Source organism: Ctenopharyngodon idella, chromosome 10, assembly GCF_019924925.1.
Source record: "Ctenopharyngodon idella isolate HZGC_01 chromosome 10, HZGC01, whole genome shotgun sequence".
In the NCBI taxonomy this organism is placed as follows: domain Eukaryota; kingdom Metazoa; phylum Chordata; class Actinopteri; order Cypriniformes; family Xenocyprididae; genus Ctenopharyngodon; species Ctenopharyngodon idella.
The window spans coordinates 39,722,326-39,776,560 of record NC_067229.1 but is presented as its reverse complement, the minus strand read 5'-3'; the positions used below and the strand labels follow the sequence as shown (position 1 = coordinate 39,776,560).

Here is a 54,235-nt window from a genome sequence, read left to right as displayed (position 1 = left end):
CATCTCCGTGGCAACGTGCCTCCTGAAGCTGTGTAACTGTGTGTATTTTCGTAGATAAGTGAGTGTGGGTGGATCTGTGAGCATGTTTATGTTTGCATGTGAATTCATATACGCGTTAAAGAAAACAAGCATGTCATATCTTGCACACTGGATTTCTCTCTCTATATGGTCATATTTAAGTTGCAAACATTTCAGTTCTTCAAAATCTGGATTTGTAAATTGCGTCAGGATCACGGTACACCAACAGTTTTGAAATACAAAATATATCTGTTGTTTTAATTACCGCTTCACCTCTGCTTCTGTTAATTAGTGCTAAAAGCATTTGAAAAGATCTTGTGTAAGAAATTAGCTTATTTGGGCCAATTAAAAATGGTTAAATATAGTAATAAAGAAAAAAATGTATTACAAATCCATATAAAATGGTATTTCATGGAAAATATTTTAAAACTATATCTTTTATTTATTCTTTATCATCTATAAAAGAAGATGTGTAATTTAATAAGCCCATGTCATGGTATACTCATCAGTGTTTATTAGAAAGAGCAATGGGCTGTAGAAAGGAAGGACACAAAGTTAATGTCTTTTATTCCAGTAAATGCAATTATAAGGATGCAGCTGAAGCATTAGTAGTCCATGTACAATTCCATCTATTCTGCATCCTTGAGTCTCTGAAGATGAGATCAAGTCTTCATCTCATCTAGAATTTCAAGAGTCTCCTCTAATAATGCAAGAATTGTTGTTATTAAACGCATCCCTTCAGAAATGGCCAGCTTAGATTAGTTGGTTTGGTACTGATTAGCTGGTGGTAGATACAACATGTTCATATAGAAGTGTGGACTTGGTCTCTCACTTTCTCACTGTCTGTGTAATATCTGCCTTGTCAAACCAGAAAAATGCCCTCAGTGTATATGCGTAACATTATTCTTGTTGGTGCGCCTGTCTCCCATGCTGATGATGCGGATTCTAATCCCGCTAGGAGTGGATGTGAGTAGGAGCAGTCACATTGGTACAGTGACCCGGATAGGAGTGAGGTTTAGGGGGGTGAGTGTAACGGAGGCCAGCTGGTAAAGAGCTGTGCAAGTAAACCTCACTCCCCTATAGCCTCAAGAGGCGCCCTATTGACTAATTCTAGAGGCTGCAGTTTTTAGCATCCTTGTTAGTGCGCCTGTCTCCCATGCTGATGATGCTGATTCTAATCCCGCTAGGAGTGGATGTGAGTAGGAGCAGTCACATTGGTGCCGTGACCCGGATGGGAATGAGGTTTAGGGGGGTGAGTGTAACGGAGGCCAGCTGGTAAAGAGCTGTGCAAGTAAACCTCACTCCCCTATAGCCTCAAGAGACATGCTATGGACTGATGCTAGAGGCTGCAGTTTATAGCGTTCTCGTTGGTGCGCCTGTCTCCCATGCTGATGACACTGATTCTAATCCCGCTAGGAGCAGGTGTGAGTAGGAGCAGTGACCCGGATGAGAGTGAGGTTTAGGGGGGTGACTGTAACAGAAACCAGCTGGTAAAGAGCTGTGCAAGTAAACCTCACTCCCCTATAGCCTCGAGAGGTGCGCTATTAGCTGATGCTAGAGGCTGCAGTTTTTAGTGTCCTTGTTAGTGCGCCTGTCTCCCATGCTGATAATGCTGATTCTAATCCCACTAGGAGCAGGTGTGAGTAGGAGCAGTTACATTGGTGCCGTGACCCGGATGGGAATGAGGTTTAGGGTGTTGAGTGTAATGGAGGCCAGCTAGTAAAGAGCTGTGCAAGTAAACCTCACTCCCCTATAGTCTCAAGAGGCGCCCTATTGACTAACGCTAGAGGCTACAGTTTTTAGCATCCTTGTTAGTGCGTCTGTCTCCCATGCTGATGACGCTGATTCTAATCCCGCTAGGAGTGGGTGTGAGTAGGAGCAGTCACATTGGGGCTGTGACCCGAATGGGAGTGAGGTTTAGGGGGGTGAGTGTAATGGAGGCCAGCTTGTAAAGAGCTGTGCAAGTAAACCTCACTCCGCTGGCCTCAAGATTAGTGCGCCCGCCTCCCATGCCGGTGATGCTAGTTCGAATCCTGCTAGGAGTGGGTGCGAGTAGGACCAGTTACAGTGTCTGCAGTGGATGTAGAGCAGTGCGACCTGAATCGACACAACAAATTCCCAACAGTAAACTGATGCCTTGTTCTTTTTCTGACAAACTCCAAGTGCTGACGCTACTTCTGATACGAAGGACAAATGGATTTGCAACAGATGCTTTGTCGCATCCAGCGTCTAGCTGTTGAGGCGTGGAGCGTCATAGACCATGTCTGGTGTAGACACAGTGTTAGGTTCAACAGACAATCCCATAATTTAAACCATACAGGAGTACCTATGGATCCTTGTGCGAATGCCTCTTAAGTTGTTAATTTTTCATTACATTTCTGTTCAAATTTCCCTTTAAACTTTGAATTATTCAGAGGATTGGTATAAAGACAGCTGACTTAGAAAATGGGAAATGGCAGCTCACCCATTTCCATCATGATGGGGACTTTCTGTTGACGACTTTTGTTTTCATGATGAGCTGAAATCAAATTTGTTAAATGTATACAATATATCACTTGGTGAATAGCATAACACAGCTTTCAGGATGGTATAATTAAATCTAAATAATTAAATCAAATCTATAAAATTTAAAAACAGTGTACCATGTAGGGGAGTAGGGGAGACTGGTGCTAGTTGCCACAGAGGCTTTTCCTCATTACCTATAAGATTTTGGTTCAGATTGTGTCAAGTTGTCACATGTATTTTAAATGTTATACATCTAATTTTCCAATATTTCTTGGCCATAATAATAATAATAATAATAATTTTATTTTAATATAATGCTTAATATAATGCCCCAATGAATACAAAGTAGAAGAAGGTGAGGGAAGAAACAGGTAAACACTGATTTGTTCATATTTATTAGACTTTCAAACAGTATGTTATACTATAAGGAAGCACTTAATGACATGATATTTGCTACTCTAAATGATCATCATCGCAACATTGTATGTTTTGAGAAAAAGCATGAAACAAAATACATTTATAGCACCATTTCAGTTGTCGCAAACAGTCTGGGAGCGCAAGTACTTTTTGTTCATGTTTTTCTCATTGGGAAGCTCATAATTTAGTCTTAATCTATAACATACAATATATACATACAGTACTTTAAATCCACATCTCTCTCTGTCTGCAAAAATATTTCCTAAAATATTTCTCATTACTTCAGTGTTCTGTCTATAGCTGCCTGCCTTCCTCTTAGTCATGTGCTTTGTGTCAGTACTTGACATCCGGAGCGAACCGGACTACTCCCCGACTCCGTGGTTCTGGTCGTTCCACCAGTGGTTCTCCTCCAGAGGTACCCGCGGAATAATAATCGCTGACTCGTCCGAGGCCAGACTCAGATTCACTAGGAAGCAGCACAGTGTTATTGCCAAAGGAGGAGCGGAAGGGCGACAGAGGGAGAGAAAGAAAGAGAGAGACACAGAGACACAACATGAGGTGTTTTATCTGGTAGATAGCATTGTGCATTAGAAGAAATGAGTCTTTGAGCATTCTGAGACCACTTTTTATTCATTATTTCTATTTATAGAGATTCTATTTGTAGCGAGACCGATGTAAGTGATAACAGATCAAGCAGATGTTTGAATGAGTAGAGAAATACATCTAATAGCCAATAACATATGCTAAAGATATTATTTACAGCCTTGAGTGCATTCCGTTTGGAATCTTGAATATAGCCGTGGCTAAAGGATCTTGTTTGGCACGACGCGCAACTGACTCGTTTAGCTGGGATTATATTCACAATACGGCACAACTTTGAGTGCCTTATTGCTTTCATTATGCGGTTGTTACATATTTGAATAATTAAGGATGAAAATGTTTATTAAAACTTATTTGTATTAAGCAAATTCATTAAGTGGAATCTGAAGATATAGTCCCCGATATAACAGAACGCTGCTATGAAACAAACACTTTACACTGTCAGTTTTTGGGATTGACAACCACATTTACTTACAGGTGTGGTCTCGAAATGTCTATTTCACACAGACTTACAGTAGCGTCTCGAATACTGTCTGTATGCAGGGTTGCCAGGTTTTCACAACAAAACCCGCCCAACTGCTACTCAAAACTAGCCCAATCATGTTTCAGGGGTATCCCCTGGTAAAAATTGCCAAGGGGGTAAAATCTGTGTTTTTTGGCGGGGTTCCCCTGGTAAAATTCGCATTCCAAGGGTTAAATATCATGTTATTCGGGGTTGCTTCAACCCACGGACATGAAAAATAACCCTCGGCAACAGTGTTAAAGTAGCCCAATTCCGCAGGAAAACCACGGTTTTCACAACAAAACCCGGCCATGGTAAAAAACGCATTCCGGGGGTAAAATCCACGTTTTTGGTGGGGTTTCCTGGTAAAATTTGCATCCCGGGGGCTAAATATGTTATTTGGGGTCGCTTCAACTTGTGGATATTAAAAACTACCCACGGCAACAGTGTAAAAGTAGCCCAAAACTGCGGACTTGGCAACACTGTCTGTATGTAACAGGTAACTGTAAGTGCACTCGTCTTCTGTGAACGGTAAGCCCCGCCTTCTTTGATCTGATTGGTCATCACAATCATTTTGAACTTACAGGCTATGTTCAAATCCTGCAGTCCAAATCCAATTTTTGTGCATATCCGATTGAAATCCGATCAGATTTACCAAGTGTGAACAGCAAAAAAAAAAAAATCACATAAAATGCGATTTTTACAAATCAGTTTCAAGCTACATTCATATGTTGTTTGAAATATCTGAAAATCCGTTTTAGACTGACTGCTCTGATCGGATTTCGTGTGGTTTATGTGACTTTCTCACACCACGTCAGACAATTACAGGCATGTACTGACCAATCAGCAGCCAGGACTAAAACAATCTGTTTGGGCAAAAATCTGAGATCACGTTGAAAATCTTTAATTCTTTATCCTAAATGAAACTATGATTAAATAAACATATGTATTTATAATATTTCTTAGTTAAATATTGTACTGTATGTCTAGGTCACTAATTAAAAGCAAATTTGTCACAATTTTTTGCTTTTAAACCAACCCATTTTCACTAGTGGTCTCAGATGTTTGGACCCCACAGTCATACTGTGATCTCAGGTTGTTCAAAGGAAAAGTCCAAAAATAAAAGCCAGCATGAAAACAACAAGACAGACACCACTAAACAAGAATACAATGTGCTTTGTGTTTCTAATACTGAAGAAGATTTAAATATCATCAAGTTAAATAAAAAAAGAAAAGAAATTAATCTATGAGTGACATTTAAAGTTCACTGTAAATGGATTGTTCCAGCATTAAGGAGAAGAGATTGATGGTACATCAAATTACAAGTACCACAAAAAAATATTACACCTCAAACTCTTTTATAGGGAGCAATACATTAAGAAAAAATGCCTATTCCTTGACCTTTTTTTCTACAAGAACACAGTAACAAGCTTGTATGTGATATTAGTCCACATTAAACATGCATGTATAAAAAAAACACTAACAAAGTTTTAAACATCCCCCAAAAACAACAGGAAAACAACATACAGTACATGAGCAAGTCAAACTGTCCTATTCAACCTCCTTTGGTCCAACACTTTCCATATGGAAGAGAATACGCATGGGAGCAAATCAAAAGGTGAAGAACATTGAGCAGTTATGGTGTACTCAATTCTCAATGGAAACACTAGAGCACGAAGCACTAACAACACTACAGTTTCCCTCAGTGAGTAATAATTGTGCTGCTGAAGTACGGATGGAGGCGGAAGAAGCTTTTTCTATTCTCAGGCGAGTATTACCTTGGGTCAGGCAGTGCACAGCGCCACAGGTGTTGCTTTAGTGTCTGCACCCAACCAATATCTCGGATGGGCTGACAGAGCTGAATGTAGTGGTACTGTTTTAGCATAACCCTTCAAACGAACGACAAGATCACTCGTTAGCTGAACATTAAAGTAATTAAAGGGATGGGTTACCCCAAAATGAAGATTCTGTCATTTTTAAGGCTCGTTCACAACAAGGACGTTAACTATAATCATAAAGGTCTCAAAAAATGTTCTAAAAATCGTTCTAAATGTAAAAGAGTCCACACGATAACTATAACAATAACGGTACAGAGAAGCAATATCGTTGGTATCACTTTTCAAGCTGATGTACGATAAAAAACATTGACAGCCAATCAGAATCCATCCTGCTTTAGAGCTCGACCATTTAAAGCGGAAGACGACAAAGTGCGTGCATAGAATTAATAGAACGATATATTGTCTGCTGGTGCGGACGCTAATATAGTTATTGTTATAGTTATATTTATAGTTACTGTTCTTTGTGTGAACGGGCCTTTACTCACCCTCATGTTGTTCCAAACTTGACTTTCTTTCTTCCATGGAACACAAAATGAAATGCTGCAGCTGAATGGTCTTTTCCATACGACTATCACTATGGAGACAGAGCGCATTTAGGCCACGCCCACACCAGGGAGGAAAATAATTCAATTCTCTCCATTGACTTTGTATTGCGTGAAGCTGCCTCCCTGTCATTTCTTGCTTCTAACAAAAGACAGAACAATGCCTAAAAGCTGCTGTGTGACAAGGTGTACAGCAAACAAGCTAAAAAAAAAACCCAGAGCTAAATTTTTATAAGCTACCGAACCGTAAAAGCCAGCCTTTAAGGAGACAAAAGTGGGTACAGGCAATAAGACGTGAAGCATGGGTAAATTGTGGGATCCTGACACTCAGTATACCTCAGTATGTCTACGTGTGCAGTAAGAATTTTGTCACTGGTAAGTCAAATATCCAAATGTCAGTTTTATATATTATATTTCCTGTTGCAGATTACATCCCCCTCCAATAGGTGTAGTTCTCAGAGTAATATGACACATTGCGCTCGGTCTAAATTGCCTGTATTTACTTTTATGTCCTTAAACGCTAAATTTTTTTTGGGTCAACAACTTATAAAAACTTAGTTCTGTTATGTTTTAGCTTGTTTGCTGTACACCTTGTCACACAGAACCTTTTAGACATTGTTCTGTTTTTTGTTATAAGTCAGAAATGACAAGGAGGCAGCTTCATGCAATACAAATTCAATGGAAAGGATTGGATTGTTTTCCCCTTCGGTGGGCGTGGTTTTCAGATTATGACGCGTGTCGCTCTGTCTCTATGTGTTAAACTTTTGTATTCAACAGAAGAAAGAAAGTCATACAAGTTTGGAACGACACAAGGATGAGTAAATGATAACATAATTTTTGTTTTAGGGTGATCTATTCCTTTAACTCCCAAAGCACAATATCATTATAGATTTCAATCAATCAATCAATCAATCAATCACATCATTGAAGCCAATCATTATAGACTGACACATACCGATCTTTCAAGGACTATTTCAGTCTATTCAGAATGGGAAATCAATTGTTTCTCATTTTTACGTACATCTATGATACTTGGTCCTGGAATAGGAGACTGCATCTTTTACTACTTCGCACATATGAGACACTGAAAGCTGCAATATATCAGATTCACTCAAGATGCAAACATATATTTCTCAGCTCTCAGCTGTTAGCAATATGCACAACCATAAAGATGCCAGTACCTATTCCAGAGCCTGACACATAAAATATGAGAGTCGCAAAACCAAACATAAACCATAAACATCGGAATAGTTCTCTTCCATGTGGATTCGACATCTATGACAGCGACAGAGAGACAGACAGAAGGACAGAGGATACAGATGCACCTACCATCGTGTCCCCAAACCCTCCCACATCTCAACAAAATGAACCACGACACCTCTGTTTCTGCGTTTGCATTTATTAATTTCAATAAATATGAGCAAGCAAGAGAGAAATCACAATTCACATTATCACAGTTAAATCTGAGGCCCTTTCATATAACATTGCTTTTTTTTCTCTCCTTTTTCAGTATGCATGGACTATAGATAGCACCTGTGCTAAGCACACACACACGCGCACACACTCACTGGACATGTACAACCCCGCTAGCTGTCCCTCCTCTGTCTCCCCAGGATACCCTTCCCTTAATTCCCACATTATATTAGCACAGTAATTGAGTCACCAAAGGCTGCAAAATAAAAGAAAAGGCCCTCACCCTGGGGCGTAGTCAGCTTCAGAGCACAGCACTGAAGAGAATGGGCTACATGTGGCTGTATTCTAAAGCCAGACTGAAGAAATGAATACTTTCATTCATTAAATTCTGAAACTTTGTGTCAACTGACTGGATTTGAAGCTTGTATATAATATATTTCAGGTATTCATAATCCCTTAGAATATATAATAGTTTATATATTTTCATAAATAATGGTACAGTTATAATACATTTCAACTGCCTTTAAACAACATTTTACATGGTATGTGGCAACCGTGAGTTCACAGTTCATTATCAATGGGAGAGACGTGACCGAACCACTGCGTCACTTGTCAAGCTTGTTTATTATAGTCGGCATGAAATGGAAGTTGCGATAGTCTTTTCTTCTTTGACGTATATATCCGAGTAAAACAGCATCTCGAACAAGAACAAATGTAGGGCGGGACTTGAGTTTGTCCATCGGGAATTGATTGGATGGTTGTTGTTTGCTATTGCTGTGATCTCATGTGATTGACAGGTTGTCCTGTCTTCGCGCCAGTAAACACGTCATCAGAGAAGAGAAGAGATGAGATGACGCTGCAGGAGGGAGGGGAAGTTTTGATTAAAGATTTTAACGTCACATGAATTTAAAAAAATTATGTGCATGTTATAACAAATACGGCAAGACTTTCCATAAAAAAAATAAAAAAAATTGTCCATTTTGATTTCATTGTGACTTTAAGAAGAATCCCACCGCACACCACAAAAGATAAAAAGATCCTAGCTGAATTTGGAATAGCATACTACTCTTACTATTCCTGTCATATAAAGATAATTACTCTTATAAAAACAGTATGAATAGTATACTATTCTGAATTCAGCTTCTATCTTTTGTGGTTGCCCCTGTAATTGACCAATCTAGATGACTATATTTGCAAACAGTCAAACAGCATTTTTAAAGGCCCACTGAAGTGCCTTGGAAACCGCAGCATTATTCAATGTGTTGACATAATTTCCACTGAAAGAGGAAGACAGGGCGGGACATTTTTTTGAAATAGCCAATAGCATTTCGTTTATAATCACAGCTCAGCCAGAGCCGTTGAGTTCGGTAAAACCTCAGTTTCCTTCTAATCTCTAACCATTTATCCCCCAATCTCCTCCATATCGCTTTAAAATATAGCATTCTGTGCAGAATTCAAATGTGTCCAATACGTTGTGGTCTGTGCGGACTCATGCATATGACCCACTTCTGTGATATCGTGTTTCTGGACCGGAGCAGACTGTGCGCGCGCTGCAGCGGTTCGTGCGACACTAGAGTGAAACCAGACTTCATTCGCCTAAATGGAAAGCATATTTACACTGTCTTAATTGTTCCCTAACCCCTATATAGTGCACTATGTGCCATTCACCATTTACAAAATAGCAAATGTGTGAACAAGTGACCGATTTTAGCTGCAGCTTCTATTTATAATGTAGGGGGCGGGACGCTTTAGATTCTAGAGAGCATTTGATTGGTTTTATTTATAAGGCTTCAAGTAAATTTCTTCAATCTGGCAATAGATCACAGACTTACTGTGCACTGATAGGGCAAACAGGACAATGTGATCACATACTTGACATACTGAAAATGGAGAAGACCTCAACGGATGAAACCAGAGACAGAGAGAGGATTTGCAGTGGGGAGGTCCATGATAAAAAACAAAAAAACTATGCAAAGCATGATCTTACACAATGCACTTCCATAATGCCAGCAAATAAAGACATTAGGATACCAAAATGAATGTCATTCAGTCCCATTATCTACAACATCTTTAGTTCTTCCATCACAAACTGACATGAATCTGCGTCACTGTCATGTCACATGCAAGGAAAATGAAAGCCATGATTATGTGCTGTAACATCAGGCCTGATCAGATTATATATATAAAAAGGTTTTACTGCCAACACAAAATCATCTCTGAATGGATCAGCATTAAAATTTAAAGGGATAGTTCACCCAAAAATGAAAATTCTGTCATCATTTACTCACCCTTGTGTCATTCCAATCTTATGTAAATATTTTTGTCCAGAGTAAATGATGACAGAATTTCTTCCCTTTAAGTTTACATGAAATTTCCTCTTATACATGTGCATCTTGGGAAAAGGCCTTTTTGGGGCCAACATTTGAACAAAACAAATAAACAAACATAAAGAAATATGACAATGATCATGCGAGAGTAAACGAACAGCATTCCGAACAGACTGCATTCGACTTACCAATACATCAAGGGACACGTGATAATAAACAGAACAATTAGTTGAGAATACAGTTCATGTCAGTCATTGAACAACAGGGGGGATGCAGGAGCAAACAAAGCAGGAGACACTCTGGGAAAAGTCATTAATAATTAATATGTTGAATCTGCATTCACAAAAAAAAAAGGGGCTTTGATTTTAAAGCTGGCTAATCTATTGACCTTTTGAGTTCCCTCTACTTTTGGGATCCCCCATCTGTCTACCTCAGGGGCTCCCTTAGGGGGGATGGGGAGTGTGATGAAGTGTGCATGTGTGAGAAAGAGAAACAGTTGGGCGGAGTGGAGAATAGTGTTAAGGGTTGTGGTCCTTACATATTTCATGGTGTATAATGGAATATAAGCCCACTAAAACCTCAAAACCAAACAATACAAAAACATGTGTTAGTTTATCTTAGATTTTCTACAGTTTTGTTTTGCACATAAAAATCACAGTGAACATCCTATTCTATCCAAAGACAAATTTACAGTACATCCCATAATGCAATATTATGTTACAGTAATCCAGTTTGTTGTCCAGGCAACAAAGTGGTCCAAAACAAAGCCTAATTTTAATATGACCTTGACAGATGCCTTTTTGGAGATACTGATGTTCCCTTTAAGCTATTTGGAGATATTCTGTTCCTGTAATGATTCAACAACAATTTCATGATGGAATGGTTCTAAAAATGAGCAAGAAAACAAATAAAATAGTTAAAATAATCACAGGACCAAAGTGATTTGACATCACTTGGGAGCTTGGGGGGTGTTTGACTACATAAAACAGGCAACGCAAGCAGGAAATAGATCAATATAGTTTTAAAATCAAAGATGCACATTTATCAAAGATTTTTTTGACTGGGAAATTGGTCTTTGTGGCTTTTATATGTTGCCTAATTTACATTTGATTTCAAAAGGCTTATCGGATACAAATTAGCTTGATTGTATAACCCTTGATAAATGAAAACCACCAGTCTGTGCATCTGATGGGAAGTAAAACATACTGTGCTTCTAGCCAATGGCTCCATGCAAGATAAGAGCATCCACTAGCCAACCAGTAGAGTGGTTGCCATAGAAACCTTGTCGTGGAGATGAGGAGAGTGGGTGGAGCTATAGTAAATGCAAACGCTTTGATATTACTGGCGAGATTGCGAGGCAAAATAGAAGAAAAACATCAAATTTCAACCCTGAAAATGTTCTAAAAACAGCCCACTGACCTCTCAAAGAGAAAGAAAAAGAGTAAGAGAGAGAGAGAGAGGTGGCGGGTATTGGAAATATACAGTAAGGAATAAAACGAGAGGTGCATCAGATAGATAGAGAGAGAGAGAGAGACAGAGAGAAGGGGAAGCAATGGATAGAACAGTAAAGGAATGAGAACCTCTTATTAAATAATTTTGCAGCCTTCATTCAGCTTTCACCCTTTCAGGAAGAGAATAAATGAGAGAAGAATTGCAATGGTTTTTACTCTTTCGCCTCAGCCAGTTTGTTGTTGATCTCTTTACTTTTCTCCTTGTCGCCCTGCGCCGCTCTGCTCTCCGGCTGGTTCTCGGAGCTCTTCTTCTTTGAACCGCGCACAGACGTTGCCTGCTTCTCCTTGGACTTCTTCAGCGGTTTGCCAGGTGTGGCAGATGTGGTGGTGCTCTTTTTCGGTTTAGAGCGAGGAAGACTGGTTTTCTCTACCTGTACAAGACATGAAAAAGCACATAAATGGTATTTTACTACCGATATGTAACATATTTCGTTATTCAATGGGAAATAATGTAGGACAGGACTGGGACTGAATGGAAATGTTAGACTACGTTATTACTGGCTAACATTAAAGGGTTAGTTCACCCAAAAATGAAAATTATGTCATTTATTACTCACCCTCATGTCATTCTACACCTGTGAGACCTTCATTTATCTTCGAGATATTTTTCATAAAATCCGATGGCTCAGCGCGGCCTCTATTGCCAGCAAGATAATTAACACTTTCAGATGTCCAGAAAGGTACTAAAAACGTATTTAAAACAGTTCATGTGAGAACAGTGGTTCAACCTTAATATTATAAAGCAACAAGAATACTTTTTGTGCACCAAAAAACAAAATAACAACTTTTCAACACTATCTAGTCATGGCCGATTTTAAAACAATGCTTCGAAGCTTTAAGAATCTTTTGTTTCGAATCAGTGGTTCGGAGCGCCAAAGTCACGTGATTTCAGTAAACAAGGCTTCGTTACGTCATAAGGGTTTTGAAATTTCAGTAGTTCACGTGACTTTGGCAGTTTGATACGCGATCCGAATCACTGATTCGAAACAAAAGATTTGTAAAGCTTCGAAGCAGTGTTTTAAAATCGGCCATGACTAGATAGTGTTGAAAAGTTGTTATTTTGTTTTTTGGTGCACAAAAAGTATTCTTGTTGCTTTATAATATTAAGGTTGAACCACTGTAGTCACATGAATTGTTTTAAATATGTATTTAGTACCTTTCTGGCTTTTTGAAAGTGTTAATTGTCTTGCTGGCAATGGAGGCCTCACTGAGCCATCAGATTTCATCAACAATATTTTAATTTGTGTTCCGAAGACGAATGAAAGTCTTACGGGTGTAGAACGACATGAGGGTGAGTAATCAATGACATTATTTTCATTTTTGGGTGAACTAACCCTTTAATCGTCCCGCCCATTTAGCCCTGGGTGTCTTAGCCGAAAAGATATTTTATAGGACGAGAAAGTTAATACGTTTGAACCTACGTAAATTTTTCTTTTGTGTTGTAACATACATCCAAGTGAAACAAATTAGTGAAAAGAAAAAAAATTGGATGTTGGTTGTTGATTGCATGGAGGCAAATCTGAACGCGAGCTGCGAGCTTGAGGTCAACAGTAAGAAAGGGGCGGGGTTTAAGTGGACTGATTGATTGGAGAAGTTCATCATAAGTCACCAGAGAGAAGTCAGTCGTTTCACCAGAAGATCGAGTTGTGACATTCTAAGAATTATGAGGTCAAAAATGTTTGGATTATGAAACATATGCATGGATGAATTCTTCACAAAAAGATCAATGATATGCATTTAGAAAACAGAATTTTCATTTCATGATGACTTTAAAGAAGTAAATCTTAAAGGGTTAGTTCACCCAAAAATGAAAATTCTGTCATTAATTACTCACCCTCATGTCGTTCCAAACCCGTAAGACTTTTGTAAGACATTTTCGTTCATACGAATGAAGATCTTTTTGATGAAATCTGAGAGCTTTTTGTCCCTCCATAGACAGCTACACAACTGAAACTTTGACACTTCAAAAAGTTCATAAAGGGATCGTAAAACTAATCCATATGAATTGAGCAGTTTAGTCCAAATTCTCTGAAGAGACTCCATCGCTTTATATGATGAACAGATTTAATTTTAGGGTTTTATTCACATATAAACATTGATCACAAACATAAACAGAAGCTCAACCGAAGCTGCTTGACATGCGAGAACAAACCTCTTGGGGAAGCTGCGTAACACACGAGAATGAACCTCATTGGTTCTCGCACGCATCAAACAAACATGCTTGAGCTTCTGTTTATCACAACTGATGAGTTGATGAGTGTTTATATGTGAATAAAGCCTAAATTAAATCTGTTCATCATATAAAGTGATCATGTCTCTTCAGAAAATTTGGACTAAACCACTCAATTCATATGGATTATTTTTACGATCTCTTTATGAACTTTTTGAAGCGTCAAAGTGTCAGTTGTGTAGCTGTCTATGGAGGGACAGAAAGCTCTCAGATTTCATCAAAAAGATCTTCATTTGTGTTCTGAAGATGAATGAAAGTCTTATGGGTTTGGAACGACATGAGGGTGAGTAATTAATGACCAAATTTTCATTTTTGGGTGAAGTATCCCTTTAAAATTTTGATTTCACATTGTTAAGACCGCACACAGATATTTGTGATTCAAAAATAGCTGAAAAAATCACTTTTGATCATACAAGTTTTGGTCACACAAAGGCCACACAGTATACTAATCTCAAAACATGCACTGTTAGCAAAGATCCTAATTAGCCAGAACTGACTCTCATGCTAATATAAAGCAAGTCAGAACAGTTCAACATAATGAAAGAAAGCGCTGATGCTGATTCGATGCCAAAAAAAGACACTCAACGCCTGAGGCCAAAGTTACGTCAAACTACTTTGATAAAGTACTGCTGAGAAAAAAAAAAAAAAAAAAAAACTGTTGTTCAGTTATTTTCCAGCCACTGAGCACATAAATTGCTGACATAAAGTTACTGAACCCAATAATTGATTTCCAACCTTCTGCACCAAGCACAACAAGAAAGTAACCCATAGTGCTCAACCCCTAATCTGAATATTGTGTAGTTTTTCTTAACTTCTACACACAGGCTCTTACCTTACTGGTCTCTCTATAAGGTTCATGATACAGTGTGCGTATCCTCCTCCTCTCCAGGGCCTTGTTGTCATCTGGCTGCAGATTGGCCTGGTAGCCCCTGTAGGTGGCGCTGTAGCTGGTCTCCAGAGCAGTTCTCTCATCGGGAATCTTATACTGAGACTGGGCCCTGGTGACCTTCACAGATTTTACATCTGTGTAGGCTTTGAACTCATTCCTAAGATTAAGAAACAGATAACATCACAAATTATTGGAAAATTGAGAGTAGTGGGTGATTCATCCCACACATATTGAATTTCAAGACCACACTGTGAATCCAGAAAGGTATAACACTGAAATATTATACTGAAAGTGCACAGTTAAATCTGAGGTGTGTAGTTTATTGGCAAAAGATTTTTTTTTTCTTTCAGGCTTGAGTTTCACAGCCGTGAACTATGATTTGCTACTTGCTAATCCACAGAAGGTGGGGGGGCAGACATTCTCATTCTAGAGAGCATTTGATTGGATTAACAATATAAGTCCAAGATGAGTCATCAATATTTTTGATCCGTTTTTTGCATATTTTAAATTCTTATATCTGCTACAAGTTACATTGTCAATGTTTAGAAGTACACTAGCATATAGTAGATTACCTCAAATCTAATATACAAAACTTTAAAGGGTTAGTTCACCCAAAAATGAAAATTCTGATATTAATTACTCACCCTCATGTCGTTCCACACCTGTAAGACCTTCGTTCATCTTCGGAACACAAATTAAGATATTTTTGATAAAATCCGATGGCTCAGTGAGGCCTGCATTGCCAGCAAGATAATTAACACTTTCAGATGTCCAGAAAGCTACTAAAGACATATTTAAAACAGTTCATGTGACTACAGTGGTTCAACCTTAATGTTATAAAGCAACGAGAATATTTTTCGTGTGCCAAAAAAACAAAATAACGACTTTTCAACAATATCTAGTGATGGGCGATTTCAAAACACTGCTTCATGAAGTTTCGAAGCTTTACGAATCTTTTGTTTCAAATCAGTGGTTCGAAGTGTGTATCAAACTGCCAGAGTCACGTGATTTCAGTAAACAAGGCTTCGTCACGTCATTAGTGTTTCAAAATTTCAATGGTTTACCATTAGGGGGCGTGACTTTGGCAGTTTGATACACGCTCCGAACCACTGATTCGAAACAAAAGATTCATAAAGCTTCGAAGCTTCATGAAGCAGTGTTTTGAAATCGCTCATCACTAGATATTGTTGAATAAAGTCATTATTTTGTTTTTTTGGCACACAAAAAGTATTCTCGTTGCTTCATAACATTAAGGTTGAACCACTGTAGTCACTGTAGTTTTAAATATGCCTTTAGTAGCTTTCTGGACATCTGAAAGTGTTAATTATCTTTCTGGCAATCCTCACTGAGCCATCGGATTTTATCAAAAATATCATAATTTGTGTTCAGAAGATGAACAAAGGTCTTACGGGTGTGGAACGACATGAGGGTGAGTAATAAATGACAGAATTTTCATTTTCGGGTGAATTAAACCTTTCATTTTAATTTTAATTTTAATAGGGTCAACCATTGCTATTCCTCAGCCACATATATTGCCATTTTTATGTTATGATCACAGATCACACAGATCAAGACAGCAATCCTTCAGATTACAACAAGGCGCTATATTGTATACAAGACACAACAATGACTGCATATAGAATAATTATTTGGTACAGCTATATATAGACACTGCAGTATAGATCTAGATTGATATACACCCTCCATAATGCAGAGATTTCCCTCCATCTGCATCACAGCAGAAGAGTTTTTCCTCAGGCAGTGGCCACTTCTTTTGGATGAGTAATGAGTCTTTATTCACGGAGATGACACAGACAAATGGTATATACTTCACGGGTATGTGCATTGCAGATTACCCAACATGCAACTTATCTGCAGTACATCAAACACACATGCACACATACAGACAGAAATCACTGAGAGCAGCACAAAACAGAAGTCTGAGACTAACTCTGTTCACCTAAAAAATAATTTAAAAACAGACTGATTCACTAATGAATCACTTCAGATCGATTTGTGAACTGGTTTTAACGATTCAGTCAAAAATTTCACTGTCAAATCAGAATCACTATGTCTTGTGAGCATGATACATAAAAATTTCTAGCTGAGGAAAGATGGAACACTGGATATTATCCACTTTATACATTTACATGACTTTGAAAGATTTCTATTAATTTTCATGACTTTTCCAGGCCTGGAAAACATAATTTCAAAATACTCTTATTTTTGACCATGGGAACCCTGCCTCTCTCTTTCTGTTTGGTTCTGTAACATTACAACCTCAGAGAGGCAGACTGATTGATTTGGTTTGATAGAACAGGAAAGTGGTGGGAATGTCAGGCAGGGTGAACCATTATCATACCATTAGATCAATTAGTTGCTTAGCTTGCATGAATAAGAATCAAATCAATACCTCTTTGTATGAAACAGAATCAACCATTCTGACATATTAAGATTAGGTTTAAAAAAAGAACTAAGAATATTTGATATCACAGACTGTTCTACTGGAGATGAGATTAGAAAAGATTACTGGATCAAACTCCTTTACAGTCAGAATGAGGAAAGATTCTAAACAGGAAAGGCCTCTTATTATGTGATCACCAAGCTGATGAACAAAGTCATGGGACAGCATGTGGGGGAACATTATTAACCCCCTCAGAGAAAATAAGAGATGTGAAAATCACATGATCAATGGCATGCATTATAGATGAATATTTCAGGTTAAATACAAGTGACTCTCTATCAACAGCACTAATAGCAGGAAAAAAGAACAGCAGAAAATAATTTTGACTCTCAGTTTGTAGAAAGGTAAAAAAAAATAAAATAAAAAAAAAAGTATGGGTGTTTCTTCAACTTTGAGCATTTAAATGATCAGGGGGTTTACTATTAAAACAAACCCAACCAAAACCTTTTTTCTTTTTGTTATATGAAGGTCAAATAAAATCAGTCTTGGAAACTATTTACTTTTCAAATGCTTTTTGTGTATAGATTTTGGTGTTAGATTTACTCAGATTAGATTTATGTTCCATACCCAAACTTTCAATATGAAAAATATAATTATTTAAATATAGCTGCGAGCATTATCGGGGTTCAATCACTTTAAGGCCTTTAAGCACATGTGCAAAAAGGTATTATGTTTTAATTAGCAAGCCTGTATCCATCTTGATCATAAATGGAACAGAGCATTTACAGCAAATACAGATAATTTACCATAGAAAATAGATCGTTTTTAAAGCTTTTTAACAGTTATCTATGTTCAGCAAAAAACCTAGGACTAGTTCGCCAAAGTTTTTTGAAATAATCTCCTATATTTAATGAATGATTTGATGGACAGCAACGGTCCTAGAGGAAAAGTTGCTCAGAATGAGGAGTTCTACCATGTGGTACGAATGTCGTGGGCATGCGCAAAAAAACATGCGATACACAATGTTTTACGCATGTGAAAAATGCAAAGGCATTGTCTGATAGCCGCTCAAACTTCAGTGGCCGACAGTGGACATGTTTTTAAAGGCCACATAGACAGTCATGGCCCCTCGGACGAAGACACTGCATGCCAATTTTCAAGTCGATCGGACTAACGGTGAAGTAATTATAGCCGTGTTCATGTTTTTTACTGTTATAGGGCCACCAAGTGGCCATTCGTCGCGTCCTTTTTCACACGACCACAGAACAAGCTCTTATATAGGTGTGCTGAGTTTGGTGAAAAATTAAAAATTACAATAGGGTTTCAGCGCTATGTGCTTGAACCCCTAATAAAAAAATAAATGTAATTTCTACAACAGAATGCTACTAATAGTGTTATTTTAGTATTATTGATTTTAGTATAATTTTGAATTGGTTTTTATTTTTTATATTTTCAGTCATTTTTAGTTTAAGTTTTAGTACTTAAGTTTATTTTAATTCAGTTAGTTAAGGCAACATTTCTCATTTACACTTACGTTTTTTATCTAATATTTACAAAACAATAAACAACAACAACTCTGGCTATTATTAAACATACATAATTTGAGATGTGTTAGAAATGTCATTGTTGTTTTGATCTTTTAGATGCATGCATTGAGAGTTTGACTGTAATATTGTGGCTAGTGTTTTGATTTAATGTGAGGCCTCCCTTCTCTCCCTGTTGAGAGCACAGGGGAGCGAAAAGAAAGAAGTGAAAGTTGTTACATAAGACAAATGAAGTCCAGTCAGAATGCTAGAAAAGGCAGTACAAAGGCAGCTTATAGAAGTTCAAGGCCACAGGCAGCAAACACTCACAGGACAAACATGAAAGAAGAAGGGGGAGGAGTCAGAGTTTATACGGCATAAGATAAAGCAACACACACATATAAAATGAGACTGAATGAGAAAGACATGAAGACAGAGAGAGAAGGTTTTACACACATACAATTGGACTGCCAACAATGAGCTTAGTGTGCTTATTGTAAATCAGTGCTTGGTACCAGCTGTCAAATCATTCATTTGATAAAGGACATCAACACTGTTCTACAATGTTGTTTTACACCTACTTATTTTCTTACTAATCTAACAGAATTAATTTATGGAAAATCACAATATTTATTTAAATGAGCTCACACATTTAATTAACTGTTGACATCAAAAGTCATCTGTATATTTGAGCATACAGTGAGGTTGATGCCTCTTCTTCTCCCCAGGCATTGAGCTTTTGTGAACAGCCGTCACTATGGTGATATGCTGGCACTAGAGAATTGTGTGGTGGGGCGCCAGAGCAGTGCATCATGGGTAGGCTTGGCACATTGGAGTAATGTGGTGTTTAACAGAAGCATGTAAAGCTGTTTTGCTTTTTACTTGGATCCAAAAACAACATCCTGATTATTTTAATGTAGTCTAGACCTGTCAGATGTCAACACAGCGCCTGATGCTACCAAAAATAGACAGAGTATTTGAATGAATCAAAACTGATTCCTTCTATTTAATCCACCAGCACTGAAAACAATTAGTGCAATTGCTAAGTTTGATTTTAGTAACAGACTTGCTCTCAAATAGGTCCAAATCAAGGTTTCCTCCACCATTTGCATCATCTTTCTGCTGCTCCTACAGCATGACATATTCCTTCTGACATTCACTTTGGACTCCAAGTGAATCCCAATGAGATTAGCCGTGTAATACTGCCCTGTAAGGCAAAACTCTCTCTCATTTCTCTCTCTCTCTCTCTCTCTCTCTCTCTGCTGCTTCTTCTGTTATTGATTCCAGTGTTTGAATGGTTACAGTGCCTTCAATTACTGCACAAGGAAGGAAAGGCATAAAAATTATGTTTATTTACTGCATCATTCTGTACAATGTGAGCAACTTATTGCACAAATGTACTTTAATTGACTCATCATCTAAGAAATCACTGATGGAATACAGGAAAAGCAAATAATTAATTTTTTCATTATTTCCTAAAATATATATTTTTTCTTATTTTAGCCTACTACTACTAAATATGTTCAGAGGAGTGTTATTTTAGTAATTATATGTGATTTCTATTTAGCTTTAATTTAGATTTATTTTAATATTTCAACTTATTTTAGGGCTGCACAATTAATCAAATTTCTAATCATGATTACATGTAAGGACGCTGAGGCGGCATTAGAATCCATGTGCAGTGTTTAATGTATCCACAGCAAACAAATCCAAAACAGCAGGCAAATGATCGTAAACGTGAGGCAGGCAGAGGTACAAACACAATAAGGCAGTCCAAACCAGGCAACAGAACAGTGGGCAATCCAAAAGGCAGTAAACAGGTGAAACAGGCAATGATCATACACAATAAGGCAAATAATAGCAATGGGTAAACGCTCGGTAAGGCAGACAGGCTGGCAATACTTCGCAAAGCACAAGGAGCAAGGCCATGCTTAAAATGTCCACCAAACAGGAAGTAACCAGTGAAGCAGAAGGAGCGGCATACAGTCAGTACTCGGGAGAGGGCTCCCTCTGCTGGCGTGGCGTTACAGAATCCCCCCCCCCCAGGAGCGACTCCTGGCGCTCTACGTGGACGTCCCCGTGGTCGCGGTGCTGGACGATCGGGTCTGGCTCGATGAAATTCCTCAATTAGTGATGGATCCAGAATGTCGTGAGCGGCTACCCAGGATCTCTCTTCAGGTCCGTATCCCTCCCAGTCCACCAAGTATTGGAGCTGACCCCCTCTCCGTCTGGAGTCCAACAACTCCTTTACCGCATATGCCGGGGTTCCATCAATGTCCAGCGGTGGAGGTGGCTCTCGGTTCTCGACGTTGGGGTCAGCATCCGGGTGGACCGGTTTCAGGAGGGAAACATGGAAGGAGGGAGAGATGCGATAATTAACAGGAAGCTCTAACTCATAAGTGACCGCATTAATCGGTCTCAAGATCTTGAATGGGCCTACGTACCTTGGGCTGAGCTTCCTGCTGGGTAGCCGTAGCTTGAGGTCCCGTGTAGAGAGCCAGACCCTTTGTCCAGGTTGGTAGGGAGGATGTGGGCGACGTCGTCGGTTGGCTTGAATCTCCTGATTCCTGACAGCTCTTTGTAGACGTACGTGAGCGCTGTCCCACACCCTCTCGCTACGGCGAATCCAGTCATCGACTGCAGGTACAAGGGACGGTTCTCCAGACCACGGGAACATAGGGGGTTGGTATCCTAGGACACACTGGAATGGTGTAAGACCAGTGGATGAGTGCCTCAATGAGTTCTGTGCATACTCTGCCCATGGTAGAAACTCTGACCACCGATGCTGTTCACGCCCACAGTATGATCTGAGGTATCTGCCGATCTCTTGGTTCAGCCTCTCCACTTGTCCGTTGGATTCCGGATGGTAGCCTGAAGTTAGACTGACATTAATATCAAGTTGTTTGCAGAATGCTTTCCATACCTGAGACGTGAACTGGGTTCCTCGGTCAGAAACAATATCCTCGGGGATACCGTAAACCCTGAAGACGTGGTGGAACATCGCTTGAGCAGTTTCCATAGCTGTGGGAAGACCCTTTAAAGGAATGAGTTACAATGATTACAAGGATCGTGGTAAACCCTTTAGATAGGGGCAAGTCAGTGACAAAGTCTACTGAAAGGTGTGACCAAGGTCTTTGAGGGATGGGAAATGGTTGTAATAGACCAGATGGAAGTTCTTTGGGGGTTTTAGACTGCACACACTGAACATGACTTGACGTAATTTGTTATATCCTTAACCATAGATGGCCACCAGAAGGAATTTTGCGTGAGGTGTAGTGTTCGTGAGATACCTGGATGCCCAGAGCAAAGTGACGTGTGGACCCATTGCATGACTCGGAGTCGAAGCCTGGAAGGAACATAATGTTTGTTAGCAGGACAGCCTTGTGGTGTGGGTTCATTGCTCTGTTCTCTTTGGATTTCATCCATCAGATCCCAAGTGATTGGTGCGATGATGATGGATGGCGGCAAGATGGATTCAGGTTGGTTCTCTGCCTGTGGATGATCATGTCCCCTGGAGAGAGCGTCAGCTTTGCTGTTCTTACTACCAGGACGGTAGGTCACGGTGAACTGGAATCTGGTAAAGAACAAGGACCAACGAGCCTGGCGAGGATTTAATCTTTTTGCACTTTTTATGTACTCAAAGTTCTTGTGATCTGTGATTACCTGGAAGGGGTGAGTGGAGCCTTCCAACCAATGTCTCCATTCTTCGATGGCTGCCTTCATAGCTAGAAGCTCCTTGTTGCCAACATCGTAGTTTCGCTCAGCGTCCGTGAGTTTTCTAGAAAAGTAAGCACAGGGGAAAAGCTTGCCTGGTTGTCCGTGGCGTTGGGAGAGCACTGCACCTATTCCACAGTTGGATGCGTCGACTTCCAGGACGAATGGTAAATTGGGATCGGGATGCTTTAGGATTGGTGCAGTCGTAAAGCTGTGCTTGAGGTTGGCAAATGCTTGTGTAGCGTGATCTGTCCATTTCAACTTTGACTGTTTACCTTTCAGTAGGGATGTTAGTGGTGCTGCTGTGATGCTGTAGTTGCGTATAAAGCATCGGTAGAAATTGGCAAACCCCAGAAAGCGCTGAAGCTCCTTGACTGTAGTGGGTTGGGGCCATTCAGTGACTGCCGTGATCTTGGAGTTGTCCATTTCCACACCTTGATGACTGACGTTGTACCCAAGGAAAGATGTTCGTTGGACATGGAACTCACATTTTTCTGCCTTGACATAGAGTTGATTCTCTAACAGCCTGGTGAGTACAGTTCTGACATGACCCTTGTGTTCCTCCTCAGATTTTGAATAAATCAAGATGTCGTCTATGTAAGCCACAACATATTGGTTCAGAATGTCCTTGAAGATCTCGTTAATGAAGGACTGGAAGACCGCAGGTGCATTGGCTAGCCCATACGGCATGACCTGGTATTCATAGTGCCCCCTAGTGGTCAAAAATGCAGTCTTCCACTCGTCACCTTCCTTGATTCTAATGAGGTTATAAGCACTTCTAAGATCTAGCTTGGTGTATATTTTAGCTTCTCTGAGTTGTTCAAGTGCTGCAGGAACTAGTGGTAGAGGATAGTGAAACTTAACTGTGATATTGTTCAAACCTCGATAATCAATGCATGGACGAAGTCCTCCATCCTTCTTCTCGACGAAAAAGAAGCCTGCAGCTGCTGGGGAAGTGGATGGACGAATGAAGCCAGAATTGAGAGCTTCCTCGATGTACTCTTCCATAGCTTGACTTTCTGGACGTGACAGAGGATATACTTTACTTTTCGGTGGTATGGCATTTGGTAGGAGATCTATGGCACAGTCCCATGGACGATGAGGTGGCAGTTGAGTGGCTCTGGTTTTGCTGAAGACTTCCTGAAGTTCTTGGTAGCATGATGGTATGGTGACCGGCTTACATTCTGGACTCTCTATGCTGGTGGTAAAACAAGACTGGTAATGGTGTTACTCAGGCAATTAGAAAAACAGAATTGTGACCAATGTATGATCTCACCATGTTGCCAAGAGATGACTGGGTCGTGAACAGATAGCCATGGATATCCAAGGATGATTTCATGGCACGGAGAATCAAGGACGTAGAAGGTGATGGTTTCTTGGTGAAATAGTCCTACTTGCATTTTCATGGGCAGAGTTAGTTGAGTTGATGCCATCTCCGATGGGTTTGTTGTTAACAGTGTTTACCTTGAGTGGAGGTTCACAGTGTTGGACGGGAATGTTGAATGTTGTAATGAGGTCCTGATGAATTAGGTTTAATGCTGAGCCAGAGTCAATCAGCGCTGTGAATTCAAAGGAGCCATTTTCAGCAGTAATCGTGACAGTAGTTGTGAGAGATTTGGCGTTGGTAACGGAAATATTGTCCACACTTACTTGGCTGTTGTCAGCGTAGTTTCTCCGGGCTTTGAGAGGACAGACTGCGTTGCGGTGGCCTGCATTACCGCAGTAGAAACATAGATTCTGAATCAATCGTCTTGATCTCTCATCAGTAGATAATCTCGTGACCCCTAGCTGCATGGGCTCAGGACTGGCATGATCATTGGCGTGGCTTGAGTCGGAAATCTGTGTAGTTTGCGAGGTATGCATGGGCTTTGTTGACTTGCTTTGAGGGCGATGAGTACGCATGAGATTGTCAATCTTGATGGCTAATGTGACATACTCAGAAAAGGAGTGCTCCTCACCCTTACATGCAAGCTCTGCCTGTAACTCCATATTCAAACTGCGACGAAACAGGGCCTTGAGTGACACATCGTTCCAACCACTCTGAGCAGCAAGCGTTCTGAACTCAATAGCATATTCAGCGGCGGATTTGCGGCCTTGAGTTAGTTGCATTAAACGAGTGGAAACATCCTTGCCCCCTGCTGGGTATTCAAACACATCTCTAAGTTGTTTTATGAAGTACGGGTAGGATGTTTGGAACAAGCGATCAGTTTCCCAAACTGCAGCGGCCCACTCGATCGCTTTGCCCGTTAGCAATGACATGAGGAATGCACACTTCTTCTCGTCAGAATCAAAGTCACTTCCCTGATGCATGAAAAAGATTTCTACTTGGCGGATGAAACCTTTACATTGCTCAGCAGAACCATTAAACTTGTCAGGTAATGCAAAGCTTACCTTTCTGGGCATAGGCGGTGATAGCGATCGCAAATACTGAGTGAGGTAGTCATTAGCCACTTGAGCTTTAGCCAGTTGATCACGGTACTCCTTGAGAACGTCGCTCTGATAAGCGAACGTGGCCTGTAGATTCGTAACATCTGCTGGATCCTTCGGTGGCGAAGTATTATGTAAGGACGCTGAGGCGGCATTAGAATCCATGTGCAGTGTTTAATGTATCCACAGCAAACAAATCCAAAACAGCAGGCAAATGATCGTAAACGTGAGGCAGGCAGAGGTACAAACACAATAAGGCAGTCCAAACCAGGCAACAGAACAGTGTGCGATCCAAAAGGCAGTAAACAGGTGAAACAGGCAATGATCATACACAATAAGGCAAATAATAGCAATGGGTAAACGCTCGGTAAGGCAGACAGGCTGGCAATACTTCACAAAGCACAAAGAGCAAGGCCATGCTTAAATGTCCACCAAACAGGAAGTAACCAGTGAAGCAGAGGGAGCGGCATACAGTCAGTACTCGGGAGAGGGCTCCCTCTGCTGGCGTGGCGTTACATTACAATTACAGATGCCACAATTACATAATAGTTCAAAAATGAAATTACTTTAAAAAAAAATGTCCATTACATTATTCTGTGTGATTAAGATGTGGTTTTTTTTTCTACAGGTTATCTTATGGGTTTTTTCCATTGTTTTAATTTTAGTTTCAGTATAACACTATAGTACCATGCTTTTTTTTTTTTTTTTTTACTTTTAATTATTTATAGAAGAAACCAAACCAATGTTTAGTTGACATTTGAGGCTTAATGCTATAGAAAAGCAATAAAAGTTTTTCAGAAAGAGTGTTTTTCAGCTTGTTTATTTTCATATAAAAATATGGCATGTGGTTGATTCAAACAATGGTATAAAGCTATTCAAAACATTATTCATTGTAAATTGTAATAATCTTCATTTTATTGTAATAAAACTCATTTTATTTCAGTTTCATTTCTAATTTTTTTTTTTTTGTTTTTTTGCAAATTTCATTTAATAAACTTTTTTTTATCTAATATTTATATTTTATTTCATTTCATTTCAGCTTTATTTTAATTAATACAAATATTTTTTAATAGTTTCAGGGTACGTTTACACGACAACGATGTACTAAAATTGGAAACGTTTTTCTTTGCGTTTTCGAAAAGTTTGTGTATAGACGACGACGTTGTCAAAACAACTAAAATTGCTGCATTATGCATGCCAGGCCAGTAGTTGGCGATGTCAAGTTGTAAAAAAACACTACATGCCTTTAGGCTGAACACATAATAGCTGCGTCTCACTTCAGAGGCTGCGTCCTCCGGGGGTCGCATTTGTCAGCCACATACGTCATCAAGGCAGTCTCATTTAAGAAAAGTAACCACTAGATTGCTAAGTAAGAAAGAAATTACAGTATTACAGTAATTACAGTACACCTCACAAGGAATAACAGTCAATTTTATTACGGTTACTTTTCTTAAATAAGACATTCTTGATGCAGCCTCCGAAATGAGACAGGCTATATATGCACATGACGTCACCGTTTTGCGATTGTGTAGATAATAACGGTATTGTTTTCAAAAACCTGCACTTAAAAAAACTATTTTCAAAAGTTTTCAGGCCCCTAAAATGCTGTTATCATGTAAATTAACAGCCAAAATGCATGAAAGGTTTTTCATTTTTGTCGTGTAAAAGACCCCTTAGTCTTAGTTATTAATAACAACACTGAATCAGAGGTGTGGTGTGCTATTTTAAAGTCAACAATAAAAAAATAAGAAACAAATATCCCTAAAATAATGAATAAATAAAAATAACTGCTAAACACACTCTCAGCATTTCCAAGATTTTGTGCACGACTAATATATCGTACAGAGATAAATTGCAGACCAAAGCATATTGATCTGTAGGGAGAGAGAGACAGACCAGAGAGATAAATGAAGGAAGCAACTTCCTCTCCACTGCATCCTGTCAAGGCACACCTGTTATTTCTCCGACTCAAAATAAAACACCACAGAATGATTTTGCAGGCTTCTTACAGTAAGAGGACCATTTTTTTATATCCGCTTTCATCAGCTTAAGCCCTTTCACTGCTTTGTAGCATGACAAGGCAACAAAGCAAAACTCAGGACTAAACATAAGATTAAGTTAAAGGAAATACTGAGATTTTCAGTTTAAAGAATCACACTATAACAATTCATGCATGCATTCACACAAACAAACTGAACTGATGACTCTGTGTTTTTTTCCTCTTGTGTATTTTCCTCCCAGTCAAGAAGAAAAAAGCCCGCCCTGATGCACCAAGGCATTTTTAGATTAAAGTTCTCACTCAACAAATAACCAGCCTAATATATTCAAGTCTAAAGGCTATCTTAATTGAGATTAAATTCAACACATATACATTGTTTCCATTTCCATTTAAAAAGCTCAATCTTGCTCAGATGCACAAATTAGTGATTTGCAAGCGCACATGAATGAGTGGGCGAATTATGGACAAATTACCACCTGTCAATTAAACAACTACTCAACAATGACAACGAAAAGACTTCTGAATTGAGATCCAGATCCCAAATCTGAGAACTTTCTTTCTTTACACATTTATTGTTCACTGTTTGCAATAAAAAAAAAATGACTGAAAGGGAACTGAATACCACGCAGAACCAGGAACAGCACAGCACTATACAAACTTCAGCTCCATCTGTTTTAGACAAAGACAGGCAAATAAAAGCAAATGAAAAAGCAGTTTTATATTCTAGCTGGGAAACAAAAGCTTATTTTAGGGTGCTCTCTGAATCCCACAAACCCCACAGTTTAACACCACTTTCACAACAAATAGATTATTAACAACTGGAAATTCTATAATTCACTCGCTGCCCTCATTTTGCCCTAAAGCTAACCCTGAAGAAAATGAAAGCCTTTTCCAAAAACAGCTTCTGTTCCAGTGCTCTCCTGCCCCCTGCATGTCCTGCCATCTGTAGGTGTTGTTAATACAGCATACGCAAGATTTAACCCTCAGCTGACTTCCATTTTATGACCTTTTTCACTCCACAACACTTTTTTTCCGCAATGGTATTGACTTCTATTGCTTTTATACTAAGCCAATGATCTTTTATATCCCCTAACCATAAAGACATTATTCAATAAGACATTATTTAGCATTATTTAGATAGCCTAGCACAATGTATCTTTGTGAGAGGGGAATTTGGTCCCCTCTATACACATATATTCATGTATAGATACAATGCCAGGTATAACACAGACCCTACATGTGCCAATTGCTGTTTTGCTCTGTCCTTCCTTTTTGCTGGAAGTTTCCTCCCAAAATCTGCCTCTGAATCCCTGTACAGCTGCAGTTCTCAACCTTGCACACCATTGTACAAGACAAGATACTTCTGCTGTAAGTTGCTAGTTTCCAAGCTTTTTTTATTTACAGTAACTTGGTATGTCAATGATTAAATAAAATAAACCATTTTAATTATTATATAATAATGTTATTAATTATATATAATAATTATTTTAGTTATACATAATAGTTATATATACTTTTATATAATTATTACAATTATTATAAATCATATAGATTAAATTCCAAAGGAATAATATATATATATATATATATATATATATATATATATATTATTATTATTATTATTTTTTTTACTGGCAAACAGCAGTTTCTAATATTTTGGAGCTTGGCATAATTACAAAATTGCATTTATTATAAAAATGTCCATATCTTCTTAGAGGGTTACTTCACCCAAAAATGAAAGTTCTGTCATTAATAACTCACCCTCATGTCATCCCAAATCCGTAAGACTCTTTGGTCATCTTCGGAACACAAATGAAGATCTTTTTGATGAATCTGACAGCTTCTTTAGAAAGATTCTTTAGAAAATTTGGACTAAACCACTGGATCCATATGGATTAGTTTTACGATCTTTTTATGCACTTTTTTATGCGTCAAAGTGTCAGTTGCGTAGCTGTCTATGGAGGGACAGAAAACTCTCAGATTTCATAAAAAAGATCTTTATTTGTGTTCCGAAAATGAACAAAGTCTTACGGGTTTGGAACGATATGAGGGTGAGTAATTAATGACAGAATTTTCATTTTTGGGTGAACTAACCCTTTAAGACTTTATTCATTTACATGACCATTCCAGGTTTAGTAATCACATTTTTAAAATTAGACTACATCATATATCCAGGTTTTCCAAAAGTTGGGAATTCTGGTTCTTCAAAGAAAAAAGAAAAAACAGCTGTTAATGAGGTGAATTCAAATAAGAAATATCATGATTTTTAACTTATTTTAATACTTGTTTTATCTTATTTTAAATAATTTTAAGTCATCCTAAGGGCCTACTTGGAAGTTTGAGGGCCCCTAGTGGGTCCCAGACCCCTCATTGAAAACCATCGCTGTACACTAATAATCAGCCATACCTGTAGGAGCTGCCAGAGGTGACTTCTTGTTTGATCTGCCGGTTGAGGGCATCCACAGCTGCCCTCCCTTTTCCCTCTGTCGTGGTGGCATCCCCTATGCTCTGCCCGTCCAACTTCATGTCAGCTTTGCTTTCAGAAACCATGGTCACTTTCTTGGCTTGCCTCTTTTTCCTTCCACTAGACAGGATCTCCTTCTCTTGCACCTTGTCAGCAATCTGACTCTTTTCCACCCCAGTGTCCATCATCTCTGAGTGTTTGGATCTATCAGGGATGCGGTCATTGCCCACTGAGATGGTCGGAGAGGGTTTGGGGATCCAAGGATGATCTCCCCTCTTTGGGATAGGCCAGGCTTTGTAGTCCTTCTGATACTGGGTCTCGTTGTTAAAAGGGATCTCAGGGCCATGATACTCGTTCTTGGGCTTGCAGCTGGGCTCCGGGCGAACATTCCAGTGTTTAAAGTCCTGGCGCATCACAGATCCGCTGATGTTCTCATCCCGGGCTGGAGGTCCTTTGGTCACCGCGTCGTGGTCGTTGTGAAGCGGCTGCGTTTCTATGGCGACCTTCTGGGCGGGCTGCTGCAGGTGAAGATGCTGCATTTCGGACACGTCCGAGTACTTGGTGAAAACCAACGGCACCGCAATGTCGGCCTTGTCTAGCTGGTTCCAGAACCGAGCCATACAGCAGGCTCTGGAGATACAGGGCCATGCCATGATGGTTTGCCAACGTCTTACCTACTGTTATGCCAATCTCTTCCTTTCCCCGAAGCTGTTTTGTATTCAGTTTGTGGAACTAAACGCGCTCGCGAGCCTCGCGGGAGATACGCTACACAAAATGTCTGATTCGCAATGTTTTTCCTTAAAACGATGTTGTCAAAGATGACAGGACACAAATACACTGTAAAAGATGCATTGCGGGTTCTTGTGGGGTTTAATCTGTGGAATATTCTGGTTTAGCTCTGTCCTGATCCCCTTGCGCTCGTTACAATACGAGAATTTGTGAAGACACAGCAGCCCCTCCCGCGCGCCTCCTCCGTTCAGCATCCATCGAAAGGAGCTGAATCACCTGCCACTGTCATCATCACGCAACGTCTGCAATGGGCGGGACCGCGCTCAAAGCCCCGCCCACTAAAGTAGAGCTCTGAAGACGTCGCTGTTGGAAATGATGGAAGGGATGCTCAAAAATAGTTAAAACATGTTTTACTCATTAATAATGAGCTACAGATACAGAATTAACCACTTTAAAATGCCTTTATATATATATATATATATATATATATATATATAATGTTATATATATATATGTTTTTGAAGGAAGTCTTTCATGCTCAGAAAGGCTGCATTTATTTGAGCAAATATACAATTGCAACTTGAATGAAGCTGAATGAATATTCAGCAGGCATTACTCCAATGTTCAATGTCACGTGATCCTTTGATCCTTCAGATATCATTCTAATTGCTGAAGAAACATGTCTTATGATTATCAATGTTGAAAACGTTTTTTTTTTTTTTTTTTTCAAATTTATTTGAAATAGAAATCTTTTGTAACATTATCAATGTCTTTTCTATCACTTTAATCAATTTAATGCATCTTTGCTTGAATTATGCTTAACAAATCAGTAGTTCAGGTACATTCTAATAAGTGAGTAAAGGTTTTATGGCATTCCTTAAGTATTTGAACATAGATTATTTAAATGAAGATTATTTCTTAGGCCTAATATAAAATTACATCATGAGCATGTCAGGACTTACTCAAAAGCTACTTTTTTTTGCATTAATCCATTGTTTTCATGCACATATTTTAAGGCCTAATTTTGCACAGCTCTTTGCCTCTGGGGTCAAAAGTCCCATTGGTGTAATATCAAGGTATTCTTGGGTGATAATCATATCACTTGCAGTGAATAATCAGATAAGGTGGTAGTAGATGCAAGGAGGAGGGGAGCAGGCCAAGACATGGTGTCAGACTTTGACCCCCGCGTGGAAGTCCTAGCGCTGTGCTGATCTCTCAGCCTCTCGCCGGCTCTTGCCGTTTTCTGGTTTAGACATGAAGGTTTGTTTTGCTCCGGCTGATGTGCCTTTGGTTAGGAGGATCCAGACTGCTGTCGTATTGCAGTGGGTCTTCTCTTTCCTGGCCCTCGGTAAGTGCACATGCTTTCATTACTTTTATTTTTAGTGTCTTTGCAAAGCCATCAAGTGTTGACCTTGAATGAGATCTAATCACAGTCTGTATTCTGTATTCTTACATATATTGCAATGTGTAAATTATTTCATTTTAAAGTAAATTATATATACTTTTATATATACATTTTTAAAGTTAAAATTCAAAAAGTGCTGCTCCTTTAAAAAATTATAGCTATTCTGCATTTAGATACAGTTCTATAAATTGTGCAGTTTCATGCTGATTTGTGATTTGTTCATTGGCTCTCATGAATAAAAGCTGATAGCAAGAACATAACCTCACACAAAAGCCTCTTTCTTGAAAACACATCACTATGTTTGGAAAAAGTGGGGGAAATGTTTTCTAGCAAATGTATTTTGCTGTATGTGACTGCAGGCCTTGATCAAAGCACCAACATAGTTCAAAACCTCCAGGTCAAAGTCTTAAGTTGGAAAGATCCTGATTGTAAACATATTTGTGCTGATGCCTGTGCATTTGTGCATCCTGTGTGTTTATTTTCTGCCATTTTTGCAGCCCCCTGCTGTATTGTGTTGTTCTTCTTCCTGCTCTTCACTCGTTTCTGGCTCATCAGTGTGCTCTATGCCACCTGGTGGTACATCGATTGGGACACGCCTTCACGAGGAGGCAGAAAAGTGCCCTTTCTGTGTCGAATACGCGTGTGGGAGTACATGAGAGACTATTTCCCCATAAAGGTGAGTGGGCGGACTTACTGAAGCATGCATAGCAACATTATGTCTCTTGGTTGTTTTGACCTTTAAATAGGATCAGAAACAGATTTTGTCACTTTTATGAACTGTCATATAAGCTACCTTAACTTGTCCAGTCGATTCTGAGATTTAAGGTTTAAACTGTAACCTATTTACATAGTTTACAGAATGGCATTATATATCAACTGTGTCTTCTTTGCTGTCAATCTTTTTGCTGTCTATCATATGCATCAGTATAATAGGGCTTTTACCAACTGAAACCAACACATTGTTATTACTCCTCCAGGGAGAAAAACAAGGCAAAACCATTTAAATGTACAGAACAAACAGTGATTTTCAGGCCCACAGAATGAGTTATCAGTCTAGTACTGCCATCTAGTGTCTATTCATTGTCTGGAAAAAAGACACAGCCTACACACGTAAATACAGAAACACACACACACATATATATATATATATATATATATATATATTTACAATGACTGACCCTAAACTTTACATATATTGTATTTTAAAGAAATATACTTTTATGAAATATATTTTAGTATTAAACTGATCATTTAATAATAATAATAAGAAGAAGAAATGTTTCTTGAGCACCGAATCAGTATATTAGAATGATTTCTGAAGGATTGTGTGACACTGAAGACTGGAGTAATGATGCTGAAAATTCATCTTTAACATCACAGGAATAAATTGCATTTTAAAATATATTACAATGGAAAACATTTGTTTTAAATTGTAATAATATTTCACAATATTACTGTTTTTACTGTATTTTTAATCAAATAAATGCAGCATTGGTGAGCGTTAAAGTCTTTGTCCCAACCCCAAACTTCTGAATAGTATGTATCCCTTCATGCATCTGAGAGTTAATGTTGATAGATAAAAAGTATAGAGAAAATTTATACTGCAGATTTTGTCTGTAAAAAATAATTTGCAAACATTTTGGAATAAAGTTTAAAACTAAACTGATAAGTTCTATTTTAGTGGCCAATCTCGCGATACTTTGTACTCTCATCATTATTGTTAAAAGACTTTTGTTTTTCTCAACAGTGAGTGCATCAGCTACATCAAAACACCACTGATTTGATTAGCATTTCAGGGAAATGTTATCACTCTGGTAATTAAACCGTTGATACACTAATGTCTCTTATCTGTATGTATCTGTCCATAATGACAGTCTTTTCACCTTTTGAACAACAGAGAAGGCATGTGGCCTCAGAAGACGCCCTGTGTTCAGAGTAAATGAGTAACTGTAAACAATACGGGGGGCTTTAAACTCCATTCAATAAAAGGGTCATGGCCACGATCTTGAAGAGAGACAAAAATACCCATTTATACCCATCAAAACAACTTAACTTTGAAGGTTAATGATTTAATGTGATTGCAATTATTTTGATTTTGCTTAAAAGGCTACCCATTGTTTTCATGATTGTTTCATTCATTGTATAAATCATGGAAAAAGTGCTCAAACCATTTACTAACAATTGCATTTTTTCTAAGAAAATTCCCTTTTTGTCAATTCACCATACAGTCTGGGGTTGTCCCAGGATTTTGAAGGAGACACAACATCTGACTAAATGCGTCATTAGTATTAAAGAGCCCTTGCTGAAGCTAAACAGAGCATTTGTATTCAGAGTGAATAATTGATTAAGATGAAACCTTGCTTCAACCACCGGTACAAATTTTCCTTTTTCAACCTCTTGATTTGAAAGTAGAGCTCGGAGGTCTTGGAAAAAGCAGACTTTTGCTTATGCACGTGGATATTGAAGCTGGCGTGGTGGGAATTTTGTTACCTTAAAGAAAATAGTGTCTGAGTTTTCAAGAACCTACCACCACAAGTGCAGTGTTGTTTTATTTCGGTGTCTTTAATGGTGTGATAGGAATAAATTTGGCATGGTGAAAAAACAGTGTGTGATTAATTGGGCATTATCAAACCAGGATTTAGAGACATCAATCGTTTACACTCCTAACCTGATAAGACAATAAATGTCAGCTGTGCAATGAGCCCTCTACTTCTTGACAATCCATGCAGCTTTCTTCTACTCTGGTAGCAGTAGAAATGTACATGGTTAGCAATCAGAAAAATACATCTCTGGTGTTAGTAAACAGTAGTTAGTGGAACAGTAGTTCCTTAATAATTAACCCACCCACAGTAGATAGACAGATCATTGGCATTCATGTCTAAAATACTTAGAGATCACTGAACAAATTGGCAGATCTTGGTATATTGACTGTGTTAGGCATTCATTCTAGTTATTATTTTGCCAATAATGACCAGCTCGCTGTACTGTACATTATCCTGCTTAGTCCTATTACATGGCTACACTGAAGAAGAAGAAGAAAAAAATGGTGTAGGATTTACTCGAAAGAAGCTAAAGCAATTTTCACTCAGAAATTTTATGTAAATTTTAGAATTATTTTCAAAGAAATGACAAGTAACACATTGAATTAAACTATTTGGAAGTACAAAGACTAAAATATTTTTCTTATAAAACGTATACCCCGATAATCTTGTTTTATGTTAATGTTGTATTTAAAATGTATGTGAACATGAAATATTTAGTTTTTCTTCCGCTAAGAAAAAAAAACAAAAACAAAACAAAACAAAAAAAAACCGGCAAGAACGCAGAGTTTTCGCGTGCAGAGTGAAGAGCGCCATTGATGGAAAGCGTCTAAGGAGTAAGTATACCGCTGTGAAAAAGTACTTATATTTTTCATAATCATGAAATTACTTGAATTCACCACCATTCTCGCAGTCGCAGCTCTTGCTTTTGGTGGATGTTAAGGGCAGAATGGATATTGATCACTGAAAGTCTATGAAAACGTGTTTCACACTGCACTCACTGCGCACTTCCGCTTTTCCTTAGAGAGCAAAATTTGTTTTTCTTGGAAAAAGTGTGTTGGTGATTCTGATTCTGGTTCTTAGAAACTCCTGGTTTTGTTAATGTCAATTCAAAGCTACAATAGCCTACCTCAAACACAAACCAATTCAGTCTGCTTTGACTGTTAATGTTCTGTGTTGTTGGTGTAGTTTTAGTATTGTGTTGAAGATTTCAGTTCGGTGATTGGTAATAGTTGGGTATTAGCAGATCCTAGATCAGTGTGAAAGATCATAATAGAGCCATATACAGGACTGCACTGCACATGATTAGCACATGATCACTGACCTTTAACAGTTGCCCTTTTAAGGAAAGCATGAAACATTATCAAACTTATTCACATTCTTCTAAATCCTTAAATGATTTTAATTACTTCTTTATCTCTTTATTAGCTGGTGAAGACAGCTGATCTGGACCCTACGAAGAATTATGTGCTGGGCTTCCATCCTCATGGTATCCTTGTAGCTGGTGCATTTACAAATTTCTGCACAGAGGCAACAGGTTTCAGACAACTCTTCCCTGGGCTGAAGAGCAACCTTCTTATGCTGCCTCTCTGGTTCAGAGCCCCCTTCTTCAGAGACTACATTATGTCTGCAGGTAGAATGGATAGAATACTGTATGTACAGGTGCTGGTCATATAATTAGAATATCATCAAAAAGTTCATTTTTTTATTATAAATTATTTTTAAAAATGAAACTTTCATATATTCTAGATTCCCTATATGTAAAGTAAAACATTTCAAAAGTTTTTTTTTTTTAAATTTTGATGATTAGAGCGTACAGCTCATGAAAGTCCAAAATCCAGTATTTCAAAATATTAGAATATTTCCTAAGATCAATCAAAAAATGGATTTGCAAAACAGAAAAGTTCAAGTTCTTTAAAGTATGTTCTTTTGTGCACTCAATACTTGATCGGCAGGACATATTACAGCAAATGACTTGCTCCTAGCACAAATTACTGCATCAGTGAAGTGTGGCATGGAAGTGATCAGCCTGTGGCACTGCTGAGGCACTATTGAGCCTTCAGATCATCTGTATATTGTTGGATTGACTGTTTCTCATCTTTCTCTTGAAAATATCCCATTGATTCAGGTCAGGCATATTGGCTGGCCAATAAAGCACAGTAATATCATGCTCAGCAAACCACTTGGAAGTGGTTTTTGCACTGTGGGCAGGTGCTAAAGTCCTGCTGGAAAAGGAAATCAGCATCTCCATAAAGCTTGTCAGCAGATGGAAGCATAAAGTGCTCCAAAATCTCCTGGAAGATGGCTGCATTGACTTTGCACTTGATAAAACACAATGGACCAACACCAGCAGACGTCACGGCCCCCCCAAATCATTATTGACTTCAGAAACTTCACACTAGACTTCAAGCAGCTTGGATTCTGTGCCTCTCCAGTCTTCCTTCAGACTCTGGGACCATGATTTCAACATGAAATGCAAAATTTACTTTTATCTGAAAAGAGGACTTTCGACCACTGTTCACTGTCCAGTTCTTTTTCTCCTTAGCCCAGGTAAGATGCTTCTGACGTTGTCTCTGGTTCAGAAGTAGCTTGGTAGTCCTTTTCCTGAAGATGTCTGAGTGTGGTGACTCTTGATGCGCTGACTCCGGCTTCATTCTACTCATTGTGAAGCTCTCCCAAGTGTTTGAATTGGCTTTACTTGACAGTATTCTCAAGCTTGCGGTCATCCCTGTTGCTTGTGCACCTTTGCCTACCCAATTTCTTCCTTCCAGTCAACTTTGCATTTAATATGCTTTGATATACACTCTGTAAACAGCCACCCCATTCAGTAATGACCTTCTGTGACTTACTCTCTTTGTGGAGGGTGTCAATGATTGTCTCCTGGACCATTGCCAAGTCAGCAGTCTTCCCCATTAGTGTGGTTTCAAAGAACAAAAGATACCCGGAATTTATACTGTAGGGATGGTCATTTAATGAAACTCAAATGTAAATATTCTAATATTTTGAGATACTGGATTTTGGACTTTCATGAGCTGTACGCTCTAATCAACAAATTAAAAAAAAAAAAAACTTTTGAAATGTTTTACTTTACATGTAGGGAATCTAGAATATATGAAAGTTTCATTTTTTAAAATAATTTACAATAAAAAAATGAACTTTTTCACGATATTCTAATTATATGACCAGCACCTGTATATTTATTAACATGTGATAAACAAACATTGTCATAGAAACCACACTCTTAGAAAAAAAGCCAAGGTGGGGTTTTAATGAGGTTCCCGTCCTTCGGATGAGACGTTCATAAAACATCCCAGGACATCCTTCGAAAAAAAGTAGGGCTGTCCTGGCCAAATCTGGCCATTTGCCTCTGTCCATCATAGCCTCCCCATATACTGATTGTCTTCTTCACTCTGTCTCCAATTTTAAATTAAATTTTTAACCCAAAGGTTAGGTTTTTCCATAAACAACCCATCATTTATACAGTGTATAAACAGCATAATTATTATTTTATTTTATTTTATTTCAGACCTCAACTGTTCTAACTTTTACGTGTGTATGTATTCCAGGCCTGGTTCCATCAGACAAGGACAGTGCCAGCTATCTGCTCCGGCGGAAGGAAGGTGGGAGCGCTGTGGTCATTGCAGTTGGTGGTGCCCCTGAGGCTTTGGATGCCCACCCTGGTGAACACATTGTTCACCTAGCCAATAAGAAGGGCTTCATTAAACTTGCGATAGAGCACGGGTAAGCGGAAGTTTTTTCCTTATAATAAGCATAAGAGGCTGTCGCAGCCTCCTGTTGTATTTGTGCCAGTTTTTCATCACCAGATAGTTCTCTTGAGCAACAGTTGGTCATGTTTGAAATATAAGCTTGTGCAACTTGCAGTTGCAAGTAATAGCGCTGAATTTATGAAAGACTCTGTGACCCACGCTAAAGAGTTTGATAGTTGTGATCAGGCAGAGTAAAGAACAATTATAATTTACATCTATATTTGAAGAGTTCAGATGCAAAAGCCTCTAAGTGCCGTCTGAAATTTTCTTCTAAAATGAGCATTTTTATCAAGCTCGTATGTTTATTTTCAGTAATATCACTTTAATGGCAATTAATAGGTCCTTTTCATTGCCATTAAAGTGAAATAACTGAACATAAACATACAAGCTTGATAAAAATGCTCATTTTAGAAGAAAATTTCAGATGGCACTTAGAGGCTTTTGCATCTGAAGTCTTCATTTATAACTATTACACTTCTGTCTGGAATACCTGATTCTAATGTCAGGTCTTTTTAATATTTTACATTTAAACTCAAATGAGTGTTTCATGTCCATTTATTTATTCCATTTCTTGTTGGGGTTTATTTTGTGATAATGATTGCATACATTATCTCTCATTTTCTCACTTTCTGTGCATATATTTTATCAACAAAAGAAAAAAGAATTTTGTTTAAAATCTAAATTTTTTTTATATCTCCTCCAGTGCAGATTTGGTTCCTATATATTCATTTGGAGAGAATGAGTTATTTGACCAGGTGCAGAACCCTCGTGGCACCTGGCTGCGCTATATTCAAGAGCGTCTGCAACGCATTATGGGCGTTTCGCTGCCCCTCTTCCATGCACGAGGTGTTTTCCAGTACAGCTTTGGCCTAATGCCTTACAGAAAGCCTATCAACACTGTTGGTAAGTGCAATCAAATATTAGCCAAATATAATCAATATCAGGTCAGGGGTTAGGTGTAAATCACAGCCATGTTCTGTGCTAATATCTTTTTGTAGCCTAACCTAGACGCAATGACCTCTCTCACTTTTCTTAGCCATTTATTTGTTTTACTGTACCAATGCACAAGTCTTATCTGTTACCACTTTTAGCCTATGGTAGCAGGTCCAAACTGTTGCAAAAGCTGGGTGGTTCAAGCATGATATTTGCTTTTTAGCAACCCTAGAGAAATGTGAGACTGACATATCAGCAAACGTGAGGAGAATCGATTGTTGGGCCTTACATATCTATCTATGTATCTATCTATCTGTCTGCCTGTATGTCCATCTGTCTGTTGTTCTATCTATCTATCTATCTATCTGTCTATCTATCTATCTATCTGTCTATCTATCTGTCTGTCTGTCTGACTGTCATTCTATCTGTCTGTCGTTCTGTCTGTGTATCATTCTCTCTGTCGTTCTGTCTGTCTTTTGTTCTGTCTGTCTGTCGTTCTGTCTATCTGTTGTTCTATCTGTCTCTGTCTGTTGTTCTATCTATCTATCTATCTATCTATCTATCTATCTATCTATCTATCTATCTATCTATCTATCTATCTGTCTGTCTGTCTGTCTATCCATCCATTGCAACACATGCTTTCAAAAATCACTTCATCTTTGTCAATTATGAAGCTAACATATGTATTGTCTTCTTCAAGTGGGTAGGCCAATCCCAGTAGAGAAAAACGAGAAACCAACAGCAGAAGAATTGGATGTGTTTCATCAGCGCTATATGGATGAACTCATCCACCTGTTCGAGGAACACAAAGGAAATTATGGAGTACCTGAAGACACTCACTTGGAGTTCCAGTGAGAGTATCAATGAAGCGTCTGTGTGGTTGTGTGTGTGGGGGAGAGAGGGAGAGATACAAAAAGAGAGAGTATGTATGTGTAGTTTAGTTACAGTGGTGTGTTGTGAGCATTTAAAACATAGTTGTTTTGCTATATAACATCAATTGTTGAAAATAATATCAGCATTCTATTTTCCTGATAAATGACAACATTACAGTTACAATCATTCGGCTATACTTTAATTTGTAATTTATTTGCAAAAATGTTTTTTTCATGTAAATTAAAATTCAATGTTTTAATACCTAAATTAACTGGTTCTAAGTCAGAACTATTATGTAAAATGGCAAATGCAACCTGACTTCATTAACTTCACTTCAACTTTTACAGTGTATTTTCTACTGTACGTGCTTTAAAGCACAACAGAGTGTCTGAATAAATCTACACCAGTTTTACTACTCTGTCTTGGTCTTTTTGAATGACTAGTGACACAAAGCCACTGAAGTTTCTCCACTGAATCCCAAAAGACGATTGCATCTCTCAGGAGGATTGCAGTGGAAAGGTTTCTGGCCTTTACAACATGTAAGACAAAGTTAAGATGAAACCTGTTCATCTAATGATGTAAAATATGAAAGTCTTGACATCAGATGCAGACATACAAATGCAGCCCTGTCCCATGAGGCTATTTTAAGCTTGCACCATGCATCAGTCAGAACCATTTCACAATGCATGCTGGTTTAGACAAGACTTGGTCATGCCAAATAGGACAAATTTCTTCACAACCAGGATGACTACGCACGTAGTGACCACAGGGTGACCAGATGTCCACACCGATTAAATCAGGCTTTAACCATTGCATTTGGACAGATAGACATTTACATGCAAAAGAAACAGTGCCAGAGACGGACATCACTATTAAAGGTCAGCATTGGACAACGGCTGTTATGAAGATATGGAAGACATGGAAGTCGTTAAACAGGCTGGTTGCTATGTCATTGGTTCAAATATAGTGCAAATATGAAATGCATGAGAATATTGGGTCGGAGGTTAACCCTTGATTTGACTCTGCAGTTGGTTATAGTACAGAATGACATGTCTCATTCCCTGTGTGTAACACCCAGGATTATCGCTTAAATTCAAACGGGCTGGGGCAAAGTTTTTATTGGAAGACTTTCTCAAGGTTTCCAAAGTCAAATGCAAAAATACAACTATACAAGTTTAAAAAAAAAAAAAAAAATGTATGCACATGTATGTGTGCTTTTTGTTGGTTTTAACCTAATTCCTAGTTCCAAAAATACTTTTAAATCAAAAGTGAATTCTATCCTCCCATATGGCAAATAAATATGTTTCAAAATATACTAAAAATAGCCAAAAATAGTGAAAAATATATCAGTAGTAAGTAATATATGAATAACTAATAACTAGTATGTGTGTATATACACGAACGTGAAAGTTTTGCGAAAGAATATAACATAATTTAACATATGCTTTTCCTCCCATCTCTCTCTCTCTCTCTCTCTCTCTCTCTCTCTCTCTCTACCATCACCATGTCTCTTTTGAGGCTCCATGTTATCTGTTCAGTGGTCTAATAGCAGAGACAGTTGCTCTTTAATGAAAGCTTTTCTCAGGTATCTGTGCATGATAGTGACTGTACCTGGAATCAGTAATCTTTGTGTGAATCTTGATATGGGGTAGGGAACATGTGTGCATACTTCAATGTGTGTGGTGGTGGGTATGTCTACAAACACATGGTATTTTTGAGACACTGGGGAATTCATGTACTTTGAGCCTATTATGATCCTCATTTTGCTGTTCAAGAAAAACAGTTGTGTAACATCAGATTTGGCCTATAGAGTTCTTAGAGGTAGTCTGAATAACATGAGTCTCCAATACTCATGAATGGTGATTTTTTTTTTTTTTTTTTTTTTTGAATGGTGAAAAAAAATTAATATTGCACTAGAGTAGATGTGATGTAAATACATCTCCTGTAAAATGTTTTATTTGGATAGAAAAGCACCTGCATCATTATTTTTTTAATTGGTTTTTGAGGTGCTTTTCTACCCAGAGGAATATTTTCTTGATTTTTTAGCGTAATCAAAATCTTGATATGGGATGTGTGTTATCTTGATATAAAACAAATCTGATATTTTTGTAGAACAAAAGAGCAAAGTACAAGTTCACCAGATGCTTAGTATACTTTTTATCATTTCAACAACACCTTATCTGCACTTGACACCGCTAGGTTAATACATGCAGTGTGGATGATCATTATTGCAAAGGACAAAAACATGCTGCTGTAAAACATATAAGAAGAAAAACAATACAGAAGCTGCAAAAACATTATCCCTATATCTATTTGACCTTCAGATTATAACATGAGACATACAAGTATGTTACTTTACAAGCATTTACTGTAATTTGTAAATCAGTGCTTCAAATAATGCCAACAGATGAGGATTTGTCTAATATAGACCAAGGTTTAAAGTCCAGATAAATGATCTCAGCCAAGTGGACCTTTGATATTGGTACTGTACAAATTTACCGTCTAGACTAAATTTATTTCCTCATCCAAGTTGGCTGATTATACACATTAAAAACTGTATTTTATCAGTACATTATCAGTTTTACCTGCATGCTGTGACATCTGGTATCAAACTCAGAGACATAGTTCAATATTTTAAAATATTATTCAGAACTATCAGACTAAAAAATATTTCATAACTTCAATACTTTAAAAAAACAAGCTGCTCAAATTTATAATTGCAAATTGCTATTGTAATTTGTGAAAATGTTTATAAAAATGACACAATATATGACTGACTAAACTGACATTATCAAAATAATTAATGTTAATCATGTAAACGTTTCTTTTTAGATAGGGTATTTTTGTGAAAACATGAAGGTTTGCAAGTAATAATATGCTATATAATATTACATAAGGCATAGCATGAATTACACCAAATATAGCACGTTTTAAAATTTTAAGCAGTTGATAATATGCTCGAGCAGCTAAAGATCAGATGGCAATAAAAGTGACCGTTCTCTCTGCCATCTGAGTGATGGCCAAGTCTGCGAGAGGAACGGGGCAATGAAGGTCATTGGCAGAAGCAACACTGGCCTTGGCATTGTGAAAAATGAAAATTGGGACATTATGAAACAGCCAATATTCCTAATGGACATTCAGTCTGGCACGCTGCTATCTCTCACTAATTTCATTTTTCATACTTTTAGCTTCTGGGGCTTATTGAAGTTTTTTATGTTGACCTACAAAGTAAATTGTATGTTAATAGGTAATAATAATAAAATATTTGGTACTTGGGGTAGATTTAATACTTCTTACTCCCGGTTTCACAGACAAGGCTTAAGCCTAGTCCTAGACTAAAATGCATGTTTGAGCTGTTTTAACTGAAAGTAACTTCCACTGGCATATCTTAAAATATGTCAGTCACTGTTTTGTCTCAAGATGCACACTAGTAGCCTAATGTTTTTTTTTTCTAAGACTGGTTTATAAAAGCTTCTTAAATGTCGTAAATAAACTAGGCCTAATCCTGGCTTAACCTTAAGCCCTGTCTGTGAAACCAGGCCATAAATTTAAAATATATGAGAAAAAAAAAGAGCAATTAATGTTTTTATAAAGAGTGGACAATCAGTGTTGGTCAATAAAGTCTGGGGGAGGGGCTAAAGTATCCTCCACCTGATTGGCTGGGCGCCCGTCTCAGTCCAGTTTACCTTGACAAACCTTTAAAACCTCCAGATCAGATGAAGCGATAACCACTCAGAGCCAACTATCTCAGCGTGGAGCCTTGTAAGTTTGACAGCTACAGCCAGCTATTATCAGAAATTTATCAGACAGAAACAGTAGTTTGGAAATAAAAACTTGACAACTGTTGAAAACGTCTTTATTTCTGAAAGCGAAGGCGGTTACAGTTTGATTGACAGCGCTTTCTATACTCCTCCCCCCGAGGCGCTTAAATGACAGGCGCGCGCGTGTGAGCTCGCGCTTACGCCAGAACAGAGAGGGATGCTGTAGAGCAGCTCAACTTCCACCAGCGAGATTTATTGTGTTTAATTTATCATTCGTGCCTCAACCATGAAGACCATACTTGCTGCATATTCCGGTGTCAAAAAGGGTAAGTAAAAACAACAAATAAGTGAAATAATTGCAGTAGACCTAAGCTAATTTATTTAGTTGTTTAAATTCATTCATTATTGTGTGTGTATACATTTTTAAATAGCCTAATCTTACAGTATTTATATATTCATAAATATGGAATAATTTATTCCATACTTTATTCCATATAATATGTTTTGTGTAACAGAATCAGGTGATCATAGTTTAATTAGATTCATGGAGGTATTAAAAAGTCTCCATCCTGTTCGGTGAATGAGAGGGATAAGGGTGTTACATGAGGATCAGTGTCTTACTTCACAGTGTGTCTGATATTTGTTGTTATTTTCAGTCTTTTAAAATGGGATTAAGTTGTCTTGTGATCTGATCTCAGTGATTCTAAGGGAAGTTTATGTGTGCTTCAGTATTGCATGTCTTTTCTTTTCTGGTGAGGCTTTTTGGACTGTGTAAAATGTTTGTGAATAATGAATTAGAGGTATTACGGTGTTCTCTCATTCTTAGGATATAATACTGTTAAAACACATATTCAAGTTTTAACCACACAGCTGGTTACTATTGGTTTGCTGATACATCCTCAGAGAGTTTTTTTTTTCTGAGATTTTAGGGGTTACTATCCTCTATTGACATCATACCAGTTTGTCACAGTCATGATATGCATGACATTTATTCCTAGGCTTCAGTTCAGACAGACCTTAGTGTAGAGAACAAGCATTCCCACAACATTAAGCTGGGTAATTCCAATTCTCCTTTAAATCCCTGTGTAGGCTCAGGCTCCAGCATCCTCTCTGCCTTACATGACCTGCCGTCCGTCCCCTGGCTGACACGATCCAAGATCGTGAAACATCTGCAGGTGATCTCCGTCCTGCAGTTTGTCATCACATTTCTTGCTATGGGTGAGTGGAACAATTAAGTTCATTACAAAACTTAAGTCGAAGGCTTAGAGAATTTACAATGTAGGACATTGTGTTGCCTCAATTATGTGAATTCTTTGTTTATGAAAAGTCAACTCTAAATACTCTTTTTGCTCTTCTAGGAATTGGCTGCTCTTTGCTGCTGATGTACATGTTTTGCACAGACTTCTGGGTAATTGCCGCCGTTTACACTGCCTGGCTCATCTATGACTGGAACACCCCAAAACAAGGTAAAGTCTTCTCTTCCATGATTAAAGCACATCATGATTCAATCTGTTCAGAAGTGTGGGATGATTGTGCTGACTGTGCTTCCACTTGTATTCTTTGTTAATGTTCCAACATCTTTATCTTAGGAGGCCGCAGATCGAGCTGGGTGAGAAACTGGACAGTCTGGACATACTTTAGAGACTATTTTCCCATAAGAGTGAGTGACTTTACGTCTTATACAACATTACAGTTTGAGAAAATAAGAATTCAAAAGGCTTAGACACCGAACAGCTCATAGTTAGGTAAACACAAAGATAAGCCTCAAACTGGAATTATAAAATGTATGGACTTTGCCAATCTGAAAATCCTTATAGAGTCCTGAAGAGTTTAAGTGTAGATTTAAAGGGACAGTTCACTCAAAAATGATTTTATCATTATTTACTCAGTCTCATGTTGTTCTAAACCTGTTTGACTCTCTTTCAGAAAATGTAATATTCGTGCACATCTTTTCCATACAACGTCAGTTCAACATCTTGAGATTTTAATTTGCAAATACACTACCTTTCAAACTTTTGGGGTTGGTAAGATTTTGTAATGTTTTTGAAAGAAGTCCCTTATGCTCACCTAGACCGCATTTATATAAACATTAATATTTTGAAATATTATTGCAATTTAAAATAATGTTTTCTGTTTTAAAAAGTAATTTATTCATGTGATGTCACAGCTAAATTTTCAGCATCATTACTCCAGTCTTCAGTGTCACATGATCCTTCAGAAATCATTCTGATTTGCTGCTTAAGAAACATTTCATATTATTATCATCAGTGTTTAAATTTAAGATTTTTGTGGAAACTGTGATACATTTTCCAGAATTTCTTGATAAATAAAAAGAACATAATTTGTTTGAAAATATATATATATTTGTAACAATCTAAGTCTTTACTGTCAATTAATGCATCCTTGTGGAATTAAAGTATTAATTTACTTTTAAAAAAAATACTGACCCTAGCTTTTAAATGGTATAGTGTAATTTGCATATTCTGGCCCACATGAAATGCGTAAATGTTCATTGATAACTCTAAATAGTACAAAGGGGCAAAGATAAAAAATACATTTTATCAGCCATTAGTTTCATCCTGTTCTTTTCTCTCCTTGACATTCCTGTTGGGTTGGGTGGATCTTGAGTTGTAAGATCTCTGCTAGACTTTGCTCGTCCTGATCAGCAGAAGCTTAATCACTAAGCACTTGTTTTTCTGTTTGTCTTTTGTCTTGCTTCTGATATATGAACCAGAGCACAGGGCTCCATAGAACAACTAGGTGAAACAGGAACTTTACTGGCACTAAATTATGAGCCAGACACGTTATTATCAAACACAGATTTGAATAAAACAAATATCTGCATGATGAACGAGAGTAAAAGTGAACTGTGACCTCTTTGACACACTTCTCTATAAAATCAGTTGTTAAATACTATTTAATCTTAATTTAAATTAATCAAATTTAATTAAAAACATAGTCAAGCCTTAATATAAATATAAAGTAGTCAGTCAGGACACTCACAGGGAATGCCCTGCCTGTGCCAGTTGCCTTGGACATTTATCTTGCAGTACACGTAGTGTGTTTAGTCACATGATGAGATCATCACTTCGCCTAGTGTTACAGTGTGTGCCAGCTGCGTGTGATAAGAGTGAAGAGAAATAAGGTCACTAAAATTTGTAATGAAGAGTTTGGTAGGTGTAAGAATGATTAACATCAGATCTATTGGAAACAAATTTGCTGAGAAAATGGGTTCATTAAAGGGATAGTTCACCCAAAAATCAAAACTCTGTCAAAATTTACTCACCTTCAAGTTGTTCCAAACCTGAAGAAGATATTATGAAGAATCTTGGTAACCAAACAGTTGATGGGCCCCACTGACTTCCATAGTATGGAAAAAAATACTATGGCAGTCAATGGGGCCCATCAACTGTTTGGTTACCAAGATTCTTTATAATATCTTCTTTGTGTTCAGCAGAAGAAAGAAATTCATTCAGGTTTGGAACAATTTGAGGGTGAGTAAATGATGACAGAATTTTTATTTTTGGGTGAACTATCCCTTTAAGAACTAGATACAATTAGAACTGGATATTTTTTTTCAAAATATAGATTGTTGGAGGGTGCTTTTGACTAGGACCAGTAAACAAACACCTAGTGACCACCCAGAATACCTTAGCAACCGCAGAGCAATGCACTAAAAACCACTTAAGGTGCGGTCACATTCGGTCACATTCGTGCGGCGAATTTTTGTGAGCAAAATCCATTCATTTAATTTATGGATTCACGCAATTGGGAATTTCCTCACACAGGCTTCGCTACGGGTTGGTCACGAGAATTTGCTGTGGTGAACAACAGAAATCTTGTCTTGGCGACATCTTGCCGTCTTAGCAACTACTTACAACATATTTTTGTGGAAAGAATAATATTAAGTTGATGTATAATAAATATGTGTTTTTTTTTAATGTAAGATTTTGAGTCTTACACTCAAAAACAAGGGCAACTGCTCCAGCAAACATACCAAAGGCTAGACTTTCTCTTAGCCACATCCTGATGGTTATACAATCTCGCCTGACACAGCATTTGTCTTAAAACCTTTGATTTTTCCATCCATTAATGTCATTATGTAACACAGACTGTTTGATTAAGTGTTCTTATTAGTGGTTCAACCGATCACAAAAGTCAAGGTTTGGATTATTTTTTAGTTTTTGAATCACGGATCGGATCATATTTCGAATCAGCAAGAAAAAAATTATGAGGGGGCGGGGGGGCTTTTCTTGCACAGGGATGGTTTAAAATTGCCTGAATGTGTAAATTCACAAAGACAAAACGTGCAAATGATGAACTTTCATTCTATGATGGTTAAACTTTGCAATTAATCCGTGAATCACATGCGTGCCAAACTGTGGGGCCTGGTAGATGTTAATCGTTGCTCCATTCTAATATCTGCTGCGAACATTAATACCCATGTCTGTCCTTCATTATCTGCTAAAAATAATATATTAGGACAGCAGATAAGTGCTTAATGGTAATTCCTGATAAGGAAATGTGTTCGTGGACAATATAATGTACACACAGGTGTACTGTAACTGTGTCCGAGTAAAGAGCATTTATTGCCTTTACTTGGTAGATAAAGTATGTCATTACTGACCTATGTCCTAAACCTAGGAAAATAGTCTTTTTAATGAACAATATCGCTATTAGTTCAAATCAAGTTGTTTAATTAGTTAGGCTAATAATTTTACTGGGATTTTTAGCATTACACCCTATCTGTATAATCACATAGTAAACAATGCAAATTAACTAACCTCCTGCTGCATTTTTCTCTGATTATTTGCAGCTCATCAAGACGAATAACCTGCTTCCTAGCCGAAACTACATTTTTGGCTACCATCCTCATGGCATCTTCTGTTTTGGTGGTTTTTGTAACTTTGGGACAGAGGCCACAGGATTCTCCAAGATGTTCCCCGGAATTAAGCCATCTCTTGCCACATTGGCTGGAAACTTCCGCTTGCCAGTGTTTAGGGATTACCTGATGTCTGGAGGTACTTATAGCTGCATATTAGTTTCATTTTAATGGATTAAACCATGCATTCATTACTTGCAGTTGCATCATGTATCACTGAATGAAGAGCAAACTTTCTCAATGCATAAAGTTCATTTTTTTGTCTGATTAAAAAGAGGACCATAGTTGTCCTCTCTGTGGTGTAGATAAGAATCCAGTAGTCTATCAAGGACCTCTGAGCTTTGTCCTATTGCGTAGAGGGACACAGCCCTACATGTGCTGATGTCAATAATATTATTGAAGAACTTCTGTTGAAACCTGCCCTATGTACCCACTGATTGATAGACTATTCTTCCACTCTCTTATAAGAAACAAACATCAATCGTTTCTTCAAAAACTGTCAAAAAAAATTTCCCCAAAATTCCAATATAATATAATATAATATAATATAATATAATATAATAATATAAAGTCAGAATTGATATAAACTTGCAATTGTGTGTTATAATGTCCAATTGTGAGGGAAAAATGACTGACGTTTTTTCTCAGAATTGCGAGTTTATATCTCACAATTTTGACTTTATAACATGCAATTGCGAGTTCTAAAGTCAGAATTGTGAGATTAAGGGCCCTATTTTAACGATATAAGCGCATGGTCTAAAGTGCACGGCACAAGTGCACTTAGGGCGTGTCCAAATCTACTTTTGCTAGTTTAACGACAGGAAAATGGTTGGCACGCCCGGTCTGTTTGGGGCGTAACGTTCAATAAACCAATTGGAGTCTCATCTCCCACTCCCTTTAAAAGCCAGTTGCGCTCGCGCCATGGTGGATTCGCTATTTACATAGCGGAATTTGCAAACGGAAAAACAGAACGCTTATCTAGCGAGGAAACGGATCTGCTCATGCACGAGGTTAAAGCGTGCGAGCAGACCATCTACGGGAAAAGCCGGATTCCACCAAAGCATTTTTATCTTTTTGCACACAACAATAATCTTTTACATTGTAATCTTTTTATTTTTAATATTTGGCATGTTTGTGTGCTGCTGCGCGTCCCTGTGTGTAATAAGCAGAGTGTACGCACGTTGTGCACCCGCAAATAGGTGCATATTACTAATGCGATCTTTAAATAACAAAAAAAAATAAAAAAAATAGTGCCCCATTGACTTTAGACCAGGTTTCAGTTGGTCAGTGGCGCAGTCTATTTCATTTGCCTCAAAATAGCAACACGCCAACAATGCGCCTGAACACACCTCGTTTTCAGACCAGCACGCCCATGAGCGCACAAATGGGCGCAAATGCATTTGCTATTTAAACAACGTGGTGCAGGACGTGAAAGTGATAACTGTGTCAGGCTGAAACTAGTAAAAAACATATGCGTCACGCCTGGTGCGGCATTGCGCTGGGTGTATGATAGGGCCCATAAACTCACAATTCTGAGAAAGGCAGAATTGTGAGTTTATATCACGCAATTGTGACTTTATAAGATGCAATTGCGAGTTTATATTATGCAATTCTGACTTTATAACTCGCAATTGTTAGTTTATATCTCGCAATTCTGAAAAAAGGTCAGAATTGGTTGTTATAAAGTCAAAATTGCATGATAAAAACTTGTAATTACGAGAAAAAAAGTCAGAACTGCGATTTTATATCCCGCAATTCTGACTTTATAACGCAATTGCGAGTTTAAATCTCGCAATTCTGAGAAAAAAAGTCAGAATTGTGAGATAAAAAGTCGCAATTACCATTCTTTTTTAATGTAGTGGCAGAAACAAGCTTCCATATATACAGGTGGAGCTGGGGAAGGTGGAGGGTGTCTGAAAGTGTGCAGCAGATTGTTGTTGTTACAATTGCTTTGATGTCATGTGAGTGACAGTTTGTCCCGCCCTCGCACCAGTAAACACGTCATCAGAGAAGAGAAGAGATGTTATTGCAAGAGGGAGGGGAAGCTGTTTTAAAGATTATGAGGGCACATGAATTTTAAAAAAAAATGAAGTGAACAAATAAACAATGCAACATTCCAATGCAAATATTGTTTTTATTTTAAAATGATTTATTTATTTTTGTTTTACATTTTTGCGGAGTTTGTGCAGTTCCTTCATGAACCCGTTTGGGAAACCCTGATATAAATCTTCACCAAAGTTCTGACACTATACCCTTCTGTTTCTCAGGTATCTGCCCAGTAAATCAAAACTCCATTGACTACCTCCTGTCTAGTAACGGTACAGGCAACGCTGTGGTCATCGTGATCGGAGGGGCTGCAGAATCTCTGGACTGTGCCCCAGGGATGAACTCCGTCACGCTGAAAAAACGCAAAGGCTTTGTGAAACTGGCCCTTAAGCAAGGGTGAGAACCGCAAATAATTTTCCTTACCACCTTCCCAGCGTTGTTTACTTCAGCACTGCTGGTTTACTCTGCAAAAACAAATCGATCAAGTTCATTGTGCTGTTGAGGCTAGGTTTATGCTGGTAGTAGCTTGCGTTTTGCCTGAAGTTCTGTGTTCACTGCTGGGAGGGTTGTTGCAGGTGCAGCAACTCAAAGCCTTCAGAAATAAGCAAAGCAGTTTGGAGTGAAGTATTAAGCCAGTATTTTGTGATCAGAAATGTGGAGAAACAACAGGAACTCTGCCAATATTTTTGCTTTGAATGGAACTACATCATTACAAAGCAATGCATAGTAATACACAGAAAATCCCTAACTATTTAATCTCAAAGAAGCTTAGAGGATAAATAAGTGCTTTTGAATACATTCCAAAAACATGACTTATCTATCTCACAAGAATTTATGACGTAATTAAACTGAACAGTGAAATTAACTATTGCAGATTGTCTTTGTATTTTAAAATGTGTATTTCTTTGTCATTATGATAACTTTTTAACTTCCTGTTCCCCTCTCAGTGCTGATCTGGTGCCCGTCTACTCGTTTGGTGAGAATGAGGTGTACAAACAGCTGATTTTTGATGATGGTTCTTGGTGGCGTACGGTTCAAAAGAGGCTTCAGAAGATTTTAGGCTTTGCCCCGTGCCTGTTTCATGGCTGTGGACTGTTCTTCCCAGAGTCATGGGGTTTTGTACCTTACTGCAGACCCATCACTACTGTTGGTGAGTAACACCACATTTGTAACCAAACAGATGTTTTCGGCTAGGTAATCTTCTAAATTATATAGCGTTTGATAGAGTAAATATAACAAATAAAAGGTAAAAAAAAATAGACATTGTGTAAACACAAACTTTTATGTTAGATGCGATTAATCGCGATTAATCAGTTTGACAGCACTAGTATATTTAAAATCTACTAGATATTCTGCTTTAAACTGGCATAAAACAGAATGCTGCATGGGTTATAATGGGACATTCCTAAAAATAGTTTTATACAGTTCAAGGACAGTCTCTATGTTGATAGAACTGCTCTTTCAGCTTACGGTCGATATTTGCTGACATCAGAAGCTCATTAATGGTTAAAATTTAGACATTTATTGACATGATCTTGGTTTAACTAGCGTTTAATGTTCTGTGGATGAACTTTAAAAAAAATATTTTTCTCTTCTACAGTTGGTGAACCCATCACAGTTCCAAAAATTGAGGAGCCGAGTCAGGAAGTCATAGATATGTACCATGCCATGTACATCAGGTCCCTTAAGTCTCTCTTTGACAATTACAAGACTCGTTTTGGTCTAAATGAGAGTGACACCCTTCTAATTCAATGAAAGAAAGCATTGAGGAATAATAATAACTTTATAAAAGAACACTCTGGAACATCTGCCTCCCAACCAAAGTGCCTGTTCAGAGAAGGTGAAAGAAATCAATACGGTTTCTGTTCATTCAATACTGTATACTGTGCTGAATGTACTGTACTACATGGGATGCAGGGAACCTAGCCTGTGTCACTTCTGCTCATCGCCACTGGGTGGCAATCCGCAATAAATACTGTACTTCGCAGACTGCTGCCAAGTATAATCTAGATTTCTCAGCTGGTGGACATATATTTCTCAATATATGGCAATATATATATTACAAGTAATGTATTTAATTAAAATTCTGTACTAGATATAAGTGTTTGCCCCATTATATTATTTTTAATGCACAAGCAATGCAATTATTGGGAGTTTTGCCCTACTAAAAATCCAAAGGGTGGTTGTGTAACCAAAGAGTAGAGGTTGATTTTGGCCTTCTGTTATATAGAAACTAACCAAAAAGGAAAATTGTGATTCAGTTGTTGGAATAATAAGTTGGAATAAAAGACAGGATATGATGCTTTTAAGAAAGTGATCCCATTTGATCATAGCTTGGAGGTAAAAGAGGAGGTAAAAGTGAATTTTAGAAGGTAAAGATGATAATGAATACCTGTAAATGTGTGATGGTACAGTATTATCAGAATACTAATGAATGCTGGTCATTTTTCTGTAACACTATTGATAATTTACCACAGAAGTATTAATTTTGCATATATAAGTTTGCACATACATTTTGCAGCCTTCAAATAAGATCAGTTTTCACCATGTAGCCTTACATGACATCAACATTTTGTCCCAGTTACAAGTATCAGGCCTTTATTTCAAAAGCAAATGCTGGAGAGACATGTGTTTGCATGCCAAATCAAACAAGCCTTTTTTTTTGAATAGCAATTAACCTGAATTCAAGTGCCAAAATGTTTTACATGTATGCAATCATATTTAACCTGAGAGAATAAAGTTTTTATAGTGATTGTGTATTTAAATGTTTTCATGGGACCTGCAGCTCTTGATTGGTGGATAATAAGCAATTACATGCTGACATTTAACCAAGGATTGTGACATATCGCCTTTTAAGTTGTGAATATGCAATAAATGCTGCAGTGTCCATCCTTATATCAGCCTTCATTGATGTCCATGAAATCCCGATTCTTTAAACTTTTGTATATTTTCAGAATAAACATTTATGGAAAATTACCATGTGCTGTCTTGTTTTGAGCCACAACACTCTCTTTGATTGACACTAACAGTAAATGTTCTCTTATTCCTGTCTTTAAACCCAGCCTTGTTTTGTTTTTTTTTAAATGAGAGATTTATGCAACAGTTACAGATTATTAGTTCAAAGTCCATGGGTCATGTAAGATAGTTCTTTAAATTAATCAATAAGGCTGTATGACAAAATCAGTATCCCCTTCACATATTAAACATAATGTTTGTTTTACTTTTGTATAAAATCAAATAATAAACCAAATAACAGATTGTAATTCACATTCACAGACAAACCCAGGGTATGTTTAAGGCACATTATAGGATTTCTCACAGTAGCATCAAGCATGTAAAGTCTCAAACATTTTAACAAAGCAACACATGTCCTAGAGTGGACAAAATCAATTGTTAGGGCCCACAAACTGTAAGGTGCCTCCTCATTTGGGCACAAAAGTGTAACTGTCTGGGACCTTGTATTTGATTGGCTTATATTAGTGAGGTGGGGCATACAGCACAGCCATGAATAAAAGATATCGATTATTTATCTAGGTCACTAATTGTTTACTTTTTATGTTAAAATATTTATTTCACAAATGTAGCCCTATAAACTGAGGCCTTAAAATTGGGAAAAGTTATGAATCTAGGAAATTTTAAGGTTTGTTTAACCATTATGGTCTTGTTTAACCCTATATATCTAATTTATTTATTTTGCTTTTCTCTTTCTTGCTTTTGCTTAATTTTTCTCTGTTGTAATGAGTAGGCCTATGCATGATTAATAATTTAGTCTGTAAGGACTTCACATATGTTAACATGCACTGTTCTTTTAAAGTTTGATTGCAAAAAAAAAAAAAAAAAAAAAAAAAAAAAATGAACGATTTGTTCAAAATGAACAGAAAATAACTAGGTCACTTTTTTATTTTTTTTTATTTTACAAAATCCTTTAAAATATTCTTTTCCCAATAATTCACATTTATTTAAATTATATGAGCAA

At 37.8% G+C, this 54,235-nt stretch overlaps 3 protein-coding genes across 8 annotated transcripts; 2 read left to right on the top strand and 1 right to left on the bottom strand.

Annotated features, from left to right (window-relative positions):
* Nucleotides 1–2,897: 2,897 nt before the first annotated feature.
* Nucleotides 2,898–30,400, bottom strand: map6a (microtubule-associated protein 6a). 5 transcript variants are annotated; one of them, XM_051907875.1, is made up of 5 exons: nucleotides 29,267–30,400; nucleotides 14,736–14,949; nucleotides 11,830–12,044; nucleotides 5,821–5,931; nucleotides 2,898–3,406 (listed from the first exon to the last, which is right to left on the bottom strand). In XM_051907875.1, exons 1-5 carry the CDS (start codon nucleotides 29,974–29,976, stop codon nucleotides 3,274–3,276), a joined length of 1,383 nt encoding a protein of 460 aa, XP_051763835.1. In that variant the 5' UTR covers nucleotides 29,977–30,400; the 3' UTR covers nucleotides 2,898–3,273. The 5 variants fall into 5 exon arrangements, with proteins under 5 accessions (XP_051763835.1, XP_051763836.1, XP_051763838.1 ...); XM_051907876.1 differs by lacking the exon at nucleotides 5,821–5,931 and having other exon boundaries at nucleotides 29,267–30,391; XM_051907878.1 differs by lacking the exon at nucleotides 5,821–5,931 and having other exon boundaries at nucleotides 11,867–12,044; nucleotides 29,267–30,389.
* An 829-nt stretch (nucleotides 30,401–31,229) lies between these two features.
* On the top strand, nucleotides 31,230–39,985 carry mogat2 (monoacylglycerol O-acyltransferase 2). Its single transcript, XM_051907891.1, has 6 exons — nucleotides 31,230–31,400; nucleotides 31,955–32,133; nucleotides 35,426–35,630; nucleotides 37,564–37,738; nucleotides 38,468–38,667; nucleotides 39,398–39,985. The coding sequence occupies exons 1-6, from the start codon at nucleotides 31,307–31,309 to the stop codon at nucleotides 39,550–39,552; spliced, it is 1,008 nt and encodes a 335-aa protein (XP_051763851.1). The 5' UTR covers nucleotides 31,230–31,306; the 3' UTR covers nucleotides 39,553–39,985.
* Nucleotides 39,986–43,206: 3,221 nt separating this feature from the next.
* dgat2 (diacylglycerol O-acyltransferase 2) lies at nucleotides 43,207–53,235 on the top strand. 2 transcript variants are annotated; one of them, XM_051907886.1, is made up of 9 exons: nucleotides 43,207–43,332; nucleotides 43,492–43,657; nucleotides 44,421–44,549; nucleotides 44,690–44,797; nucleotides 44,921–44,991; nucleotides 48,148–48,352; nucleotides 50,481–50,655; nucleotides 51,207–51,409; nucleotides 51,860–53,235. In XM_051907886.1, exons 2-9 carry the CDS (start codon nucleotides 43,618–43,620, stop codon nucleotides 52,012–52,014), a joined length of 1,086 nt encoding a protein of 361 aa, XP_051763846.1. In that variant the 5' UTR covers nucleotides 43,207–43,332; nucleotides 43,492–43,617; the 3' UTR covers nucleotides 52,015–53,235. The 2 variants fall into 2 exon arrangements, with proteins under 2 accessions (XP_051763846.1, XP_051763845.1); XM_051907885.1 differs by having other exon boundaries at nucleotides 43,282–43,657.
* Nucleotides 53,236–54,235: the final 1,000 nt, after the last annotated feature.

What these genes read in the sequence shown, in the direction of transcription:
- map6a (XM_051907875.1), bottom strand. Translation starts at nt 29,976, where the DNA reads ATGGCATGGCCCTGTATCTCCAGAGCCTGCTGTATGGCTCGGTTCTGG. An exon ending in ACCTCTGGCAGCTCCTACAG is followed by an intron (nt 14,950 to 29,266) that starts GTATGGCTGATT and finishes TCTTAATCTTAG; the next exon opens with GAATGAGTTCAAAGCCTACA. An exon ending in CTTATAGAGAGACCAGTAAG is followed by an intron (nt 12,045 to 14,735) that starts GTAAGAGCCTGT and finishes TGTCTTGTACAG; the next exon opens with GTAGAGAAAACCAGTCTTCC.
- dgat2 (XM_051907886.1), top strand. Translation starts at nt 43,618, where the DNA reads ATGAAGACCATACTTGCTGCATATTCCGGTGTCAAAAAGG. An exon ending in AAACTGGCCCTTAAGCAAGG is followed by an intron (nt 50,656 to 51,206) that starts GTGAGAACCGCA and finishes TTCCCCTCTCAG; the next exon opens with TGCTGATCTGGTGCCCGTCT. An exon ending in CAGACCCATCACTACTGTTG is followed by an intron (nt 51,410 to 51,859) that starts GTGAGTAACACC and finishes TCTCTTCTACAG; the next exon opens with TTGGTGAACCCATCACAGTT.
- mogat2 (XM_051907891.1), top strand. Translation starts at nt 31,307, where the DNA reads ATGAAGGTTTGTTTTGCTCCGGCTGATGTGCCTTTGGTTAGGAGGATC. An exon ending in CTTCTCTTTCCTGGCCCTCG is followed by an intron (nt 31,401 to 31,954) that starts GTAAGTGCACAT and finishes CCATTTTTGCAG; the next exon opens with CCCCCTGCTGTATTGTGTTG. An exon ending in AGACTACATTATGTCTGCAG is followed by an intron (nt 35,631 to 37,563) that starts GTAGAATGGATA and finishes TATGTATTCCAG; the next exon opens with GCCTGGTTCCATCAGACAAG.